The sequence below is a fragment of the Pelodiscus sinensis genome, chromosome 6 (assembly GCF_052426305.1).
Source record: "Pelodiscus sinensis isolate ZL-2025 chromosome 6, ASM5242630v1, whole genome shotgun sequence".
Taxonomy (NCBI): domain Eukaryota; kingdom Metazoa; phylum Chordata; order Testudines; family Trionychidae; genus Pelodiscus; species Pelodiscus sinensis.
Window position 1 is genome coordinate 63,030,980 of NC_143057.1, and position 72,089 is coordinate 63,103,068.

The 72,089-nt window shown below is 44.0% G+C and overlaps 1 long non-coding RNA gene across 1 annotated transcript; it reads left to right on the forward strand.

Annotated features, from left to right (window-relative positions):
* Positions 1–2,505: 2,505 nt before the first annotated feature.
* LOC142829888 (uncharacterized) lies at positions 2,506–17,162 on the forward strand. The gene is made up of 4 exons (XR_016349894.1): positions 2,506–2,785; positions 9,463–9,822; positions 10,376–10,489; positions 14,252–17,162. It is a non-coding gene; the product is annotated as an uncharacterized LOC142829888 (long non-coding RNA).
* The last annotated feature ends 54,927 nt before the right edge of the window (positions 17,163–72,089 follow it).

Below are 72,089 nucleotides of genomic sequence, written 5' to 3' on the forward strand. Positions count from 1 at the left end.
ACATGTATATAGTATTATTGCTATATGAATTTATGCAATGAAATTTCCCAAAAGGTTGTTTAATGACGATGCGGGGTTTTGTCAGTTCGAACTTTTGACTGCTCTGGCCCTACGATACAGTCATTGCTCGGCTTCAGAAAGTAATGAAAACATACAACACTCACTTCTTCTTTGCATCTGTGATAATCCACTTCGCGTACCTAAAGAGAAAAAACCATGACCCTATTAGTCAACCAAAGGTTATAAAACTGGAGGATTATACAAAACAGTTTCTAACAGGGAACTTTCTACCTGTATGTACTAACACTCAATCATAAACATTAAACACCTTTTAATTACACTGGGAATAAGCAGTTATCTCTACTAGCACTTGCGAAATACCGTGCATGTTATTCCTCCATCTCCATCCCCTTATCCACACACAATAATAAACCGAAGAGTTTTCCTTGTTTGGAAGGAACGTATCCTCGTTGCTTTCTCCTCTTTTAATCTACTACAAGTTACATTGTCACCAAAAGAGAAATGGTACTACCATACTTTCCACCGTTGAAGTTCTCTTTCTTACACACAAGCGAGCATCTTGCCCAACACAGTTTCGTGTCACCCTGGGAAATTAGGAGTAGATGGTCCCCTCCTCCCTAAATGCACTGTAAACCATCTACCAAGGTTTTTAAATCCCAGATTTACCAATGAGCATTTTCCAAAGGTGTCTTTCCACTAACATTAAAGATACCCATAAAACCAGCTACTGCAACCACCAATTTCCATGTGGTGCTGTAAAACAAACAGCCACACCTTATATACTCACTTTCTCCGGGAGCTGTTCCAGATCAACAAAAAGAACGTTTTCAAATGCTGTCCTTATGGCTTCATGGTTACAGTTGCTGAAGTTGTAAGTAGACATCAACGCTAAGTCAGCAAGCTGAAGAAAGATGATCAACCTAAGGGAGACTGTTGAAGAAGAAGAATTAAAACAAATACTCAGCATTAGTTATTAGAAACTATACCACCAGTAACTAAGCTGAAAATGTAAGAGCTATAGTTCTGTAGAACAAGTAAATCAAGAGACACACATGTAGTTCTGAGTACCAGAGAAACATATTACTATGCTGATTACCCATTATGCTCTTTGAAGTTGTATTTTCAGTGCTGGGGTTCAATGCTTTGCTGGCTTCGTTATATATATTGTATGTATCTGCACGCCTACGGTCATTTTTAAATGCCATAGCTGGGTCTCATTTTGATGTCTCATGCACCTCTTCTCCTGGGCTGTAAAAATAGTTATTCATACTATTGTAATGAAGTTGTGTCATTAGTAATTTGAAAAAAAAATAGAGAAATCCTGCAGTACAAAGTTTATATTTCGGTGGCACCTTCATAAAAAAAAACAGATCAACTGAAGCTTGTTCCATAGATCTTTGCAGCAGAACATCCATAGCTCTTACTAAACAGACAGACACGCGCACAATCAATAGTTGGGATTCAATCTAAGTCGTTTTCAAAGAAGAAACACAGAGAGAAGATTAATATAAGGTAATGCATTGGCTTAAGGTAACATTAGCCATATCACGGCCTTGATCAAAGATAGGATTATGTACTTGGCATGGAAAGAAATGTAATGTGATTGGATTACTGCTGTTAGAAATAGGTGAACAGGACATCTGGCAGTCCCCAGGGAAGAATGTGTAGCTAGTACCAATTGGAGAGACACAGTCCATGGGCAATGTGTACTTCCCCCCTGAACCCGCAAGCTCACATAGGGTTGAAAAGAGAAGAAACAAAGAAAACATTAATTTGCACGATATTTAAAACATAGTAACAATTCAATAGTGGACGGTGCAGATGGTGTCCATTTGCATCATGTACCCATATTGTCTGCAGCGCAGAGCCTAGGGCACTCACTCATTGCGCCCCTCTGTGTTGCGCACCAGCAAAGACGCAACCTGCTCAGATGCAGGCAATGAGGAGTATGTTGCCTGATTGTGCACATGGCTATCCAGGGCAGAGCTATTTGGCTCTGCTAGGGATTCCTCAGAGTGAGGAAACATCGGCTGCGTTAGCCTGCTAGGAAATGAAGAGCTCAGGATGAGCAGACTGTATATTGGACGGGCTCCGGTTCAGGGGCTTCGCGAACTCCTGCGGGTGGGAATGGGCTGTTTGGGAACAGAATCGCATTCCCGACACATTCATTTGCTGACAAGTGAGATAGATTTTACTCCTCCCCTGCCCCAGGCTGGTCATCAGGCCACTCTGACCAAAATGCGTTCTGGGTTTAAATATCGAAATGTTGCCGGTGAAGACAGGGAAACGTGCCACGTGTTGTAAGCCGACGAGCGGCCTCAGCACACACAGGCTTGCAAACGGAACTTGCACCCCCGAGGTTGCCAGGGGCCAAGCCAGCAGCCCTGTGCATGGCGAGAGATCCTACAACTTGGCCCTCCTTTCCCACAGGACCCTGACCCGCCTCCTCCCCAAAACAGCCCGCTCCCCCAGCCGTGTCCTCAGAAGGCGCTGACGTGGGGCTGCCCCAAGACTGGGGCACTTGGCAGCGTCCTGGGAACCTCTACAGCCAAAAGCGCGCAGCGAGCCGGCCGCGCGGGGCAGCAGCGAGCCCGCAGCTGGCCCCTGGCTCCGAGGCAAGTGCGCTGAGACAGCCCTCTGCAGGGGGCCGTGTGAGCCGGCGCCGACCTCGCGGTGGCGCTGCCTATCGGTGCGTGGCCGTTTCGCCGAACTCTAGCCCGGGTTTCAGAGGAAGTCGGAGTCACCCTGCCGGGGATGACTGAGCGTGAGTCACTGAGGAAAGCCCGTGGGACGCGCGTGCCTGGTGCGCACTAGCCGAGCGAAGGCTGGGGATCGGCTCGGGCTTGTTAATTTCTACCCGAGGGCCTGCCTGAGCCATTGGGGCGGGTGTCTGAGTCCCGTTTTCCCGGGAAACACACTAGAGAGCAGGGAGCTCGCGCTGCTGGCCAGAGAGCCCTTCTCCCCGCCGCCCCGGAGCGCACAGCGAGGGCGGGAGGGGAGGAATCGGGGTCCGACAGCACGGGCCGGTCAAGAGCTGCACAGCTGAGATCTGTGTTCTGTGCAGGGGGCTGGGCTTGCTGACCTCTGGGGCTCCCTAGCAGCCCTCCTCTTCCGTGAGTCTGGGGAAGCTTTAAGGCTCAGCTCCCCGCAACCAACCTTTGCTAATTCATTCCGCCTGCAGGGCCAGGGATGTAGGGGTGCCAGTTTTGGTTGGCCATGTTCCTGGAAGGTTTCATCACCAACATGATATAATCTTTAATTAAAGGTTCGTTTTTAATTCCTGGAGACTCCAGACCAATTTGGAGATTTGACAGCCTTGTGTGTAAGGGTGCAGACCAGTGCAGCTTTCAAGGTAGAGCTGGCTGAAGAGTGGTTGGCTTGTAGGGTACCACAGGGCCTAACATCTGCAGAAGCCCAGTGCTGCTTCACTGGGCTTCCAGTCACCCACCATGCAGCTTTGGACATTTCAGTAAACTCAGCTGTAGAGCAGACCCCATCTGCAGACACCTGTGTTGATAGCTATGAATCACCATTAATTGCTTCATTCAATATATGATATGCACTAACATTGCCTTGGGGAGATGTATATGTGAATAAAAATATAGTATGGAAGACTGTCCTGAGGATACCCACTCACTCCTTTCCCTTTAAATAAAACCCACTTCAGGAGGGAAATCCTTTTTGATCACCGGGGAACCTGGTCTTTATGCTGATGTTAAACACTAAGAACCCCAAGTACAATCCTAACTTGTGTTTAACCTGTTCACAACAGTAGTTTTCAACCAGGGGTATGCATAGCTAGAGAGTCTGCAGAGGTTTCCAGGCAATACACCAACTAATCTAGATATTTGCCTACTTTTACAACAGGATACATAAAATGTATCATCAAGGTTAGTACAAACTAAAATTTCACACCGACAATGACTTCTTTATATGATTTGTGTATACTGCTGCATCTACTATATATTTGATAGAATTTGTTTCTGAGTGAGCAAGTGAGTCTCATCTGTCCATCCATCTGTTTGTTTAAGAATTCCTCCTACACGTTAAGAGCTAGGACCACCAACATTTATAAAAATTTAAAGCAAGGTAAAGGCTTGCTTGTGTGAGCAGAGGGGCGAGCATTAAGCTCCCCCCATGCATATGGGGTTGCATAAAACCATACAGAAAAGAGACAATCACCAAGCAGGTGAAAGGGGCTGGCTGGGGTCGTGCTCCTCCCCGTCTGTGACTTGCCTGAACCCCAGCCCTCCAACCTCCTAGGTGGCCTTTAGAGAGGGACGGGCAGGAACTGAAGCTCTGCTTCCATTCATACAAGAACATTGCTAGTTGCTCCCTTTCATTAGGGAGTGAGGAGAAAGTGCACTGTTTGCTTCATTTCTCAATCTGGCTGGGAGCACAGGAGGCAAATGAACCTGCTCCAGCTGGGAATATGCACCCCTCCCCTGGCTGTGCCTGCTGGAGCTGCAGTAGCCATGGAGGGGCACTTCTCACCTGGCCCCAAACTGCTGTGGTGAGAGAGGGCTGGCCAGGACAGCCTGCATACTTAACCCCGTATCCCTAGTGCCACCCCAAAGTCATGGTTTAAATGAAGAAAAAAATTAATTGAGTTATGTTCCCGAGCAGTGCTGGGTAAATCTTCTAGTATATTATATATGGAGACATCAGAACAATGTTTACATTCAATTGATTTATTTTATAATTGTATGGTAGAATGAGAAAGTAAACAATTTTTCAGCAATATGTGCTGACACTTTTGTATTTTCATGTCTGATTTTGTATGCAAGTAGTTTTTAAGTGAGGTGGAACTTGGGGTACACAAGACAAACCAGACTCCTGCAAGGGGCACCATAATAGAATCAGAGAATCACTGAATACTGGAATTTGAAGGGACCTTGAGAGGTCATCAAGTCCAGTACCCTGCCCTCACGGCAAGACCAAGCATCACCTAGATCATCCCTGATAGATATCTATCGTACCTTCTCTTAATGGAATAGATAGGAATAAATGGTAAGTTTTCTGAGTGGAGAGAGGTAACCAGTGGGGTCCCTCAAGGGTCTGTCCTGGGACCAATCCTATTCAATTTAGTTATAAATGATCCAGAGAAAGGGATAAACAGTGAGGTGGCAAAATTTTCAGATGATACCAAGCAGCTCAAGATAGTTAAGACCAAAGCAGACTGTAAAGAGCTTTAAAAAGATCTCACCAAACTAAATCATTGGGCAACAAAATGGCAAATGAAATTTAATGTTGATAAATGTAAAGTAATGCACATTGGAAAAAGTAATCCCAATTATACATAGAATATGATGGGGACTAATTTATCTACCACTACTCGAGAGAGAGATCTTGGAGTCATTGTGGAGAGTTCTCTGAAAACATCCACTCAATGTGCAGCAGCAGTCAAAAAGCCAAATAGAAGGGATCATTAAAAAAGAGACAGAGAATAAGACAGAAAATATCTTATTGCCTCTTGTGACGGGGTAGCCCCACCCCGCACCGTGAGCAATGCTGAACAGGTGCTGCTCGGCATTCGGGGGGGGGGGTGTCAGCCCGATGTTGCGCGGCTTGTACTCAGGCCGCGCCGGGGCTGAAAACGCTGGCCGTCACGCCGACTCGCTGCCGAAGCGCGGCGGTAGAGGAGGGGCTAGAGCGGGAGGAGTTCTCCCGCCCGGACAGGCCCAGACGGCAGCCAACCTGCAGCAAAGACGGGCGGCCGCGTCCCCACCCAGGCCTGTGACGTCAGGAGGAACGTCTACGGCGGGATGTTTAAAATGCCGCCATCATGGCCAGAGGGGGAGAGGGAGAGAGGGAGCGGACGCGGAGCCGTGGGAGGGGGAGACCCAGGGGGCAAGGAGCCGGGGCGACACCCACGGGACTGACGGAAGTCCCGACCGAGAACATAATCAAGTCCCCCCCCCCCCCAGCGCGGAGAGGGGTATGATAGGGCCGGCAGCCTGTCGGCCAGGAGTAAGGTAAACCGAAGGAACCGGCCAAAGAAAATGGTACACTTCTATATAAAACCATGGTATGCTCACATCTTGACTACTGCATATAGATATGGTTGCCTCATCTCAAAAAAGATATATTGGCATAGGAAAAGGTTCAGAAAAGGGCAACAAAAATGATTAGGGGTATGGGATGGGTCCCATATGAAGAGAGATTAAAAAGACTTGGACTTTTCAGCTTAGAAAAGAGGAGACTAAGGAGGGGGGAGAGGATAGGGTAGAGGGCTATAAAATCATGACTGGTGTGGAAAAGGTGTGTAAGGAAAAGACTTACTCCCACAATATAAGAACTAGGGGGTCAGCACATGAAATTAAAAGGCAGCATGTTTAAAACAAACAAGAAGTTTTTCTTCACTCAGCACACAGTCAACCTGTGGAACTCCTTGCCAGAGGATTTGTTGGAGTCTAGGACTTTAACAGGGTTCAGAAAAGAGCTAGATAGATTCACGGAGGTTAGGTCCATCAATGGCTATTAGCCAGGATGGGTGTGAATGGTGACCCTAGCCTCTGTTTGTCTGGAAACGGGTAACAGGAGAGGTATCATGTGAGGATTACCTGTTGTGTTCCCTTCCTCAGGGGCATCTGGTATTGGCCACTATCAGCACACAGGATACTGTGCTGGGTGGACCATTGGTCTGACGCAGTATGTCTGTTCTTATGACCTTATTCTTATCCTTAAGTTCTTATGACTTAAATTTCTCCAGTGATACAGATTCTACAACTTCCCTAGACAATTTATTCCAGTGTTTAACCACCTTGACAGTTAGAAAGTTTTTCCAATGTCTAACCTGAACCTTCCTTTCTGCAATTTAAGCCCATTGCTTCTTGTCCTATCATCAGAGGTAAAGGAGAACAACTGTTCTCCTGTCTCCTTGTAACACCTTTTTAGATACTTGGAAACTGCTATCATGTCCCCTCTCAATCTTCTCTTTTCTAAACTAAACAAACCCAGTTCTTTCAGTCTTCCCTTGTAGGTCGTGTTTTCTAGATCTTTAATCATTTTTATTGCTTTTCTCTGGACCATCTCCAATTTCTCCTCATCTTTCTTGAAATGTAGTGCCTAGGACTGGACAAAATGCTCCAACTGAGGCCTTATCAGTGCAGAGAAGAGTGGAAGAATGACTTCCTCACAAAACTCCTGTTAATGCATCCCAGAATCATGGTTGCTTTTTTTTGCAACAGTGTCACACTGTTGACTCCTGTTTAGCTTGTGGTCCACTGTGACCCCTAGATTCCTTTCTGCAGTACTCCTTCCTAGACAGTTGCTTCCTATTCTATATGTGTGAATGTAGTGGAAATGCAGAAGACGATTGTGATATCGAGGAGATTAGGTGGTGTATGACAATCGTTCCTTTTATGCCTACATCTCCCTTCAGGCCTGGATGCTTTAGGCAGCCATTTGTGCTTTTTGCTTCTTATTATTTTCTTATTATTTTCTTATTTTTAAAGAGTTAGCTGCTTACTTAAGATGGTACAGTTAGGAGTTCACTGTTTACTTTCAACAAGTTCCGGGATGGGTCCCAAGGCTAGCCTCCTGGTACGGGAGTGTTTTGCATGGTCACACAGTTATCTATGCTGACGGTTTGCCACCTGATAAAGCTAATGATTTGTCCTGAGAAAATATGCAATGTATCAACAATCTTGTCAGGTTCTCAAAGCAACAGGTGTGAGTAATGTAAATCCAATATTATACAAGGGCGGGGATATTTCTAATATTAGAACTTCAGCATAGACCAAAGCTGCGGAAGGTGCTATGCACCAGCCACTGGGGTCCGTCCGCTGTCCTTCTTTGGGGGGTTCTTAAGAGCAGAAGGGACGTAAGCATTGCATTTTATTCTGAGATTTGCTTAGGTTTAATAAGCATTGTACTTTCTTAGTAAGCATTGCGTTTTATTCTGAGATTTGCTCAATAAAGTTTTTAAGCCTTCACTCAATTTGTATGCTTATTGCCTTCGAATCCTTTAAGGAAAAAACCATTTCCTCTTGGCAACACAATGAAACTGGTTGTTCTTTCCTAAATGGAGTGCTTTGCACTTGTCCTTATTAAACTTCATCCTGTTTACCTCAGACCATTTCTTCTGTTTGTCCAGATCGTTTTGGCTATGACCCTATTCTCCAAAGCACTTGCAACACCATCCAGCTTGGTATCATCTCCAAACTTAATAAGTGTACTCTCTGTGCCAATATCTAAATCGTTGATGGAAATATTGAATAGAATCAGTCCCAAAACTGACCCCTGCTGAACCCCACTTTTTTTATGCCCTTCCACATGACTCTGAACCATTAATAACTATTCTCCGGGAATAGTTATCCAGCCAGTTGTACACCCAGCTTATAGTAGCCCCATCTAAGTTGTATTTCCCTAGTTTTTTAATAAGGTCATGCGAGACCACATTAAATGCCTTACTAAAGTCTGGATGCACTACATCCACCACTTTCCCCTTATCCACAAGATTTGTTGTCCTATCAAAGAAAGCTGTCAGATTGGTCTGACTTGATTAGTCATTTACAAATCCATACTGGCTGTTATCTGTCATCTTATTATCTTCCAGATGTTTGCAGATTGAATTTCTTAATTATTTATTCCATTTTCTTTCCCGGCACAAAAGTTAAGCTGACTAGTCAGTTTCCTGGGTTGTTCTAATTTCCCTTTTTATAGATGGGCACCGTATATGCCCTTTTCCAGTCTTATACAATCTCTGCCGACTTCTATGACTTTTCAAAGATGATAGTTAATGGCTCAGATACCTCCTCTAGCAGCTCCTTGAGTATTCTTGGATACATTTTTATCAGGCCCTGGTGACTTGTAGACATCTATCTTCTCTACATAATTTTTAACTCATTTTTTTATTTTAATTTCTAAACCTACCCCATTTCCACTAGCAGTTACTATGTTTGGCATCCAGTCACCATCAATCTTGGTGAAAACTGAAACAAAGAAATCATTAAGCATCTCTGCCGTTACCAAGTTTCCAGTTATTGTTTTCCTCTCTTCACTGAGCAATGGACTTTCCCTGTCCTTAGTCTTACAAAGGTCAAGAACCACTGGTTTACAAGGCTTCCTCTTTTGCCATGCAATACTGCTCCAGATAACCAGCAAAGTCAACCTTTCTAGTTCTTTCTTTTCACTTTCTTCTTTGGGCATTTAGAAAAGAGATGGGTTCAAAGACTGAGTATAGTATGGGGATCAATGTGAGAGATCCTTTTACTATAAGGGACATTAATAGCAAGCATACTACAGATTTTACAACATTACAATTTTTTAATATTGTAAGCCACCTAAAACTTGGACAAGCACTGAATAAATCAAAATACATTTCAAATATACTGTCTTTAATTTACTGTTGCAATATGTCATAGCTCACTGTAGATGGCAGAGCTTCACCCACTGTGTCCCCAGGGGTAACTGACCACTTCTCTTGTTTTTCCACAGCCGCAGCAGCTGCGAATGCAGGGTGCATCACCCCGTCCAGGACAGCCTCCCGCACCCGGGCCAGTAGGCTGACCCATAATGAGGAGTACCACCAGCGGCAGCACCTGGGGATCCTGCGAGGCCAGCACCTCACCCTCAACCACTGGGTGCATGAAGACCTGCAGCTACAGTAGGAGAGCTGCAGGGAGCTGCTTGCCCAGGGCCGTGCCATCTCTGACCACATTCAGACCCTGGTGCAGAGATTGCTGCCTCCTGCCGCTCCATCCCCAGCTGCCGCTCCTCCTCCCACTCCTGCTTCCCCTGCCCCCGCTCCTCTCCCGGGAATGCCGAGGCCCCTGCACCCGCAGTGCTGGGAGACAGGTGGGCTAGTAAGACCCCTAACCCGGAGCTTCTCTTCCTCCCTTTTGTTGTAAAGCAGGCTTTTTCTGTCCACGGCCTTCGCGTATAGCCCATCCTGCCACACAAGGCCCCTCACACAAAACCCAGATACTCAGAGGAGCATGGGCAGCACAATGCAGTTTTGTGAATGGAATTTGATCTTATAGGCATTCTGGGACTCACAGGCGCCAAAAAAACAGGGAGGTGAGCATGACTAGATAGTGCTTACAGATAAGCCTCATTCGACCGTAGCTTGACCAGTCTTAGGGGCAAGGGAAAAAGTAAACATAGGGTAATAAAACACAATTGTCTTACACTAACTATGCCCCATCTGGTCCTGTCCACGAGGGGATCACGCATACATCACGAAAATTCCTATAGGGCAGTATTGTCATACTACCTCATCACTAGCCTATCAGGCCCTGCCAAATGCAGACCCTAGCATGGCACAGACACCGAAGTTTTGTATAAAATCCCTTTGTTCGACGGAGGTTCCGTGTATTGAGGGCACGTGTCTTTTTTTGCCCGGCTAAAGGATTGATCACCCTGAGGCTGCCTCCTCACCCTTCGAGTCAAATATAGGGGTGCACGAGTCCTGAGCATGCTCCGAGTTCTAGTGTGTCTTTATGTTGTTATCGTTGCAGGATTTGTAAGTATTGCTTAAATTTATTAATTGATGGTTTAGTTAATAGTTAAGATGTATTAATTATATCCTATAATCCTGTGAATTATAAGTAAGTCATATTAATTGTATTGTATAGATAGTGTGATTTTGTGCTATGTGAAAGGGTTAAGCTTTAGCCCAGGTATTAGTGTTAGAAGAAAAACCTTTGAGTTGTCAACTTGTAACAGTAAAAAATCATATTTATACCTGCCTCTGGAAATTTCCACTACATGCATCTGACGAAGTGGGTCTTTGCCCACGAAAGCTTATGCTCCTACACTTCAGTTAGTCTATAAGGTGCCACAGGACTCCTCATCGCTTTTACAGATAGTTTGATGTGGTGGTCTGGTCAGACAAAAGGAAGGACAGAGAAAGGAGTTGTAATCCTATGCTATGAATACTGGAAAAAAGTTAAAGAGAATGGTGCCATGTGAAAGTCTGCTTGCGTGGTGCAGTCACTGAAGGACATGTTGAGTAGTTGTTGTGAAGATGCTAAGGGGAAAAGTATTATTGGAAAAGTATTCTTAGTTTCTTTGCAGCATTTCTGAGGGAAAAATGGGCCCTTTTCCTGAGGAATGTCTGTAAATAATCCAGACAAAGAAACAAGCTGATTTATATTTTTGGCTCAGAGCACTTTTTGTTAAATGTGCTAAAGGGAAATAAGGGCTTCTATTGAAACTTAACAGTTCAAATGCATAAAAAGGGATGCAATCTGCATTGTAGGTTTGTGAATTTGTTTTGTAGGCTTCAAATGAATTGGTTTTGTTTTGGATAATGTCCTTGCATTTAAAGTTGAAAACTGACAAGACACTTTTTGCCAGACACAAATAGTGCTGCTTGTCTTTGTTTTCAGCAATTAACCCATAAGGTACCTCGATGCTTTATAAGGTTCAATATTGTTATATAGGCCAAGTTGTGGCTGGTATTTAGAGCAGCCAAAACCAAGAAAATGAGGATGGGTTCTGGATTTCTTATTTTTGGGGGTACCAGAAATCAGAAATTATTGCTTTGATAAGGGTATATAAAAATCTGCGAGGCAAATCATGTACTCCAGAGAGAAGCCACAGCGAAAAGTAATCAGAACTCTGGAAATTCACTGTGTCCCTTTTCAAGGCAGAGTCTCTGGGTTGCTGATAACTTTGGATCTGAAAGCAAGCAAGAAAGTGTGTGAGAATGCAGGCTGCCTGGCAGTTATGGGCAGTTCTAATCCTCCATAAGTGCCAGTACAGGGATAGAAGGGGTCTGCTATTCAAAGATTTCAAGAGGATGTAACACACACACTGTCCTCGGAAGTAAATTGTCCAAATAAAAGGCATGGTATATAACGAGATATATATAAGCACCTATTTGTAAGAAATTTGATGCTAATGTTACTGTTTAACAATTTAGTGTTAATAAGTAAGCCTGCAACATTGTATATGATTCTCTTTCAGAATAGAAAACCTTTTGGGCTTGCTGGAATGGTAACTGGCAATCACCTACTGCTAAGGAAAGGAAAAATCACTGCAGCAGTAAAGCTTCTCAGTTACTACTTGTGAATAAATGTAGAGCTTCACAATAGACAGACTATTAAAAACCTGGTCTGCTGTATAAGAGGGAAACTGAGGCATACCACCTCATTAACTTTATAATTGAGCAGTGGGATAATTTACCCGGAACTCACAGAGGGTGGAAGTTACTGAGGCTTGACCGGTTTACAGAACACAAGCATAAGTAATTGTTGGGTAACAGCAGGCTGATAAAGAAGTCTGCAAGAATACTTGTAAAGGAAAGAAGTATTCCAAGATATAATGCGCCACCCCCCTGGGGGTAGAACACTTTCTTTTTGTCTTTCAGAACATCAGAAAGAGCTGGTACCAGCTGAAGAGCAACTGAAAAGGCCATGGTTCTATTGACAAAAAATAATTGTGTTCTTTGTTTATGTCTATGTCTGTCTTGTGGTACATGTCTTGCTAGCACTATTGTTGTGTGTTGTTTTTTTGTTAAGAAGATATTGTAAGTAAAGCAGAAGCTAGAGCAGGGAAAGAAAAAAAAAACTGTTCAGCAAGAGGAAAAAGGATTGGGTCCAGACAAACGGCAACTCTGAGAGCATTTAGTGGGAGTGTACACTCCTTAGCCCCTACATCACTATTGCCCACTCCTGTCCTTTAGTTGAAGATACTCTGTCTCCCGACCACTGTGTTTCTGAGCAACCCTTGTCCTCTTCAGATCTTATTCTGTTTGTATATAGATCCAGATACTATGTCACGGGCCAGCTTTAGGCTGGGCTGTGTGTAACCTCTCGGGATCATGCCTTCTCCTGCTCTGCTCAGGTTGCTGAGTTGATTGCCCTGACCCATGCCTTTCTTTTGGCCGCAAGCTGGACTGCTACCACGTACAGCCAGTATGCTTTTGGTGTAGTGCATGATTATTTGGTGTCCTGGATTTCTCAGGGATACCTCACTTCGTTTGGTACTCTGCTGAAAAATGGGGGATATGTTAAGAAGCTGGTGGAAGCAATTAAACCATCTAAGTTAGCAGTAATAAAAGTTAAAGCAAACACTAAAAACATGACCCACTCTCCCTAGCTAATGCAGCTGCAGATAAAGCCACAAAAGCTGCTGCACTAACAGTTCCAAGGACACATACTGTAGCTGCTGCACAAGCCTCTAAACGGGAACAAATTAGGCTAGCAGATATGCAGGAACAATGCTCCAGAGAGGAAAATGGACATGGATTGAGAACGCATGTAAAATTGATAACTCAAATACCTGATAACTAGGGAACAACAGTATGTAGCCCCTAGGGCAATTGTGGCTCATCTCTGCTACCTCTATCGTCTGCCAATGCACTCAGGACCCCAGGCCATGTTACATCACATGAAGGGAAGTGGTGGTGGTCTAGGATGTCAGCTGATGTGCTTGATTATTACAGACAATGCCTTGTTTGCACTAGGTGTAATGAAGAAAAAAACCCCTCAAGGTTACTGTGCGACACCAACATAGGCCTACAGGGCCTATGCAAAGTATCCAGATTGATTTCATAGGGCCACTGCCACCGGCCTGGGGAAAAAAGTATTTCCTGGTCATGACTGACCATTTCACCTGCTGGATCATTGCCCAGATCATAGCAAATGAGTTTTGGTCCCAATGGGGCCTGCCTTGGTCCATTGATTCAGGCCAAGGAACACATTTCATGGGACATGTGATGAAGGATGTCTATGCCGCCGTAGGCATCAGACAAAAATTTCACTGCTTGTATCATCCCCAAAGCTCTGGAATGGTGGAGCGGGCAAATCAGACTTTAAAAAAAGAGGCTGACTCAAGGGACCAACTGCATGGCACAATTACCTGCTGCCCTTCTCTCAGTGAGAGCCACTCCTAATTCAACAACTGGAATTTCACCCTTTGAACTACTAACTGGAACGACAATGTCTTTAGAGGAGGGCTGCGTAGTTCCAGCTCCTCTCCACTTGGTCTCGGATACTGCACTACAGTGTATTAAATGGCTGAATGAAACTCTACAGTCTCTTATGATGATGGTTAAGGACAAACAAACTGGCCAAGACCCCTGTGAACTTCCCTCTTGGCCTGACATACAGGTCATGGTCAAAACCTACAATCCTGGCCTGTTCCTCATTTGGTGTTAGCCCACAGGACACCTCTGCAAAGGTAAAAGGGATCCCAACATGGATCCACAAGACCAAGATCAAAATGTCTTGATGAATAGTTTAATGTATATGTTGTGTGTTACTTTTTGTCTTTCCAGGTAAAATGCTGTCCCTCTTGGTGATCCCCTTGGTGCTCCTGTTCTTGGGCCCCAAAGCTGCACAAACCTGGGACTTGCCCATGGTACAGATTACCCAAACCACCTGCCTTAAAGTTGGCCAATATGTACAACTGCCAAAAGGAGGAAACAATGAATGAGTTAGGAAACCAATGTGTGTGGCTTAGTTCCCGATTGAACCATGTCGGTCTCATAGTGGTGCCACCCTGCTTTTATTCCCACCCTGGGTCCTGAGTTTCCATCTATCTACCACAAGCAGGAAGCAGCCTTCGGCTCCCTCCTTGTCAGTCACCCACAGTTAACTATTCCTAGGCATTTAGTCCCTGGATGTGAGCAGGCTATCTCCAGTTGCTGGGAACAAATCAAGTCATAAAATGCCAGTATGAGTCAGCACCCTTGGGGCAAACTAATTTCGACTTTCTATCCGACGGGTCCATGAACTTAACCAGTAAATTAATTGTTTCCACAGCATTAGATGGGTCTGTGGATGTACATAATGTTTATGGGATAACCAGTGGCTTGGGGGGAATATAGATGCTGGTGCTTACGCACTTACATAGGGCATATTAACCAAACCACTTTAGAAAAAAAAAAAAAAAGGATGGACAGATCTCCCGCCTCTGTTGTGGGAACCCAGAATGGAAGGACAGTACTGTCAAGAGCACTGCTTTGACCTGGTCAGATGCCTGGGATGTTCAGATGTAAGACGTTAATAATCTAACTACCGCTGGGTTCACCTTCTCCCTCCATTTGTCCTACACTCCACCCCATTCCTCCCAATGGCATTGTCCATCTGGGATACCACAAGACACTTCTACATAATGTAATTATGGATTTGATTAAAGTTAAATACAATTTATCAAATTTCACTGTGCCCTTACAAAACGTATGCTCTGATGATCACCCTAGCTCTATACAGTGGCTACAAGGGCAACTGACCTTATTGATGCAGCACCATACCCTTTAGACCCATGTAACGGGAGTGTAAATTCAATGCTGAATTCTCATAATGCTGATCTAGATAGTTCCTATAATGCTTGGGTCAAAGGTCAAACTATCAGAGCCTTATGGCACACACATGCTGGTTTATTGTATGCTTTTTCTGCCACTGAGGCTACGGCAAAAAGATATTTATGTTGTTACCAAAACACTTTTCGATGCTGTATTTAATATAACAATCTCAATCCAAAGGGTGTGCCTGTGATATGCTAGCTCGTGATTTATTTAATATGCTAAAGGAAGGTATGCTAGACATATGCCTTGTCTCCCCTCCCTTGCACACCCTTTCTTCCCCAGCACTTGCACACCTGGCAAATATATCTGCTCAATTAATTGTTGCCTCCCCCCTTCCTTCTGACATTCTACCTGTACCCTCTCAATTTTCTCCTTGTGTACCCCATTGTCATTCCCTCCCATGTTTTTCCTTCGTCTTTTCATTTTAGATCTGTTGGGCATGTGTCTAATAACACTGTTTATAGAGTAAAAAACAGGACTATGTAACACTTTAACAAGATGATTTGTTAGGTGATGAGCTTTCGTGGGCCAGACCCACTTCCTGGCCCACGAAAGCTCATCACCTAATAAACCATCTTGTTAGTCTTTAAAGTGCTAGATAGTCCTGTTTTTTGATTCAGCTAGACCAGACTAACACACCTACACTTCTATTACTGTTTATAGAGTAGGATTTTCTGGCTATCTGTCTCCTTCTCCCAGCAGCGGCATGCTCGTGACAACCTTGGATTGCTATACGGAGACCACTGACTACATCATTTGTTCCTGTTCCACCCTTCGCCCCCTTGATGCCTCCTCCTCGTCCGGGATGGTTGCTGTTCTCCCCCTCTCTGATGCTGTCCAAGTATCTGCTACACAGTGGTGTTTTATTACCGCTGCCACCTACTATAACTATGGCCCGGCCAATTCTTCCATGCGTCTACAGATTACTGACTCCTTCAGTTTGGGTGCCATCCACCCGCCTGGCCCTGTCTTTACCTTGCCATCAAGGTAATGTCATCATGCTGGTAATCTACATCAAGATAACGCTCCTATACAACTGGCCAAGGAGCTGCTGTCTAAAGCAGCCCTTGCTACTGCCTTTGTGTCAACCACTGCCCAGAAGGAAGATGCTAAAGGCCTCATGAAGGTGCAACTATCTACCAACACCATAATCCATCTGGAAGACGCTGCTGCTGGTCTATCCTACAACCCCATCACCTGGTGGACCATTTTGCAAATAGCTGCCGCTGCTGCTTCCCTTTGTATTTTAGTAGGTTCTTTGGTTATGTGTTGTTATTTTAAGTGCATGCTCATTAATGCTGTTCCCCTTGTTACTCTCACTTCTAACTTTTGCCTCTTTTCTGCTCCCTCTCCCACCCACAACCCCCCACTTTCTGTTCCCAAGTATCAAGTTGAAAATGAGTATGATTTTATTTAGATATTGACTATATCTCACAAGTTCAATTTGTCAAACAGGAGGGAATCTGTTAGGACAAAGCCTTGTTTTCCTGTGCTGGGCCTCAAGGCCTGACTAAGATAAACAGCACAGCTACAACAGGATTTTGAGCACTGTTGAAACTGTCACTAGGTTTGTTAAAATTGTGACCTCCTCCTCAATTCTCACAGGTTTACAAGAAGCTGTTTTGTTAAACCTTGTCTCTGCTTAGTCTTTCCTTTTCTCCCTCCATCCTTTCTTCCTCCTTACCTGGGCCCCATATTCTTGTGCAAAGACCTGTTCTTTCTTGAAGAACTGAAATTAGTTGTAGGTGATATAAGGATATGTATGACATGTGACTGATAAATAAGACTCGTACTGCTAATAATTCTTTGGAAGCTGCTGTTGAGCCCTCCGTAATGCATTGCTAATAAACCTGCTTAGTATTATCTGTGTGGCAGAATTCTTGGGAAAATAATTCCTTTACTTAACAAGGTGTTGCCTTATATGTTAAAAATATATACACTTGGATTGAAGTGGAGATGGACGTAGGAGACAGATGTGTTTAGAGCATCTGGATTAGGCTAAAAGGGGTAAAAAAAAAAAAACCAGTGATGTCATGCTGGGGTCTATTACATGCCAGATGGAAGCAGTAGATGAGGCTTTTTTAAAACTAACAAAATCATCCAAAGCGCAGGACTTGGCGGTGATGGGGAATTTCAACTATTCAGACATATGTTGCGAAACTCACACAGCGGGACACAGACTCTCCAATAAGTTCTAGGACTGCATTGAAGACAACTTTTTATTTTAGAAGGTTGAAAAAGCTAGTGGTGGGAAGCTGTTCTAGATTTTATTTTAACAAATAGGGAGGAGATGGTTGAGAATTTGAAAGTGAAGGTGCTTAGGTGAAAGTGATCATGAAGTCATAGAGTTCATGATTCTAAGGAATGGTAGAAGGGAGAACAGCAAAGTAGAGACAATGGTTTTCAGGAAGGCAGATTTCAGTAAGCTTAGAGAGCTGGTAGGTAAGATCCCATGGGAAGCAAGACTAAGGGGAAAAACAACTGATGAGAGCTGGCAGTTTTTCAAAGGATATTAAGGGCTCAAAAGCAAGCTATTCTGCTGAGTAGGAAAGATAAAAAATATGGCAAAAGGCCACCTTGGCTTAACCAGGAGATCTTGCATGATCTAAAAATAAAAAAGGAGTAATATAAAAAGTGCACTCTAGGACAAAATTACAAAGGATGAATATAAGCAAACAATACAGGAATGCAGGGGCAAGATTAGAAAGGCAAAGGCACAAACGAGCTAATTCTAGCTAGAGGCATAAAGGGAAACAAGAAGAGTTTCTATAAATATATTAGAAGCAAGAGGAAGACTAAATGACAAGGTAGTCCCACTGCTCAACGAGGAAGGAGAAACAGTAACAGGAAACTTGGAAATGGCAGTGGTGCTTAATGACTTCTTTGTTTCGGTCTTCAAGAAGTCTGATGAAGGAACGTTTAACGTAGTGAATGCTAGTGGAAATGGGGAAGGTTTACAAGATAAAATAAAAAAAGAAGAACAAGTTAAAAATCACTTAGAAAAGTTAGATGTCTGCAAGTCACCAGGGCCTGATGAAATACATCCTAGAATACTTAAGGAGCTGTTAGAGTTGGTATCTTTGAAAAATCATGGAAGACGGGAGAGAATCCAGATGACAGGAAAAGGGCTAATATAGTGCCCATCTATAAAAAGGGAAATAAGAACAACCCAGGAAACTACAGACCAGTCAGTTTAACTTCTGTGCCAGGAAAGATTATAGAGCAAATAATTAAGGAATTCCTCTGCAAACATCTGGAAGATACTAAGGTGATAGGTAACAGCCAGCATGGATTTGTAAAGAACAAATCATGTCAAACCAATCTGATAGCTTTCTTTGATAAGATAACGAGTCTTGTGGATAATGGAGAAGCAGTAGACATGGTATACCTAGATTTTAGTTAGGCATTTGATACGGGCTCACATTATATTCTTATCAATAAACTAAGCAAATACAACTTAGATGGGGCTACTATAAGGTGAGTGCATAACTGGCTGGATAACTGTTCTCACAGTAGTTATTAACGGTTCACAATCCTGCTGGAAAGGCATAACAAGTGGGGTTCCGCAAGTGTCTGTTTTGGGACTGGCTCTGTTCAATATCTTCATCAACGATTTAGACATCGGAATGGAGAGTACGATTATTACGTTTTCAGGTGATACGAAGCTGAGAGGGGTTGCAACTGCTTTGGAGGATAGGTCATCATTCAAAATGATCTGCACAAACTGGAGAAATGGTCTGAGGTAAATAGGATGACATTTAATAAGGACAAATGCAGAGTGCTTCAGTTAGGAAGGAACATACAGAATGGGAAGCGACTGTCTAGGAAGAAGTACTGCTGAAAGAGATCTAGGGGTTATAGTGGACCACAAGCTAAATAGGAGACAACAGTGTGACACTGTTGCAAAAAAAAAAGCAAACGTGATTCTGGGATGTATTAACAGGAGTATTGTGAGCAAGACATGAGAAGTTATTTTTCTGATCTACTCTGCACTGATTAAGTCTCAATTGGAGTATTGTGTCCAGTTCTGGACACCACATTTCAAGAAAAATGTGGAGAAATTGGACATGGTTCAGAGAGGAGCAACAAAAATGTCTAGAGAACATGACCATGAAAGAATTGGGCTTGTTCGGTTTGGAAAGGAGACAACCGAGAGGGGACATATAATCAGTTTTCAGATATCTAAAAGGGTGTCTCAAGTAGGATGGAGAAAATTTGTTCTCCTTAGGCTCTGAGGATAGAACAAGAAGCAATGGGCTTAAACTGCAGCGAGGGAGTTTCAGGTTGGACATTAGTAAAAATTTCCTGGCAGGGTGGTTAAACACTAGAATAAATTGCCTTGGGAGGTTGTGGAATCTCCTTCTCAGGAGATATTTAAGAGCAGGTTAGATAGACATAAATCAGGGATGGTTGAGATGGTACTGGGACCTGCCAAGAGGGCAGGGGACTAGACTTGATGACCCCTCAAGGTCCCTTCCAGTTCTAGTGTTCTATGCCAAGTCTCTGGATAACTAAGTTATAGATACTAAGATCTGTTCCCAAACCTTGAGATTCAGGGTAATATTTAGCATTTACATGCTGAGCCATCCTGGTTGCAGAATCCAATTTGTAGCTGAAAAAAGAGCAGTAAATATTCACAGCACTAGGGGTCTCAGTGGGAGCACTTAATATAATGTAACAAAATCATAACCAATTGCCATTCACATTCTCTGTGTGCCAGAGTTACAACACATACACTGAATCAATATGCTGTAAACTATAGTTAGCCGAAATAGAAAGAGGTAAAATAACAGACCACATTGCAAACATTATAATTCGAAAGATTGGAAGGCTTGTTAACATTGTCCTGATAGGTATGAACAGAAAACCACTGTTTCTCCTATAAAAAGCTCAGTGTTGTCTCAATCCATGCTTTCATTTTTCTCCCACTACACTATGTGCTCTTGTTATATCCTCTATACAGAATGATCCAGTGATTAAAGGGCTGGACTGAGGGCTCAGAAGATTTCCTTTTTGTTTGTACCTCTATCACCCACATCCTCTTGGAACTTGGACAGCTTATTAGCATTTACATTTTCACCACTGGACATTACTGTTAGTGCCCAGCATGAGACACCTTGGGAAGGTTTGGGTTAATAAGGGCTCAGGGCTGCATCAGCACCTTAATGTTTGGCTCTAAATCAATGGTTCTCTCAGGGTATGTCTACACTACACAGCTATTTCGGGATACCAGAGGTATCCCGAAATAGTTACCCCGTGTTTACACAAGCCTTACATTATTTTGAAATATTTTTTGAAGTAACGGGCATGTTATTTCGCCATCCCAGTAAACCTCGTTGCACAAGGGATAAGGGATGGCTCAAAATAGTGCGTTATTTCAAAATTTGGCACTGTGTAGATGCGCCAAATTTAAAAATAATTTGAAATAGATTCGAGATAAGATACACAATTTGAGCTATGTAAATTTTATATCTTATTTCAAGTTTAGGGTGCTGTGTAGACACACCTCAAGTATGATATGGTGTCTGCAATAAGAATGGTGTAGAGGACAGTGTCAGGATAAACATGTATTTAACTATACTGGTGGAGAAGGCCTCAAAGGTACACTGTAGATGTGCTAAATTAGAGCTTAAAATCTGGGAAATTCTATCCAATCTAGCACACTATTAACTTAATTGTTGAGTCTGAAAGACAAAATGCATGATTTATCTAGTGCTCTACTAAACTGCCTAAGACATAGAGAGCACATTTATCTGATCAACACATTCTAGCTAGTCAGTTTCCCTGGGTTATTAAAAAATAATTTCTTAAAGATGTATCAATTTACTGTCTTGCTGGAATATTATTGTTTTCTTAAGTGGCATATTCATCAGACTCCTTGCAAAGAAGTTTTAATCAGTATACTAATTTTACAGATGCATCTTCACCACCTCCCCCCTCCCCCCACAGAGCAACTTGCTTAACACAAAGTCCACAGCACAGCTAGGAGTAGAATCCAAGGGTTTCCTAACCCCCTGAATTAATTTAATGGGAGATTTGGCTGACTAAGGATCCTGCCATTTCAGCATTTTGTGCAACAGAGGTGTATAAAAATGTGTTGTTTTGTAATCAGTTGATATGCTTTTTATATTGGAATGAAATAGAACCTTATCACCTGTGATGATGTATTTCTTTGAGCAGTTACAATAAAAGGCAAAACTCCCATTGATTTTAATGTGAGCAAGATCAGGCTCCAGTTCTCCTAAGTTTTTAATCAGTTGTTCATATTATTTTATTTCTGATCAATAATTAGATGTGAAAATAGTTAGGAATGTTCAAGAATGTGGTTTAGGGGTTCAGTTCTTTGCCTGCTGAAGTTTGTCCACTGACTCCCTCCATATGTGCAAGGGGCCTTGCAGACAATACTAGCAATAACAAAGAGAGCCATCCTCTGCCTTGAGATGTTTACAATCTAAAGCTAGGACAAGATGTAAACAATGGGAAGCAGAGAAAAGTTGGAGAAGGAATAGCAAGGGTTATAAAAATAAGATTACATGCATCACTTGAAGTTTCCATTGTTATAGTCCATGCAGTACATCAACTCTTTAAAATATATATAATTATTTATAGACTAAAAATTTCTATTTATTCCCTTCCCTTTCCTTTGATGGAATGCAGATTTAGGATAATAGGAGATTAGCTTTCACTCACCGTGTGACTACTTAAGAGGTCATGCGGAGGGGAGAGATGTGGTAAGAAATGGTCAAGGGCCATGGATTAGGAAAATAAAACAAGAGATAGGGTGAAGCAGCAGGCAGAGATGTCAAAACCAACTAAGGAGAGTAGGACATGTAAATAGGTAGTCACAGAGTCAGTGAACTATTGCTGAAGTAGTTGTGGTCCTAGGCTATCTGCTGGTGCTGAACTTGATAGCACAGAAGAAAGGGGAGAGAACCTTGTACCTTTAAAGGAGGGAGTCTGAGGAAGATGGAGGCTTTGGAGTTCTTCCCCTATAAAGCTGATTTTTGTGAGGGTCGTTTGGTAGATACTGCTGGGACCTATTGTACATGAGTATAGAGTACCAGGCTCCTGGTACTGAAATTAGCAATGGAACAGCTTTTCAAAATTAGGGATGTTAAGATGCAGTATAATTGGATAGAATTTGTATCAACTACTCAGTCATTCAGTAAGGGAAGGGAGCCCAGCTCAGCAGGGTCCTACTTCTGCTGCAGCTCTGCAGTTTAAATGTAGTAAGAGCCGGGCTGCCTGCTCATCTGGTTCTTAGTACATTTAAACTGCAGAACTGCAGCAGGGGTGTGTGTGTGTGGGGGGGGGGGGGGAATATCCCTGACCTGGTGTGAGCCTAGGGGTGCCAGTGGACAGAAGCTGTTGTCGGAGCAGCCTTGGCCCGCAGTAAGCTTGGGTCCACCATGGGCAGAAGCTGCTTCACGGCAGCCTCCCTTGAACCGCCCCCCCGATCCTGCTGCCTCTGATAGAGACAGCAGCATGGAGGCACAGGTGGCACTGTGGAGAGGGTGCTTGGGGGATCCTCCCCCCAGCCCCAGCTTCTCCCCCTCCCCACCCCATTGCCTCTGATATAGAGGCAGCAATGGGGGGAAATGAATAGTTGACTACGTGCTTACATCCCTATTTCAAATATAATTGGCAATTCAATCAAATAATTACTAGCAATGAATAGAGATGACATGGGGTTAATATTAACCCACATCCATTTTTAATGAAAATAAAGAGAGTACAATTAAAAAGAAGAAACACACTAACCTTGCTGGTCTTTCATCTGCTTTTGTGACATATGAAGCTATCCTGTAAAATCAAATTATGCCTCACCAAAACTCTGCTATTATCTAGCTTATTTCCCTCCTCTTATGACTCCAGGAACTACCGAGTAAGATGAATAATGTCTCACCACACTTTGGTGTTCTTTCCCTTTCCCAGAATTATATATACAAAAACTAAAAAAAGCATCTGAAAAAAACAAAACACAAAAAAAATGAATCTGAAGCTGTCTGACCTTCTATGCAAAGCTACCACTCCAAAACATTTTAATTTTCGCAAGTATAGTTTTTTCTGGCAAAAGTCTTGCAGTCCTGTCTTCAATAACTATATTGTTACCCCTTTTGATACAGGTGGCTAGCTAATGGTTAGTGTCTACAGGTTGTACTTCCCTTAACCGGGACTCTCTGGTTTGGCAACATTCGTGGTCCGGCACAACCATGGATATTCCTGGACCACAGAGCCCAGGAACAGGGAGGTCTGGCGGCGGAGCAGGAAGTGGAGCACCCCAGCCCTGGCCTGCACCCCCAAGCCCCACATTGCTCAGGCAAGCAGGGGCTGGGGTGCTCCGCTTCCCACGGCTGTAGTGAAGCAGAGCACAGAGGGCTGGGAGAGGGTAGTGGAGCAGGATGACTCTGGTAAGGGGGAGATGACCCTTGCTGCATCTTGCACCAGGGCTGCTGGCAATCCCCCAGCTTATGTCACATGGGGAGGGTGCTTGGGGGAAGGGGGACCATGGGGATGGGAGGAACAGGAAGAGGCAGGGCAGGGGTATGGCTTGGGGGAAGGGGCGGAATGGGGCAGAGCAGGGCCTGCAGTGAGTGTGTGTATATATGTGTGCGCGTGCAGGCCCTGCATTCCCCTAGGTATGGTCCTGGGCATGACTATCCCACCTAGAGCCCTGTCTTCTCATGGGGCTGTACTGCCCCCCGCTCTGTCCTCCAGTGGGGCTATACAGGCCCCAGACAGAAGTCTCAGTTGCATGGAAGGGTTGGGGGCAGTACAGGTGTGCCAGAAGAGCTGCTGGCATGGAGCCACTTGGCAACTCCACATTCTCTTCCTGGTATGGCATCCTGGCAATAAATACCTTAATGGTACTGAGTACCCGACAATCCCATCATACTTGCACCACGAGTAAGATCATCGATACATAAGCATTCAAGATCATTTTCTTTCAAGTTATCCATGTCTCCGAAATACCTAATGCCAGTTTTGGCAGACTGCCAGTCCCACTTTTCTCCCCCCCCCCCCACACACACACCCCCATTTGATCTTTCCTAACTATCTTACAATTATGGAGTTTAGCTTTCCAATAATGTACCAGGTTTCAGTAATACTAATTAGATCAAATTTATGTTTACAGATGAGCAATTTTGTTTCCTTCTGTTTCTTATCCAGGCTTTCATGTATATTTTTTTTCTTCTTTTCATGTTCTTTGGTGCCTTGATTAGTATTGTTCGCAACATCTTGATTGTGTTAAATAAGTGTTCACATGTTCCCCCTTTTGCTGTTATTTTAATGCCTTCCTGACTACTCTACCTAGCCTATCCCCAGAGAGATAGATTCCCTTCCAATGAGGTTCAGGCCTTCCTTACTACAGAGACCTTTTTCCCCATAGAAGAGCTGAAACATTCCACTTTATGCTATTTATCTAGGCAGCAGCCTACTTTCAGAATCTTCTCTTTTCTGTTTTCCTTCACTCATGGGACAGAAAGGATCACAAAGATCATTTGGCCATCCACACACTTCTGAGTTCCCAGAAAGCACCTGTAATCTCTCACACTGCAGTACCATTAGTACCTTTATGAACTATCACCGATGGACTTTGCCCGTCAGCTTCAGAAGCCAAATCATTCTTAGAGTGGTATCTTGTGTTTTGGTTGTGGGAAAGCAGCACTCAGTCCTGTGGTCCCCCTCTCACTTGCAGAATATTCTGTGTTTTTCTGAGTATCCCCAACAAGGATTGTCTGTCTTCCTTAGACAGTTGGAGATCTGTGTGGACAAGCTTGATTTTCTTACAGGTTGGGCTGACCTGCCATCAATGTGTGTGCCCTACCTATCTCTCCATTCTCTGTCTTGGACCAGCTGGCTCTTGAGAGAAAGCTTCCTGTTTTCATGCGGAGGATGGTGGTATTGACTGGAAACATCAAATTTTTTCCAAAGTTCTGACTGGATTGGTTATGAGATATCCTGAAAAGGTCAGGGGGAGCAAAGCCAATTAGAGATGAGGCAGTAAGCACAGAAAGGGAGAGCTGTACCACTGCCATTCTGTGAACTTCCAGAAAACACTTTGCCCTTGCTCTGTGAATATGGGTCTCTATGTGGAGAATAGAAGCTGGAGCTGAAGAGCAACTGTTCATCATGGACAACACCTGCTTTCTGAGAGAGGCATTACATGTAGGAGATATTGTTTTGAATGACTCCCATAATGTTTTGAATGACTCGCATACTGGGAATATCCAAAGGCACCAGGACTTATGTAAACACATCATCTATTCTGTTAGCATTATGAGTCACTAATCTGGTTGTTGTATTCTGCTGAACCATTTTTTTTAAGCTATATGTAGGGGTTTTGCTAGGTGACAGGCATTTGTTTTTCTTTATGGACAAATCAGAATAAGCTGCTTTATGAAATAAAGCTACTGCTGTTTTCCGAGAATCAAGATATTTAAAGCCAAGATATTGGGAGTGACTAAAGTCAAGTCATCAAAGGTTAATGGTGGAGCTAAGTAACTTTAACATTACAATAATCTATCAACATGTCCTTAAAGAAACACATTTCTCTAGCCCAAAACTACAATATGGCATGGTTACAGTGATAGCTATACCTCCATTCTCTTCATGGTCTCTCCAAGTACCTTTACCTTTCCTGGGATGGAATTCTTAGAATGGGGCATGGGCTATACTGCCCTGTGTGTCCAATGTGTTTACCCAGCAGCTTCAGTTCTTCCCTTCAGAAGTTTATGACCAGTGGTGTCTATTGTGACCAATAGCCTTCTTAAACCAATGCACTATTTAAACAGTGGAACAAAGCATATAGACAAAAATAGTTTTTAAACAAGAAACCATCTATAGCAACAATCTTACCATTCCCTGGAGGTAAGCTAGGCAGCTTATCCTGAGACCCCAATGAGTGTCTCAAATAGTCTTGTACACCAGAGCACTTACCTTGTCTAAGGGAATGTGCTGTCTTGGTGTTACCTCTTACAGCAAGGCTGGGGAACCTCAAGCTCTGGGCTGGGTGCAGCCCCCAGCTTGCATAGATCTGGCCCGAGGCTCAAGGCCTCCCAGCACTAGGGAGCCTGTGCTAGCGCTTGAGCCCGTTCTTCCCCTACCCCCACTGCTCCACCATGGAGCTGAAGCACACAACAGCTAATGTTCCCCGGAAGGCTCTCGTGTGTGAGTGGAATGTGGGGAGTGTCTTTCTCCTTGTCAGTCAGGGTCCATGTCAGTGAGGGCGGCTTTTTTTTTGTCTTCTAACTTGTGTCATCCACTGACAGATTTTTTTTTTTGTGGTGAGTCAGCGGCCCCAACCCAAAAAAGTGTTCTATCCCTGTCTCCCAGAGATTAGAACTGCAGTTAAGGCCAGCATTACTTTCTCCTGCAGTGTTAAAGGTTCTGTGTGAAGTCATCTGGGACAAGGGAATGAAAACAAAAACTAATAATAAAATTGATATGCCTCTTAATAAGCTCTCAGAGAAAGAACATTTGGATCAACTCAAGATCCTTCAGTAAGTCTCTGAACCTGATCTGGCTAGTGTTCCATAACCCAGGAGAGCAATCATGACCCATTGCAAGCTGACTGGCTCTCTTCCTCGCTCATTTTCCTCTCTCTGCTTAAAGAGATCATTCCTAAGGCAGAGCAAGGAGTCTCCTTTATTATACTTCTGCTGTTCCGATTGTGAACTCCTGGCTGATCCTTACAGGGGCAGTTTACTCATTCATACCCTCTGTCATGAGACACTGTCCCTTTTGGTATTTGCTAGAGTCCTCTTAGCGTTGTGTTCCTGGGCTTTGGTCCTGCTCAATTTTGAAATTGTCTGGAGCCAGGATGTATAATTTTCAAAGATAAGGGTTTGGGCATTTTCTCTTAACAGCCCTGAAGTGTTTAACCAAGGGATGGTTTTTCAGCATCCCACTACCCATCTCAACATACTGCTTTCATAAACTATTAGAGAGTATCTCCATTTCTTACACAATATATACCCGGTGAAGGCCAGATGTCCACCTGAAATTCCTTTCACAACCCCTTCTTCTGTCTCTCAGAAAGGAGGACACCTCTCAGTTTAATCTCGCCTTTTCCATAAACATTTGCAATACCTTAGGTCCTTCCCCTTTCCTACATAATTTCTCTGGAGAGAATACATTGCAATCAATCTGGTAAAAGGGAAAAAAAAAAAGATCTTGGGTCTCCCTAACAGCCTGTTGAAATAGCTGCTCCATATATGTGTCTCCAAGAATACCAACCCATCCACTCAGACACCTTAGACTGGTAAGAAACTACATGTGAAGAGAGAGGTTAGCAGAAATTGTTCCATATCACCCACCCTCTCTTCCAGGAATGATCTGTCACTGAAGATAATGCCATGACTGGTAGAAAAGTTCTCTTGGTACAGGTTCATTGATGAGGGAGAGTGGGGGGTGAGCACTTGTCAGAGGCGTAGGGCAATTTTAAAGGGACAGAATGCCCCCAGCTGTTGCCAGCAGCACAGTGGAGCGTTGACAAGTTTCCTGCCCACCCTCACTCTGCACCACTTTTGCAAGCAGCCAGCATCATCCCTGAGGCTACATCTATCTACACTGAGTTTTGCTGGAAGAGGCAATGCAAATGAAGCGCAGATTAGCATGTTCTCATGCTTCATTTGCATAATCTCTTCCAATCCATTTTCGCACTACAGCTACATCTACACTGCAAATTCTTGTGCAAGAAGATATGCAAATGAGGTGCAGCAATGAGTATCGCCATACCTCATTTGCATACAAAATGAGCCACCGTTTTTGCAGAAGGGGGTTTTGCACAAGAAGAAGCAGTCTACACTGATCCTTCTTGTGCAAAAACCCCCCTCTTGCGCAGGAGCCGTTCTTCCTGAAAATAAGCAGCAAAATGGCTCCTGCGCAAGAGGTGGTTTTTGCGCAAGAAGGAGCAATGTAGATAGGTCCTTCTTGTGCAAAAGCCCCTTCTGCAAAATGGTGGCTCATTAGGTATGCAAATGAGGCATGGCAATTTTCATCCCTGCACCTCATTTGCATATCTTCTTGTGCAAGAATGCGCAGTGTAGATATAGCCCATGGGTTTTGTGCAAAAACAAGCAGTGTGGACATTCCCTTTTTTGTGCAAAAACCCCCTTTTGCACAAGATCCATTTGAAGCATAAAGATCTTGTGCAAAAAGGGTTTTTTGTGCAAAAAGGGTTTTTTGTGCAAAAAGGAAATGTCCTCACTGCTTGTTTTTGCACAAAAATGGATTGGAAGAGATTATGCAAATGAAGCATGAGAAAATGCTAATTCTTACTTCATTTGCATTGCCTTTTTCAGCAAAACTCTTATAAGGCCACATCTACACTGGCAGCTTCTTGCGCAAGAACTGTTTTGCGGAAGAGTTCTTGCGCAAAAAGTCTTCCACAAGAGCATGTCTACACTGGCATGTGCTTTTGCGCAAGAGCATCCATGGCAGTATGGATGCTCTCTTGCTCAAAAAAGCTCTGATGGCCATTTTAACCATAGGGGCTTCTTGCTCAAGAAATTCATGTTGCCTTTCTACACTGCCTTCTTGTGGAAGAGCTCTTGTGCAAGAGGGCTTATTCCTCATGGGGAGAGGAATAACTCTTCTGGAAGAAGCCCTGTTTTACAACACTATACTGTAAATTTATTTGCACAAGAACACGCGTGCAGTGTAGACAGCAGGCAAGTTTTTGTGCAAGAACGGCTGTTCTTGCTCAAGAAGCTGCCAGTGTAGACATAGCCTTGGGGTATGTCTAGACTGCATTCCTCTGTTGACAGAGGGATGCAGATTAGGCAGGATGACATTGCAAAAGGGGCAGGGATTTAAATAACCCGTGCCTAATTTTCATAAAAATGGCCACCAAGTTTTGCTGACTCAGCACTTTGTCAGCAAAAAGCGGCAGTCTAGAGGGGGATCTGTCGACAAAGAAAGCTTTTTGCAGGAGGCATAAGGGATCTGTTGAAAAAGGCTTCCTTAGTCGACAGATCCCCCTCTAGACTGCCGCTTTTTGTCAACAAAGCGCTGAGTCGGCAAAACGCACTATCCTAATACATTATCCTAACCCTGTAGGATAATACTGATTCCTAAATAGTCCATTGTGTGTGTTCAGTGTCAGATTTAAAAAAAAATCTGAGTGTGTAATCTAGTGGTTGGAAATTCTGTATGTCTACTCTACAGAGAAGATCGAAAGTGCTGATCTTTCAGGGTTCAAATTAGTTGTCTTAACTAGATCTGCTAATTCAAACTGAAGGGAGCACTCGGGTTGATGCCAGTATTCCTGTTTTCATGAGGAGTAAGGGAAGCCAAAGGGAGAGTGTTCTCCCTTCAACTTCCTGCAGCGTATACAGCGGCAGAAGCCAAGTTAAGGAACTTCTACTTCAGCTAAGCAGTTAATATAGCTGAAGTTGCAGATCTTAATTTGACTTTGTCCAGTAGTGTAGACGTACTCTCAGGCTGGGTCTACATTGGCATGATCTTGTGCAAAAGCGACTGCTTTTGCGCAAAAATTTGCTTCCTGTCTACACTGGCCGCGAGTTCTTGCACAAGAACACTGTCGTTCCAACATATGAAATCAGTGCTTCTTGCGCAAGAACAATGGTGCTCCCGCTCAGGAATAAGCCCTCTTGCGCAAGAGGGCGGTGTAGACAGGCAACATGAATTTCTTGCACAATAAAGCTCTATGGTTAAAATGGCCATCAGAGCTTTCTTGCACAAGAGAGCATCTACACCGGCTTGGATGCTCTTGCACAAAAGCACATTTCTTGAGCAAAGGCACATGCCAGTGTAGACGCTCTCTTCTGGAAGAGTTTTTGCTCTTTTGCAAAAGAGTTCTGCACAAGATCATGCCAGTGTAGATGGAGCCTCAGTGTTTGTCTTCCCCTCTCATACCTTTCCTAGCCCATCTTCTATTTAAGCTCCCACCTCCTATCTCCCCAAACAAGCTCCTGACTCATACTCTTTTCCATGTTCCCAATGCCCTGACTCCCCACTGCTGCCCCCGTGCCTATATAGTCCTCATATGCCGGTTCCTTTGCTCCTATCTCCCTTTCCTCCTCTGCTTCCTTCTACCCTCAGTCTAATCAAGATATATTTTATTTCATGCTGCTTTTATGTGGGCTAATGGACTTGTTCTATTTTTCCTAACTTAAAGAATCAGAGATTTGTGCTCCAAAGTCAGGCATTTTTGACAATGCTACACCAAGACTGCAAGTTTACATAAATTCATGATTTATTCCTCACCAGTCATAGTGTAGCTTCACTCTATTATTACTTTACCGATGTACAAGGAATTGGAAGTGTTATTACAGCTGGTAGGAAAATTGTAAATAGTTCCTGTTTCCAGTATCTAACTGGTGTAATAGATAAAGGCAAATTTATTATATTAACTTGATTTCATTTTCTCTCTAAAGTCTGTATTACTTAGATAAAAACAAGAGAGAAACTTCCACAATTAGAGTATTTTTTAATGTTTTAAATTACTAACATGTTAGCATGTTTTTCCATAGTCCATGCAGCTGTACTGGCAACTGTTCCAAGTACTTGAATGATTTAGACTCTTTTAGGCTTTGAATTACATATTTTTAAATTGCTTTCATTCTTAAGTCTGCAGAAATAGCATCTACCATTTCACAACAGATTGTGGTAATGAATGATCTTATCAGCTGTTGCCAATTACTACAATAGACATCTAAAGTCATATTTACTGTAACATGGGAAGTTTATATATTCTACATGTTGTGAGATACAGTTCTCTCTTTTTAAAAGGCCTTTAAAACATTAATATTTAGAGGAAGAACATCTGTGGCACGGGCACTTGCCACCTCACAGCCCTGGGGGCCTCTAACACCTTGCTTCTGTTGCTGCCCCATGGGATGGTTAAACTTAGTTCAGCAGTAGTGAAGTCACCTCTGGGCGTTAAACTTACTGGCTGTGTTCCTTTCAAGTAGGAATAAGGGATCTTCCGGAAAAGGGCTTATTTTCCCGCAAGATCCCATCTAGACTGGCGCTTTTCTCCAGCAAAACCCCAAGCCGGAAAAAAGCGGCAGCCATGTTCATGCAAATGCCGCGGGGGATATTTAAATCCCCCGCAGAATTTGCAATTCTGAAGTGTCTCATTAGCATCCCTTTTACGGAAAAGGGTGCCAGTGTAGACACAGCCACTGAGTCCTAAAGAGCACCCAGGCCATCTTGGCTCCAAGCCTTCTTCAGTGCCTCTTTCTCTCTCATTCAACCAAAACCAATACAAGCCACAAACTCACATATTTGCTCACCTAGCTATTCTTCATAGTCTCTCTCAAGCTTCTCTTCCGGGAAAGCTCTCCCCGAGACTGTAGTTATGTTGTTTCTTCTTCAACTCCCTGCTGTCACAGGCACAGTACCTTATTCCTCACAGCTCCCATTGCCACTCCCCTTTCACCCTCACACTTCCCCTTTGCAATTTCTTGTTTTATTTAAATACTAGAAGATATATCTGGCTTTGCTTGGGTCCTTAAATAATTTTTGTGCTTTGGAAAATAAAATGAAAGTGTGCATGTTTCATTTAAATCATTGCTCTGGACTGGGGATGAGGGGTTCAGTGTGCAGGCTGCCCCAGGGAGAGAGGACAATCTCAACTCTCTCATCACTGCAGCTCAGGGTCAGATGAGAAGTACCTTTTCGTAACCACTGCAGCTCTAGCAGACACATCTGGGGTAGGGGTTCATGTTCCCTGGCTGGGGCAAGTCCAGGTTTATCTGACCTCTGCACTCCCCAACCAGTGAGGAATGCAGCACACTATTCACTTACCCCTCACTCCCTGACAAAAGGGGCCAGCCAGCAATGTTCCCGTAAGAATCATGGGAACAGGGCGCTGGAGGAACTTTAGCCCCTCCAGACCTCCCCAAAGGGCAGCTGCGGAGTGGGGGGAGGGGGATCAGGGACACAGCAGTCCTGGATGGGGGGGGACCCATCCTTTTCAGCTGCCTGGTGATTCTGTATCTTTTCTGTATGGTTTTCTGAGAAGCAATCCCATTCTTGGCACTTCCCATTTTTCCTAGCACAACCAAACCCTTACCTTGCTTTAAGTTTTGTGGCAAGATCCTCGCTCAGGCTCCTTGCCCCGGGATGCCTTCTGGTCCACAAATTAGTTGGAGACCCTCTCTTGGTGCAGTCACCCGTAACTTTTATTTCTCCCCGCCTTCTACTTACAGTCTTTAGAGTTCAACAAACCTTTCCTTCCCCTTCTGCCTGAGCGCACACTGAGCCACACACTGGCTCCTTGCTCCTCCTTCCTGGCCCCTTTGCTCTGCCTTATCTAGCCCTCTGGCTAATGAGGCCCAGAGCTGCTTCCATTAGCCCTTCAGGCCTGGGTGTTTGCTCAGCTGTCTGAAATAGCCTTTTCAGCCAGGCTATAGTGACAGAGCTCTGGCTTAGCCAGCAGTCTGTCACATACCTCTTCCTTATAAACCACCAGGTTCAGGCCTACCCTGGCCCTCTCTGGGTCCCCTACCCAGACTGAGTGCCTCCTGTAGCTGAGTGCATAAGGCATCTTGCTAGTCCTTAAAACTCTGCCCTTTGGGGAGACGTGTTACCCTCTTCCTTGAGGTCCTCCTTGGGGAGCTGTCACTTGTTCTTGGGTTCCCCACTCCCTGGGCTACACTGGCCCTTGCTAAGGGAATCCCTTTGGGACACATCCCCACTTGTGCCCAAACACTCCCTCAGGGCATATTCAGGAGGCTCTTTTGTTCCCTCCTCACAATTACAGTGGAAAGGGCCTGGCCCATATAATTCAGTCATTGCCCACAGGTCCTCACACCAAATGCACCCCCGTTGTGGCCCTTCCTCCAATATCACTTCCACCTGAATGGGGGGAGGGGGGGAAGGGAAGGGAAGGGTTATCAGAGTCCTGCCCCACTTCATGCGGTATCATCTGTATCTCAGTTTCCCTCATCCCCTTTTCTGGGGAATGATCCAACTGTGCCTCCTCTCCTTGGGAGGGCCTAGGGCTACCCATTACCCCCAGACATGCATCCCGTCTCTCTCTCTCTCTCCACAGGGTTAGGACACTACCCTGCTATGTGCCCTAGTTCCCCACACCCATAGCATCAATTGCTACGTGTCTCTCTCCCTTGGGGGAGGGGAGGGGAAAGAGATCTTTTGCCTTTCCCCAAGGCTCCCCTCTTGCTCTCCACAGCAGATTGGTCCTAGTCCCAACCTACCACACCACAGGTACAGTAGCTAGTCCACTACCCCCACCCACTTTCACTGGACTCTGCACCTCACTTCCAGCAGCACCTGGGCAGGACCTCTTGTCCCCATGGACTCATTCTAGCATCACCTGTGCTCCAGGGAGCATCCAGTGTGGCCTCACCAGCCCCTTCCACACTAGTGAATGGGCTGATGCAGAGTCCATTAACCCTCACTGGGCCTTTCTTCCCACCCGTATAAGGGCAGTGGGCAGGCTCTGTCTCTTGTCAGGTCCTCCCATCTGAGTCAATGCACAGAACCCCACATATCCACAGTCCATATTGTCTGGGCAGTCTCACTTCCTATACCCTGCCCTTCTGCATTGCCAGCAAGTCATTGTGCCAGCCCCCACAGTGACAAGGTGCTCCTTGAAGTGCCTCTTTCCTCTGACGGCCTTTCCCAGAAAGGGGCTCCTCCAGCTTCCTTGTCCCTGTGGGGTCAGCCTTCTCTCGGGGGAACCTCTGCCTGGGTATACTCCTCTGCCAGCCTGACTGCTGCAATCTGTGTCAGGCTGGTGGCACTTGACCCACACACAGATTTTCTGGAAGGGCTTGAAGCAACTGCTTAAGTACGAGTGAGTCCATTATTTCCTACACTGTCCAGGTCTCTAGCCTTAGCCAGCAGGTTGCCTCACCTCTTAGCTTTTGGGCAAATGCCTGGGGCCTCACTGCTGCTGTCCATCGAGCTCACCAAAATTTCTGCAGGTACTTTTCTGTGGACAAACCCACCCAGTCCAAAATGACCACCCTCACAGTTGTGGGCTTGATCATCTCCCAAGGCCATGTAGACTAGCTGAGCCTCTCCTGCCAGATGGGGAACCAAAGGAAGGGCTCAGATAGCCCCCTCCTATGGCTATCTGCTCAAAATTCCCAAAGAAGCATCAAGGTCATCTGCTGGCCCCATTTTACAGAGCCCCAGGCCAGGCAGTAAAGTACCATCTCCTTCCCCAGGACTCGCCAATTTTTCCAGGAGTTGCTGCTGCACTTTGCCCTGCTCCTTAATTGAGTCCTGCAGGCTCTGTTGCTGCTCTGCCTGCCAGATTATCAGGGCCTGTCTCTGCCTGGTGGGACTACTGGAAGCTTTGCAGGACCTGCTGCATGTGGTCTTGCTGCATGTGCCCCAGCCACTGCAGGGTCTCCTCCATTTCTGGGCCACCAACCTCATTCACTGGCACTGAATCCCTCCCCTGACACCACATGTGGCAAGGTCCTCCCTCAGGCCCCTTGCCCTGGGACACCATATGGTCCACAAATTAGTCAGAGAACCTTTCTTGGTGCAGTCACCAATGCCTTTATTGGCAGCTTCTTACCACCTTCTATTTACAGGGTATTCAGCAAACCTCTTTTCTTTTCTCCCCCCCAGGAGCACACAGTGGCCCCTTTGCTCTGCCTTCTCTAGCCCTCTGGCTAATGAGGCCCACAGCTACTTCCACTAGCCCTTCATGCCTGGGCTTGCTCAGCTGTCAGCAATCAGCTTTTTCAGCCGGGCTATAGTGGCAGAGCTCTTGCTTAGCCAGCAGTCTGTTACAGTTATGATAAGAGGAAGCTGCATCCCACATTTGGTGGTCTTAGCTCTTACCATTTAGGAGATGTTCTAGAACAAGTAGACAGACAGCCGGACAAATTCTCAAATATATAGTAAACGGAGTGGGGAGAGGGAGCAGAAAGATGTCACCTGATTCAACCAAGGAGAGGCTCATTCTGTAATCAAGCTTGGTTTAACCCCAGGCTCCCCATTCCCTGGGCAAGCCACATTGGTTAATGTCCCTTCAGAGTTGTATCTATCTCTATTGCTATTTAACCTGGGATTACTTTATTAGAGTTTTTCAATTCAAAACCATGAAGCTTTCAGTTAAACAGGTAACTTTACATCCAATAGGAGAGTTTATACCAACTATCTAAATATGATAAAAGGCAGCTGATTTCTAACAAACCCCTAAAGCAAACATTTATAAATGAAAATTGAAGTAAACTCACTGAGGTAGCATTAGAAGTTTAACTAAAAGGTCTAAGTGAGTAAAACTTGCAACTCTTTCAGCTTCATAGATGCCTACCTCAGGAATAGTGATAGAAATGTAGCCGTGTTAGTCTGGTGTAGCTGAAGCAAAAAAACAGGACTATGTAGCACTTTAAAGACTAACAAGATGGTTTATTAGGTGATGAGCTTTCGTGGGCCAGACTACATAGTCCTGTTTTTTGCTTTACCTCAGCCATGTCATACTTAGGGGAAGGGGTATTCTGACAGGAGGGTGTACATGCATGGATTTGTACTAACGATGTTACATTTCAATTAATCAGATAGTTGAATAGTCAATGGAATTTCCATTGATGACTCAATTAGTCAGTAAGGGGGATATGGGATATTCACTAAGCTGGCTGTGCCTCAGCCTTTTAAAAGTAGTGAGTCACCCAAGCTCTTACTGCATTTAAAAGGCAGAAGAGCTGCTGGGAACATAAGGCAAGTTTGTTCCTACTGGTGGGCTGTGTCTAGACTGGCAAGTTTTTCTGCAAAATCATTTGCCTTTGCGGAAAAACTTGCCAGCTGTCTACACTGGCCGCTTGAATTTCTGCAAAAGCACTGACGATTTCATATAAGATTGTCAGTGCTTTTGCGGAAATACTATGATGCTCCCGTTCGGGCAAAAGTCTTTTTCTGAAAAACTTTTGCGCAAAAGGGCCAGTGTAGACAGCAGAGATTTGTTTTCCGCAAAAAAGCCCTGATCGCGAAAATGGCGATCGGCGCTTTTTTGTGGAAAAACGCGTCTAGATTGGCAACGGACGCTTTTCCGCAAAAAGTGCTTTTAATGGAAAACGCCAATCTAGACGCGCTTTTCCGAAAATGCTTTTAATGGAAAACTTTTCCGTTAAAAGCATTTCCGGAAAATCATGCCAGTGTAGATGTAGCCTGGTGCTTTAGCCTTTGAAATGTAGCAAGAGCCTCAGGGGACTCTTGCTACATTTCAAAAGCAGAAGTGCAGCCATTGGAACCGAGCACCAGAGGGGACTGTTTCAGTACCCACTTGCACTATTTCCCCACTGTGCCATCGCCACCCCTGCCCCCCACGGAGATGGTGCTGGGGAGAACTGGCTTTTAAGCTGTCTCCCCCCAGCACCGGCTCCTGCTCCCCCTCTCCACTGCCTCTCTCCAATAGAGGTAGCAAGGGGGTGGGGGAAGCAACTAGTTGAGTCACTACTCGACCATCCAATAAGCTTATGCTTATTAGGTAGTTGACTAGTCGCTGTCAGCTGATGGTCAGGGCAGTATGTGTGTGCGTGTGTTACACCTGAGTCTTCAACTGCTGGGACATAAGGTCCTGTCGCAGCAGGCAGCCTAGAAGGCTGAGAGATGCCTCACAGATCTGTCCCTTATGACCGGCTGGAGTTCTTTTAAATTGTGCTTGGTTCTGTTACAGCAACTGAAGGAGTCAGGTTAAAGCTTAAACAGTTACAGGTTTATTAAAGAAGCTTATAAATCATATGGTTACAATGGCTATTGCTCTTTTTCTTAACTGCTAGCAAATATAGATCTTAAAAATGGTTACAAAGAAAATAAAGAGAGAAAATAGAAATAATGGTACCAAGTGACAGCTTAATCTTTAAAGAGCTCTAAATCTGTGTGTACATTTAAGACAAAGGACACATCCAGGTACAAGTTTTACCCCCTTCTCTGCCTCTCGACTCCAGCGTATCAGGCCAGGGCCGGTCCCTCAATTCCTAGGAAAGACGAATACGAGGTGGGCGTCCCCGTGGAACCTCGGGAGGCCAATCACCTAACCCGACCAGCAGATAGATGGTAGATTGACGCTCAGAGTAAGTGTGCTGCTGGACCCATCTTTATACCCATAGGGGCCTGTATCCTCTTTTTTATCTAAGATGCCAAATTGTGTTGGTCCATCTTTGTGACGCCAGTTCTTACAAGGGAGTTTCAACTTAATTTACACTTGTAAGAGAGATAACTAAATTGTGAGTACTGGACATTTTTTTACTATGCGGCAGATTCCTACCCCCGGACAGTGTGTATTCGTATCAATATAGGTTTCAGTCAAGGGCACTCCTTGGCAGCCTCTTGGTCAGCAATTGGTGTATCTCTGTTTGCAGCCATCCAGGGTCATAGCAGCCAGCATATCTGGGCCTTCTGTCAAGGCATCAAAGAATATGCTTGTTTTACTGCTCTGTGTGCCCTGTATGCTTCCAGGCAAGCAAAGATGGATGTTATGGGGAGGGCGGGGAGAGGATTCCTGTCTGGCTATAGTTGCTTACATCCCTAATTTGTACCCGGTAGTTCTGTTGTAAAGCAGGCAAAAATCTACTCACGGTAGATTTCCAGCATTCACAAAAGAGTATTGTGTGACTCAGTAATTCTAAATCTCCTACATGGAATTTTCTAACACGTATTTCTCAAGAATGTATGGGACTTTCCTTTAAAGAAGTGAGTAGAATATTTCTTGAATCAATATCACTTTCTAGCCTTTAAACAAACCTGTTTAAATAACCTTTTATTCATTACATTACAATATTTGCTGACTTGATATCTGGATAAGAATTATTTGCTCCTTTTATCCTTCATTTAGAGATCACGGGTTTAAACATTTACTTTTTGGTCTTAGCCTGCCAGGTAAGTCACGACACAGCCCCGTCTGCCAGGGTTTTCTCACCACAGTTCTTCATCAATCTTTCAGCCATTTAATTTCTCTAAGCTATTTTTTGGAACTTCATTAGTTTTTCTCTTTTAGCTGAGTCAAGTAGGGTAAGTATGTTTTTTATTGGCAGGCTTGTATTTGCTTTTACTTCACTTCCATAACTATAGCTTTCTTGTCCAAAGGAATGTGGCAACAATCTTACTTATCGTAGATCTTCGCAATTAGATGGAGCTGTCTGTACAAGGTGCATCATAAACATTGGCTTCTTGGATTTAGTTTTAGAGTAAACATTGGCGCTATCAGTAGGTAAAGAGTTTAGCTCCTATTTCTGGAAGTTATTTTAAAACAATGTCTTGCTTGTTCACATTATCAACTATGCATATAATTACCAGTATTTCTTGGCATCACTTACTTTAAATAACTTATCTTGGAACCAATTAACTTATGCTTCTTGTGGATGTGATTTTAATATGACAATATAGAGGCTCTAATCTCTTGACAGGAGAGCCCCCAGACCACATGAACATCAGGCCCTGATGCCTGAGGTTTTGACAATATATACTAGCCATCCTGGATATGATCCCTGCCTACTTGTTTTATACGTCTTACTGGCTCCAGACTCTGGAAAAGAGAATGCTTTAGTCCAGTTGCTCCCAACCTTTTCCAGCATACGGACCTCTTTTCACTCTATTAACATTTTATGGACCCTCCAAACAATATAGCTGTGCCTGCAGCCTGTGCATCCCTCAGCCTGCTTGGGAAGCAGTGTGGGCTGAGGGACTTGCTGGCTGCCGGCACGGAGCCTGTCAGCTCCCAACTTTCCACAAACCTCCTACAGTACGTGGACCACCACTGATTCAGTCAGTCAGCTGCCAGCTCCCCAACCATCAGCCTGACCTGAATCTCCACAGGCATGATGAGTGCTTCTGCCTGCACAAAAGAGAGAGTTACCAGCTTTGCCATGATGGAAGTGAGCTATATCACAAGTCCACATCTGACATAACTGGGCATCATAACTGGCCATAACCTTATCCTCTTCCTATGCCTGAATTTGGTTGTGGAATTTGACTGAACAAAAATCACATGTTGATAAGTGAGATAAGAACATTGTGATTGCATCCATTGTTCCCTGTAAGCTGGGCGCTTGTGTGGCCACTCAGGAGAGATTCCAATGCTGCTCAACTGATTAACAAAGTGCCCACAACTAGGTTTTTGTTTCCACTGAGGGTGCACATTTGCACATGCCTCGATGCACGTAAAAAAATTATTCCAAACATAGATGGAAAAAATCCACACATGGATGGAAAAAATTAGAGGGACCATTGGTTGTATCTCTCCCTATTGATTAGGGTTCTAATCCTATTCCCATTGTTGCAATGAATTTGACATTGACTTCATCATGCTAGAGAATTGTAAAAAACAAAGATGATTTTGTGTTGTAGCATTTAATGTAAATACTTTTATTAACTTAGGGTGACTAGAACTTGGGATCTTTGGAAAAGATCCCAAAATATAGATCTAGTAATGGGCTGCAAAATAGCATCACAAGAATACTCTAACCACAACACAACAGATTTCTTATTTTGCCTTTCTTGACAATGCAGCGGAGATACTGACTGATTCTGATATAGGCACTTCTTCTTCTTAGTGTACCTGCACGGTGCCTCAGGAGGCATGTCACCAGGATTTGCTACCAAATGTTGTCCCCTAGTTGGATCATTAGCTTCCCCAGCTTGGGCCAGGCACTGGGAGTGTGATCTGAACACTGATCTGTGCCACCCACAGGTGTACTGGTTGAGGTAAAGATGAGGAGTTGTTACTGTAAATGTAAGAAAGTTCATGTCAAAATAGGATTCGCTTCTTTTAGGTTCAGAGCTGCAGCAGTTATTAATGATACATTTTGACCAGGTAGTCAATGGATTAGTAGCTGAATAGACTAATCATCACTTCATTATTAAAGGAATGAGGCATTCAGCCCAATGATCTTTGATACTTCTTTCCAAAAAGAGTAATGTGCCAGGGTTTTGTACAGTATAAATCACCTTGTATGTTGTTATGCCAGGAGGGACTGCCAAAGGATAGTAAAGCATTATAAGCAGGCTATAGCTTCAAGGAAAGAAAATGAAAATTTCCCAATGACTATTAATCCTCTCTATTCAAGTGGAATCTAATGTCAGGTTTATACTAGGCGTCTTCTGGTTTTGTATTCATACAAAATATATCAGAAGGACAGAATAGGTTGTGCTGGTGGGGAAGTGGTACTATACGCGAAAGAAAATGTAGAATGAAGTAAAAATCTTAAATGAGCCAAAATGTTCCATAGAATCTCTATGGATAGTAATTCCATGCTCCGATAATAAGAATCTAGCAGTAGGGATATATTATATGATCAGGACAGTGATAGTGACTATGAAATGCTAAGGGAGATTAGAGAGGCTATCAAAATAAAAAACTCAATAATAGTGGGGGATTTCAACTATCCCCATATTGGCTGTGTACACGTTACCTCAGGACAGGACGCAGAGATAAAATTTCTTGATACCTTAAATTACTGCTTCTTGGAGCAGCTGGGTCTGGAACCCACAAGGGGAGAGGCTATTCCTGATTTAGTCCTAAGGGGAACACAGGATCTGGTTCAAGAGGTAACTATAACTGGACTGCTTGGAAATAGTGACCATAATGTAATAAAATGTAACATCCTGTGGTGGGAAAAACACCTCAGCAGCCCAACACTGTAGCATTTAATTTCAGAAAGGGGAACTACACAAAATGAGGAAGTTAGTTTAAAAGAAATTGAAAGGTACAGTGACAAAAGTAAAGTCTCTGCAAGCTGCATGGAAACTTTTCAAAGACATCATTATAGAGGCCCAACTTAAATGTGTACCCCATATTAAAAAACACAGTAAGTGAACCAAAAGAGTGCCACCGTGACTTAACAACAAAGTAAAAGAAGCAGTGACAGATAAAAAGACATCTTTTAAAAAGTGGAAGTGAAATCCTAGTGAGGAAAATAGAAAGGAACATAAACTTTGTCAAATTAAGTGTAAAAATATAATAAGAAAAGCCAAAAAGGAGTTTGAGGAACAGCTAGCCAAAATTCAAAAAGTAATAGCAAAATGTTTTTTAAATACATCAGAAGCAGGAAGCTGGCTAAACAACCAGTGGGGCCCTTGGATGATCAAGATGCTTATGGAGCACTTAAAGATGATAAAGTCATTGCAGAGAAGCTAAATGAATTCTTTGTTTCAGTATTCACCACTGAGGATATTGGGGAGATTCCCAAATTGGAGCCATTCTTTTTAGGTGACAAATCTGAAGAAATGTCTCAGATTGAGTAGTCATTAGAGGAGGTTTTGGAACAAATTGATAAATTTAACAGTAACAAGTCACCCGGACCAGATGGCATTCACCCAAGAGTTCTGAAAGAACTCAAATGTGAAATTACACAACTATTAACTATGGTTTGTAACCTATCCTTCAATCAGCTTCCATACCTAATGGCTGTGTCTACACTGGCCGCCTATTACGGAATAGGCATGCAAATGTAGCACTTTGGAAAAGGCAAATCCGTGGGGGATTTAAATATGCTCCGCGGTATTTGCATTTTCATGGCCGCCGCTTTTTTCCGGCTTGGAGATAAGCCAGAGAAAAGCGTCCAGAGTGGCGCGATCCTCCAGAATAAATCTCTTGCAAATAGGAATAAGAGATCCTCTGGAATAGGGCTTTATTCCGGAGGATCGTGCCAGTCTGGACGCTTTTCTCTGCCTTATCTCTAGCCGGAAAAAAGCGGCGGCCATGAAAATGCAAATGCCGCGGGGGATATTTAAATCCCCCGCGGATTTGCCTTTTCCAAAGTGCTACATTTGCATGCCTATTCCGTAATAGGGGCCAATGTAGACACAGCCAATGACTAGAAGATAGCTCATCTGACGCTAGTATTTCAAAAGGGCTCTAAAGGTGATCCTGGAAATTACAGACCGGTAAATCTAATGTCAATACTGGGTAAATTAGTTGAAACTATAGTAAAGAATAAAATTGTCAGATACATAAATGAACATAATTTGTTGGGGGAAAGTCAACATGGTTTCTGTAAAGGGAAATCATGCCTTACTAACCTGTTCTTTGGTGGGGGTGTCAACAAACATGTGGACGAGGGGGATCCAGTGGATATAGCATACTTAGATTTCCAGAAAGACTTTGACAAGCTCCCTCACCAAAGACTCTTAAGTAAAGTAAGTTGTCATGAGATAAAAGGGAAAGTTCTTTCATGGATTAATAACTGGTTAAAAAACAGGAAACAAGGGTAGGAATAAATGGTAAGTTTTCAGAATGGAGAGAGGTAATTACTCGGGTCCCCCCCAGGGTCCGTCCTGGGGCCAATCTTATTCAACTTAATTATAAATGATCTAGATAACGGGGTAAACAATGAGGTGGCAAAATCTGCAGATGATACCAAACTGCTCAGGATAGTTAAGGCGAAAGCAGACTGTGAAGAGCCTCAGAAAGATCTCATCAGACTAAGTGATTGGGCAACAAAATGACAAATTAAATGTAATGTTGATAAATGTAAAGTAATGCACATTGGAAAAAGTATACATACAATATGATGGGAACTAATTTAGCTACAACTACTCAAGAGAGACATCTTGGAGTCATTGTGGAGAGTTCTCTGAAAACATCCACTCAGTGTGTAGTGGCAGTCAAAAAAGCAAATAGAATGTTAGGAATCATTAAAAAGGGATAGAAAATAAGACAGAAACTATCTTATTGCCTCTACTGTATATAAAACCATGGTACACCCACATCTTAAATACTGTGTATGGAGTTGGTCGCCTCATCTCAAAAAAGATATATTGGTATTGGAAAAGGGCAACAAAAAGGATGAGGAGTTTGGAACATGTCCCATATGAAAAGAGATTAAAAAGACTTGGACTTTTTAGCTTAGAAAAGAGGAAGCTTTTCTTCACTTAGCATACAGTTAATCTGCGGAACTCCTTGCCAGAGGATGTGGTGAAGCCTAGGACTTGAACAGGGTTCAAAAAAGAGCTAGATAGATTCATGGAAGTTAGGTCCATCAAAGGCTATTAGCCAGGATGGATAGGAATGGTATCCCTAGCTTCTGTTTATCTGGAAAAGGGTGACAGGGTGATCATGTGAGGATTACCTGTTGTGTTCCCTCCCTCTGGGTATCTGGTATTGGACACTGTCTGCAGACGGAATACTGGGCTAAATAGACTGTTGGTCTGACCAAGTATGACAGTTCTTATGTTCTTATACTACAGACAATACTGAATTTTACAGGCAATACTGAATTTCTTTTACCAGTACAGCTTATATCAATCCTCTGCTCTCCTGAGTAAAATAAACCAGACTAACAAAAGGGGAATTTTTCTGGTATAACTGTGTGCACACTAGGAACTTTAGCAGACTCCTCTTTGACCAAATGGGTATTCTGACAAAAGTTTGTAGCGTAGACTTAATCTATAACTGTTTTCCAAGTGAACCTCTGGATTGTACTATCCAGTTACAGACAGATATATTCCCTGCTTTCCTGTGGCCTGAGGGGTGAAGATACTACTTCATTCTCTTTCAATAAGTATTCAGCCTAGAAACAAAAACAAGGAGAGAAGTCCTGGCCTCACTGTTAGCTAGAGTTCTAGTAATCTCATGTTTCTTCATAATGAAAACAATTCTAATGCACAAGGTTTGAATGGAAATATATAATCAGGTTAGATTCTTAATTAATTTAAAGGCAATGAAGCACCACTACCTTCAATGTACACCAACTTGGAATCTCACTCATCATCTTTACATAGCACATTACCATATTTGGTGGTCCCTTAAAAAAACAGAGAAATAGTGAATGTTAATAAGGTATCCAAATCACAGGTGATTCCCTCCAGCTGATGATTTTCACTGTCTTTGGAATCATACATTTTAATGATCTTACTATACATTTTAGACAAGATATGTGGCAAAGGCAAATATTATAACTGAAATATTAAATAGCAATGTTTTTATAATTAACTTTTTCCAATTTCTATCAAAAAGCTCTGGGTACTGTATAAGAAAAGAGGGACAGTTAAGCACAGGTGACACAACAAGTCTTCATTCTTGCTAATATTTGTACTTGTTTTTGACTTAATGCATCTGAGTAGGCCCAGTAGTCGATATCCCCAGGTTGCTCTGTGATGATGCTAAGTGCTATGAAATAAAGTTAGGTTGGCTTAACTATATCTTTCAGAGCTGTGAAAAATGTCATGGTCTGTGTGATGTTAGTAAGCCCTGATGTACACACTGCTAGGCCTACAGATGATTTCTTTCATCTACCCAGCTATCACTTTCTCTGAGAGGTGGATTTACCGCTGTAGTAAGTATCTGTGTTAAAGTGACACTGCTACAACTGGGCTGTTGTAGCATTTGTAGCATAGACTAACCCTTAGTGCAGCAGTTCTCAACCTGCAGCCCGCGGGGTGCATGCGCCCCAGTTTGCACCTAGCTGTGCCTTAGCTCAGATATGCACTAAAGGCTTGCTGGAGTGCTGGGATCTGCTGGGTTCCTGGCTGCCCCTCAGGAAGGGGTCTGTGCTGCCCCGTCACTTAGCATGGTAGGGTTAGGGATGTTACATTTTGTTTAATCAATTACTGGACAAGTCAGTGCATTTTCCATTGACTAGTTGATTTGTCGATAAGTGGGAGAGCTGCAGCAGGGTTAGTTCCCAACCCGGGAGCTAACCCCACTGCCGCTATGCCTTTTAAATGTATTCAGAGCTGGCAGGCTTAAATATAAAAAGGCCAGAGTGCAGTGGGAAGATCCAGCGTGAGCTGGGAATCAGCTGTCCTGTCTCATGCTGGGTCCCCCTGCTGTGCTTCAGCCTTTTAAATGTATTAAGAGCCAGCAGATTGTTAATACATTTAAAAAGCAGAGGCGCAGCATCTGGGATTGGGTGTGAGCTGGGAATCAGCTAAATCCCAGCTCGTGCCCGGTCCCCTTCCCTCACCTGCCTCCCACGGAGATGGTGGTAGGAAAACAAGCTTTTAAGCCAGTTCCCCTTAGCAGCAGCTCCTGCTTCCCGCCCCTTTGCTGCCTCTCATAGAGGCAGGAAGGTTGGGGGAAAACTACTAGCTAAGGGTATGTCTACACTACAGCACTAATTCGAACTAACTTAATTCGAATTAGTTAATTCAAACTAAGCTAATTCGAATTAGTGCATCTAGACCTAAAAACTAGTTTGAATTAGCATTTTGCTAATTCAAAATAGCATGTCCACATTGAGTGGATCCTGAACCGAATTTAAGGCTGGCCGGAACCAGTGCCGGCAGGGCATCAGGTTAGGACTTAGGGTGTGGAGCTGCTGCCTCAGGCTAGCCGAGGGCTGTGCTTAAAGGAACTCGACCTCCAGCCCGGACAGACAGTTCTCAGGGTTCCCCGCTTGCTTGTCTAACTCAATGAGGGACAGCAAAGCAGTCCTGTCTTGGAGTGCCCTGAGTGCCCACACTTGGCACATCACAGCACTCGGCCATCAGCCCGGCTGCACTTGCCGCAGGCTGCCATCCGGGGAGGTCAATCAGGGGGCTGCCAGGATCCAGGAGGCCCTGCAGGAGAGCTTCCACCCTGAGGAGGTCGCAGAGCTACCCCAGTCCTCCCCATTAGGGGCTCGTGCCCCATTCTTCCCTCATCTCCTTCCATTTACCCCTCCCTAGCTCCCCTTCCTGATGTAAAATATAAAGGACACCTGTGTTCAAAAATAGAAACTCTCTTTATTTAACAAAACTGGGGTGGGGGGATTAACCTCTGGGGAGACTGGGAAAAGGAGGTGGGAGAGGGGAAGAGAGAGGGTAGGAGAGGGGAGGGGGAAACCTGGGAGGAGTGAGCTGGAAGGGGGAAGCCAGGGAAAGAAGGAAGAGGGGAAGTATAAAACTATGGTACGACATATCTTCAGTACTGTGTACAGATGTGGTCTCCTCACCTCAAAAAAGATATTTTAGCCATGGAAAGGGTTCAGAAAAGGGCAACTAAAATGATTAGGGGATTGGAACAGGTCCCATATGAAGAGAGGCTAAAGACACTGGGACTTTTCAGCTTAGAAAAGAGGAGACTGAGGGGGGTCTATAAAATCATGAATGGTGTGGAGAGGGTGAAAAAAGAAAAGTTCTTCATTAGTTCCCATAATATAAGGACTAGAGGATACCAAATGAAATTAATGGGCATCAGGTTTAAAACTAATAAGTGAAAGTTCTTCTTCACACAGCACATAGTCAACCTGTGGAACTCCTTGCCACAGGAGGCTGTGAAGGCTAGAACTATAACAAAATTTAAAGAGAAGTTAGATAAATTCATGGAGGTTGGGTCCATGGAGTGCTATTAGCCAGGGGGTAGGAATGGTGTCCCTGGCCTTTGTTTGTGGAAGGCTGGAGATGGATGGCATGAGACAAATGGCTTGGTCATTGTCTTCGGTCCATCCCCTCTGGGGTAGCTGGTGTTGGCCACTGTCAGCAGACAGGCTACTGGGCTAGATGGACCTTTGGTCTGACCCAGTACGGCTGTTCTTATGTTCTAAGCTCAGAGCTCAGGGTTGGGGGGTCTCACTGGACCACCTTGATTTTCATGCAAAACCTGCTCCTGGGTTTGCATGTGGCCTTTGGTAGCCTGCCCTAGACAGCTGCATTCCTGTGCCTAGTGCAGAGGTCGTGGACGTTGGAGGCCTCCCCCCAAACCTCGATGAGGTCCATGATCTCCGCACTAGAACCGTTGGGCACCCGCCTCTTGCAGCCCCGGGCAGGCTCTTGGGAGCCGCCAGCCTGGTCCTGGGAAGAGGCAGAGGGCTGGGTGGCTGGATCATGCCGTTCTAGGCGCAGGGTCTGCTGGCTGGGTGCTGGCAGGCTTGAAACTGGCACAAGCATTGTAGCCAGACCGTGCCCCTTTAAGGGCTCCGGGGCCGGGAGGGGGGCAGACGAGTTTCCCTGGTTGTGCCCAGAGTGGCCACCAGGGCAACTTGGGAAGGGCTAGCCTCCAACTAGTTTGAATTAAGTGGCTACACAGCCCTTAATTCGAACTACTTAATTCGAACTAGACGTTGGTCCTCATAGAATGTGGTTTACCTAGTTCGAATTAAGCGCTCTGCTAGTTCAATTTAAATTCAAACTAGCGGTTTGTATGTATAGCCGCTATTAAAGTTAATTCGACTAGTCAACTATCCAATACGCTTTTGCTTATTGGATAGTTGACTAGTCAAATTGCTTACATCCCTAGTCAGGGCAGGGACTGTGTGGAAAACTGGGATCAGGGCTGCCAACTGGCCGGTTGGGGTCTGGTGTTGGGTTTGGACTAGCACTGCACGACCACCCAGCCCTTGTAGCCCAGCAAATACATTGTGGGTCACAGCATGTTATAAGTTGAAAACCACTACCTCAGGGGTAGGCCTTCAGTGAGGCGTGAAACACCTTTTCTGGGCAAGGCTATTGTCAGGTTTACAGCAAATTAGGCTTACTTTGGGGAAGGCCTGTCACATATAGTCACAGTATAACATATCAACATGGAATACAACAGAGGATATAATCTGATACCTACGTAACTCCTTCTGACACAATGTGTACTCATGGTTTGCAAGTCATGCAAACAATGACATTTGCATTTCACTTGCTATTACAGTTAGTTTCTGGATGCTCCCTTCTTGTCCTTGTTCTTGGAAAATTTTGGCATTGCAATTGCATTTGCAATTCAGCAGAAACTTTGAATCAGAGGCTCTGTTTAGACTGCAGGCTTCTTTTGGAAGAAGCTTTTCCAGAAGAGATCTTCAGAAAAAACTTCTTCCGAAAGAGTGTCCACACTGCGAAAGTGCATTGAAAAAGCATGTAAGCTGTGAATACTATGGGTGGAATGGCCATCAGGGCACCTGTGCTTTTTCCTCTTTCCTCTCCTTTTGAAAGAATTCCCTCTTTCCTGTTCATACACACCTTTTTCCAAAACAGCTCTTTCGCAAAAAGGCATCTTCCTTGTAGAAAGAGGTTTACCAATGTCAGAAAAACCCCTCAGTTTTTCGATTTTTTTTTGAAAGAATGTGATTGCAATGTGGACGTAATTGAAATTTTTTGGAAAAATGGCCATTTTTCTGAAAAAACTCTGAAGTATAGACATACCCAGATGCCTACGCCTGTCTCCCATGGCTTTGTTTTGTGTAATTTTATAAACGACTGAATATTGAAAACCTTAATTTACAAGAGATGTTTCTGCAGAGGCTGATGTATCCTCTAGAGTCTAGGCTGCGTCTAGATTGGCATGATTTTGCCCAAATACTTTTAACGGAATTTTTTTCCACTTGCCAGTCTAGACGCACCCTAGAAGTTTATTGATAAAACTGGCCTTTGTTCACCACATCTCTGCACTCAGTTTAGAGTCTGTCTGTAAAACCATGACTTAAAACCATGTCACTAGCTGAAAACCACATCCCCAAACAAAGTAAGCCATGTACTGGCACTGTTCTACCAGTAAAATAATGTGTGGCTGTTGCATTACCTATACAATAAAAACAGTCTTACATAAGCAGACCCATAATGACTCTGTCACTATGACAGTGACCAGGCCGGTCGCAGGGGTCAGAATGACCAGAAGAGCCCTTTCCCTCTTTAAAATCCCCAGCATGTTCTGGAAATGCCTTCCTTTCTGCTTGCCTATTGCTGCGTGGACCAGGAAAGAGGTGCTGGATTTCTTCACTATGTGGATAAGAAGATCCTTGCAAGCTTAGCTGCAAAATAACAATAGAAATAGAGATGTCTATTCAGATATCACAGAGGTATGATGAAAGAAGAGCAACGATGCCAGGGAAAGGGATAGGGATGGCAAAAGTGATACCAAAAAGTGTGTCACGTTACTGGATTTTGAGGGGAGCAGCCAGATCACTGCTGCACCCATAGAGGGGTGTTGGCCCCAAAAGTGGCACAAAGGGGGGCCATGTGAGGTGTCAAATAGAAGCCTACTTTCTTCTGATTCCATATATGCTATTCATGTGATTGTATAATGTCGGTATGTGAAGTTATAAGCATGTATTTTGTGTGGATACCAAATGTTTCTCTATATGTGGTTGAACTATGGGCAAAGCAGCTCAGCCTATGGACATGCTAATGAGCTAAGCTCTGGAACAATAGCCCTCTATAGTCCAAGGACACACCTCAAGAGTGATGACTCATACCTAGAGGCTACCAGCAGGAAACACAGGGATAGGCCATGGGCCAGGTGACCTGCTGTAGCCAAGGAGAGACCAGGAAGGAGGGATAAATAGGCCATGTGGCAGGCTCCATCTTGGTACTCAGCTCAGCACTTCATTCCAGAGGCAACAGTGCAGGGATCGAAGGGCCGGAAAGAACTGTGGACCCATCCTGATCTAGGATGCGCATCAAGTACTTTTAAGCCAGCAGCTGTTACATCTCTGCAAGAGCCTGCATCGAGAACTGGGAGATTCGATGCATGTAATGTTTGATACTTTAGCAACCTCACTCTCATGCTTTTCTTTCTTGTGGTAATAAACCTTTAGATGGTAGATTCTAAAGGACTGGCTCAGCGTGATTTGTGGGTAAGGTCCGGAGGGCAAATTGACCAGAGATCTGTGGCTGGTTTCTTGGAACTGGACAGAACTCATTTGGGGTAGGTGGGATTGGGTGCTAAGACCCCCCACCTGTGTATGAGGCCTGGGGCCATCTGGGGCACGGATATTGCTGGGGTCTCAGAGGGGTTTAGCTTGTGAGGCTTCAGGCAGGCTGCTGAAGTGCTCTGTGGGACTGGTTTGTGGCCTCTTTGGAGAGGTCACCAGTCTGGGGGCTGTAAGGAGCCCCAAAGTTGAGCAATTCACCCTGAGCGGATGCCCTCAGCTGTGCTCAGACACGGCCTGGTCTGTCTCAGCATGGAAACCAACTGAAAAACCTGGAACTGTCCTCACCCAACACACTCACATCTACTGCTTCTGTGAGGAATTGAATGATATACTGGTAGGAAATATACCATCACACTTGAAGGGACAGTGGTTGCTTCAGGAGACCCAGAGGAAGGAGTCCAGCAGAGCCGGGTGACAAAGATCTCACTGAGGATGGGGAGTTGGAAGATGCTGTCTTCACAGAAAGCCAGGAGCTCTTTGAAACAGAGCTGATTGAGACCTGCTTGGGAGAGGAATGGCTGAGGAAGGGGAATAGAGTTCTCGTAGGTGCTTATTTCAAGTTTTTTTTTTAATAAAAACTTTGTTTGCAGGTACCAAAGCTCTCCTCTTCCTTTCTGCCTCCTTGTTCCTCTGAAAAGTTGAAAGCATGTAGGCAGCACACAAAGGAATTGCCTTTCAAAGTAGCTGGTTTATTTGACTATCATGCACAATCATAGGGGCGAGGGGAAGAAAATTCTAGGCAACACAATAAACATAGAAAAAATACTATTAACAACCAGAAACCTCTCCCCAATTCATGTTTTTGCAAGGGCAGCCACATAGAATTTCAAACAGAAAAAGACACCCACTGAAACTGACACCTGAGACTTCAAATGAAATACTCAGAACATTTAAAATAATTCTTCCAAGCAATCTAATCACTGTGGAGTCAGACTATCTATTTATTTTTAATGACTAAAAGTGTGTATTAACCATCAAAATACACCATGTCTGGTTTACCAGCTGAGTCTCCAAGTCCAAAAAAAGGTATGTGCATTCTGTGCTTGGATTCAGAGGTAGAGAGAAGTAGATACTGTTGCTGGCTCTGGATACCTGGCTTGCAGGGCTCAGATTTTCTTTTCGAGTGTTGAGCTGAATGCCATGAATGTCCCTTATCTCCATTGGCATACTCTTTATAATTTTTTTTCAAAAACATAACAGACATACTAGGCCAGACCAATGGTCCATCTATCCCAGTATTCTGTCTTCTGACAGTACCCAATTGCAGGTACTCCAGAGAGAATGAACAGAACAGGTGATCAACAGGGGATTCAGCCCCTGTGGCTCATTCCCAGCTTCTGACAAATAGAGACTAGGGACACCATCTCTGCAGATCCTGGCTAATAGCCAGGGATGGACCTGTTCTCCATGAATTTATATAGCTTTTTTTTAACCTTGTTATAGTCTTGGCCTTCATAGTGTCCTCTGGCAAGGAGTTCCATAGGTTACCTATGCATTGTGTGAAGAAATACATCCTTTTGTTTGGTTTAAACCTGATACCTGTTAATTTCATTTGGTGACCCCTAGTTCTTGTGTTTTGGAAATGAGTAAATAACTTTGCTTTATTCACTTTCTACATATTAGTAATGATGTTATAGATCTCTATCATATCCCCACTTAATCGTCTCTTTTCCAAGCTGAAAAGTCCCAGTCTTATTAATCTCTCCTCATACTGCAGCCATTCCATACCCCTAATCATTTTGTTGCCCTTTTCTGAACTTTTTCCAGTACCAATATATCTTTTTTTGAGATAAGACCATATCTGCACACAGTATTCAAGTTGTGAGCATATCATGGATTTATATAGAGACAATAAGATATTCTCTGTCTTATTATCTATCCCATTCTTAATGATTCCCAACATTCTGTTTTTTTAATTGCTGCTGCACATTGAGTGGACGTTTTCAGAGAACTATCCACATATGATGACTCCAACATCTCTCCCTTGAGTGACAGCTAATTTAGTTCCCATCATTTTATACATATAGTTGTGATTATGTTTTCCAAGATTCATTAGTGGTACTTTGCATTTATCAGCATTGAATTTCGTCTTCCATTTTTTGCTCAGTGAACTAGTTTTGTGAGATCCTTTTGAAGTTCTTCATAATCTGCTTTGAGCTTAACTATATTGAGCAGTTGTATCATCTGCAAATTTTGCCACTTCACTGTTTGGCCTTTTATCTAGATTATTTATGAATATGTTGAATGGGATTGGTCCCAGTATGGACCCAGGGAACACCATTAGTCATTTCTCTCCATTCTGAAAGCTGACAATTTATTCCTACCCTTTGTTTCTTATCATTTACCCAGTTATCAATCCATGAGAAGACCTTCCTTCTTATCTCATGACACCTTATTTTACTGAAGAGCCTTTGATGAGGGACCTTGTGAAAGGCTTTCTGGAAATGTAAGTACTGTACTGTATCCATTAGCTTCACCATGTCCACATGCTTGTTGATCACCAAAAAGTATTCTAGTAGCTTTGTGAGGCATGATTTTCCTTTACAAAAAAATGTTGACTTTTCCACAACAAATTATGTTCATTTATGTGTCTGACAATTCCGTTCTTCACTGTAGTTTCAACCAGTTTTCCTGGTACTGAAGTTAGATTTACTGGTCTGTACTTACCAGGATCAACTGTAGATCCCTTTTTAAAAATTGGCATCACATTAGGTTTCCTCCAGTCATTTAGTACAGAAGATGGTTTAAGAGCTAAGTTATAAACCATGATTAGTTCTGCAATTTCACATTTGAGTTCCTCCAGTTTTATACTATCTGCTTCAGGAGACTTATTACTGTGTAGTTTATCACTTTGGCTGTGTCCAGACTCAGGGGTTTTTTCGGGAAAAGTAGCCTTTTTCCGAAAAAACTTCACCTGCGTCTAGACTGCCGCCGCGTTCTTTCGAAATTAAATCGAAAGAACGCGGCTTTTCTTTCGACCTCATTTCACGAGGAAGAACGCCTTCTTTCGAAAGTGCTCTTTCGAAAGAAGGCGTTCTTGAATGTAAATAGGGCTTCTTCGAAAGAGAGCATCCAGACTTACTGGGTGCTTTCTTTCGAAAAAGCGGCTTGCTTTTTCGAAAGATCCGCGTGCAGTCTAGACGCTCTCTTTCGAAAGAGGCTTGCAGTCTAGACATAGCCCTAGTTCTAAAACCTTCTCTACTGATACCTCAATCTGAGACAGTTCCTCAGATTTATCTCCTAAATGTATTTTTGAAGCACATATTCTTGAAGTTTTGTTGGCTGATTTCTTGGAAGGGAGACTTTGTTTCTTTTCCCACCATAGGAAACTTCCCTGTGTCCCTCTGCAATGAGCTCCAGGAGCCTCCTCATTGCAGAGGCCAGTAGCACAAAGCCTGAATGCTTTCGTTGCCTTTGCTGGGCTTTAGGCACACTCAATATTTCAGATAAAATCTCCACTGCCTGTAATAACACTAGCAACATTTACTGAATTTATTACTCAGGACACTCAAAAGTGCACCCTTACCCCCAACAACCCCTCATGGCTTCAGGTTTTGAAAAGTGATCCTATACACTCACTGTACTGGGAGTGTGAATGCCCTGGAAGTAAGTGACCCTGAAGCATATCTGACTCCATGTTTTTATGAAGATTTTCATGGAATTCTCATTTATTCCTATTTGTGAACCCTTAATTTAACAATGTCTGTCTCATGGGTTATCAGTGGATTTATTCTGACCACCCAATCTTGATGTCAGTGAAATGTCCCTGGTGAAGTCCCTCCGTTCTGTTGGTAGCTGGAAGGAAGTAGGAGATGCAGATTTGGGAGATGCCTCCTGTGTATGTCCACATGCTTGGGAAACCCACAGCACTATCAATTATTTTCTGCATATTGGCCATAATTAGAGTCTTGTGCAGCAGGAAACATGTAATGGCCTGCACACCTGGGCTGTGTCCAGACTCAGGGGTTTTTTCGGGAAAAGTAGCCTTTTTCCGAAAAAACTTCACCTGCGTCTAGACTGCAGCCGCGTTCTTTCGAAATTAAATCGAAAGAACGCGGCTTTTCTTTCGCCGGCGGTAAACCTCATTTCACGAGGAAGAACGCCTTCTTTTGAAAGTGCTTCTTTCGAAAGAAGGCGTTCTTGAATGTAAATAGGGCTTCTTCGAAAGAGAGCATCCAGACTCACTGGTTGCTTTCTTTCGAAAAAGCGGCTTGCTCTTTCGAAAGTTCTGCGTGCAGTCTAGACGCTCTCTTTCGAAAGAGGCTTGCAGTCTAGACATAGCCCTGGTTGACACCGCCACTATAGATTTTCCAACACCAGACTCACTGCCCGCTGATAAATAACCATTCAAGGTTGCAAGATTTCAGAGAGCAATTGCCATCTATTTCTCCACTGTTCAAGCAGGTCTTATTTTAGTGTCTGTGTTTGAGGACTGAGATGAACTCAATACACAAGTTCAGGAATGTGGCCTTTTGCATGCAGAATGGCTGCTGCCCCTACTACATTATGAGATGATCCCACTGGATAGGCCCAGAAGCCCTGCTGCCACCATATCACTGAATACCTGTAGCATCTGGACATTTCATTCCCATTGGCATCCTCTCTTTCCCTGTATTCTCATCTTCACCATTACATACCAACTACAGTGGTAACTGTTGAAATTCTGCAAATACGAAAGAACCAGATACTCTGTGCCTAAAACACACTCAAGAAATCCAAAGAACTGTTTGGAATTCATACTACTGCCTGCAAGATGGAGGAGAAATTCAAAACTGGCACAAAGAACTGTGTAACTATTAAAAAAACAGCATGAAAGAGAAAATTATAGGCTGGAATGAAAGGATTTATGAGAACTTGACCCCAAACACTTACAATTCCTTGAGAGAAGAGTGACCATCCTACAATTATTTTCTGCATATTGTCTATAGTCTTTAAAGTGCTACATTTCTATGTCTTTAAAGTGCTACATTGTCCTGCATTTTGCTTCAACTACCCCAGACTAACACGGCTACATCTCTACCACCATCCTACAAAGTACTTCTAAAATGCTTCAGAAGACAGTACTCTGGACCTGCTGCAGTGCACATTTTTGGGCTGCCTTCCCATAATACAGCGTGTCTTTTGCCAACACAACCTATCACTGTGAAGAGGCACATCACTGATAAAGGCAGCTAGCTGTGCATGCGCTCTGGCAATATTGCAATCTAGGCAGCTGTATGCTCCTAAAAATGCTGACAGTAAACTTTCTAGAGTAGACATAATCCGAGACTGGCATGAAGGAAGAAAGAAAAGGAGATATTAATGCTTATACGTGGAAAACATGGCAAATCTTTTAATTCACAGCTCTTTATTGTGACTAGATTTTTAATGTTTTCACAAGTTGTATTAGTGCAGAGGCAATGCAAAGTTTTGACTATTGCAGTGAAGAAAATATTTAAAAACAGAAATTATTTCATAGCAAAATATTTAAGTAAACTTGGACAAAGTCCATTGAAATTCTGAGTCCGATCAGTTAATTTTTTCAGTTACTTTGGTTATACTGAGCCCAGTTGTGGAAATATTTTCATTTATCTACAGATTGTCTGCTACAATATGGAAACAAAAAGTGGAACAATTAATAAATAGAGTAGTAATGTATGGGTATGACTGCTGAAGAAATAAACCCTCACTAATTCAATTCAATGTATATGTGGATGAGTCAGCTAACTGAATATGATCCTAATAACTTACAACTCTCTATCCATAATAGAGGCATTCAATAAGAAATGAGAGAACAGGATATCACTTTGACTAATGCAACTACTCGTCAGATTTATATGAACTAATATTAACTGGAAGGTTATATTTGTGATAATGCAATCTCACTCCACAACTTTAAGAACTGAAAGGCAAATATGTAATGTTTGTTGCTTGGCTATGGATGAGTAATCTGCATAGTTTACATGTATTCCTGATTCACTGCATGTAATATAGGAAACCACTGATGTCAGATTTCATTGTTTACAGAACGATTCACAAATAAAGAGAAAGCAAGTTCAGGCCTAGTGAATAGAAAATAATCCAGTTAGGAAGAAACATTCAGGTCCTTACTCAATCCTTAATCAGGCCAGTTTCTGGGGGTGAAATCCTGACCCCACTGAACTCAAAGTAGAAGATTTGTCATTGATTTTAATGAGAATAGGATTTCATTCTCAGACTTCAAGACTTGGCCCTTGAGGTACATCTACACAGAAGGGCTAAAGCCAATATAAGCTATGCCACTTCACCTACATCAATTGCATAGTTTAGGTGGAAATAGCTTATTTCAGCTTTTGGCCCTGTCTACATAGCAGGAAATCCAAGGAAGAGCACTTTTCCTCCGACTTCCTGTAAAATGAAGGTTACGGGAGTTGGAGTAAGAAGTCCTCCAGCTTGGCATTATTTTGACATTATGTCAAAATAACTGCTTGTTGTGTAGACACGGACTATGTTATTTCGGAATAACTGACTTATTCTGAAATAATACTGCTGTGTAGACATACCCTTACTGTTTAAAGGATGCAAGAGGGAGTCACCACAGAAGATGCTCATGGGAGAGAAGGAGATATCTTTTACTAAAAATACTCATGACTAAATCTTAGCCTTGTTCATAGTGTAGTTCCTTATTAAGATGGAAGCATTATTAAATGTGATTATTATTAATAGCTAGATTGAAGGACAATTGAAGATATTTGTATTAAAATTGTGTTAAAATTATCTAATACACAGGTTAAGGAAAGAGTGTGTATGCATCTAGGTATGACGCTTAAATTATCCAAAAGCATGAAATTGTATTTAAAAGCCATAAAATACATATAATAAATAATCTGCAATATCCCAAATTAAGGTTAATAAATGTAATAATACAGTTCAAAATATTAGCATCCATATATATGGGTACATCATATAAGTTACTGTGAGGCTAACTTATGAAAAGCAAATATAGGAATGAGTGTAGATTGTTTTTCAGTAACTGAGACTTTAGTATAGATTATCCATCAGGAAATGTAATCAGTCAGAGATGCATTTACTCTCACATTAGAAACAAAACAACCCTGCATGAAAAGAATAAGATTACAAAGTTAAGCACTCAAAAGTGGCCCATGCCATCTTTATCATACACTCATTATTAAATGTAATTGTATGATCACACATTATTTTTTCCCATAGGATAAGCATTTCTCCCTGTCCCCTCCTGTCCCATCCTCCCTCTGTTTTCTTCCCTGGAGTTCCCTGAGTTCCTGCTCCTTTGTGGTCCAGTGAAACAGGCTCGGCCTGGGCTGAGGCTAGATGGCCTGCTGCTGGGACTTGGGGAGGCTAGGGTTGCTGCCCTGCCTGGTACTCCAGATGTGAGCTCTTCCCATCTAGTGATTCAGGGCTGGGATTTGGAGTATTCTCTTTCGGAGTGGGGCCAGAGGCACTGTGGTGGTGCTGGCCACCTCGGGCTTCAAGGATTGGGGGTACGGTGGCGGTTTAACAGGATGAAGTTTAATAAAAACAAATGCAAAGTGCTCCACTTAGGAAGGAACAACCAGTTTCACACATACACAATGGGAAGCAACTGTCTAGGAAGGAGTACGACAGAAAGGGATCTAGGGGTCATAGTGGACCACAAGCTGAATATGAGTCAGCAGTGTGATGCTGTTGGGAAAAAAGGAAACATGATTCTGGGATGCATTAACAGATGTGTTGTGAGCAAGACATGATAACTCATTCTTCCACTTTACTCTGTGCTGGTTAGGCCTCACTTGGAGTATTATGTCCAGTTCTGGGCACCGCATTTCAAGAAAGATGTGAAGAAATTGGAGAGGGTCCAGAGAAGAGCAACAAGAATGATTAAAGGTCTAGAGAACATGATCTATGAAGGAAGGCTGAAAGAATTGGGTTTGTTTAGTTTAAAAAAGAGAAGACTGAGGGGGGACATGATAGCCATTTTCAGGTATCTAAAAGGGTGTCGTAAGGAGAAGGGAGAAAACATGTTCATCTTGGCCTCTGAGGATAGAAGAAGCAGCAATGGGCTTAAACTGCAGCAAGGGAGGTTTAGGTTGGACATTAGGAAAAACTTCCTGTCAGGGTAGTAAAACACTGGAATAAGTTGCCTAGAGAGGTTGTGGAATCCTCATCTCTGGAGATATTTAAGAGTAGGTTAGATAAATGTCTATGGTCTAGACAGTATTTGGTCCTGCCATGAGGGTAGGGGACTGGACTCGATGACCCCTCGAGGTCCCTTCCAGTCCTAGTATTCTGTGATTCTATCTCAGGCTCTGGGACATTGGCAGCAGCCCTGTGCTCTAGAGTTGGGGTTGGAGGTGCTGTGGCAGCAGCCACATGCTGGCCTGAGGTGTTGCACACCCTTCAGTTTGGAGATGGGGGCAGAACAGTTGGCTTGGGGAGGGGAGTCAGCAGTGTGGATGGCTTGGGGAGGGGGACCCAGCGTGAGCTTAATACATTTAACAGGTTGGTGTGTGTCATGTAGCAGGTCCTTTTGACCACGGCCTCGTGCATATTGCCCATACTGCCACACTAAAGCCCCTCACAAGGAAAACACAGGCCGCTGAGGTGGATCCAGAGACAGAGCTTGAAGTCCCTCGGGTGCTCAGCACTGTTCTCAGTAAACGGAACTTAACCTGGCAAGCACCCGGGCCAGAGGCCTTCAAGCCTCAGTAAACAGAACTTAACTTGGCAAGCACCTGGGCCAAAAAGATAAGAGCAGGGACAGAAGCTGTCGCCTACACTAAGTTAACGAGCACTAAAAAACAGGACAAGATAGAAATAAGAGAAATGAGCTACCATATACATCTGTTAACAAGCACCTGGAGCAGGAAAGCAAAAACATAGCTAGCTTTCACATGTGCCAGTCATGTCTGCATCAGGCACTGACCACAATGCCTTGAGACAGACGTCATGTCACAAGGAAGGAACCCTAATATGGTACCGGATATCAAATAACCCTAATATGGTACCGGATGTCAAAATTATAGTATAAAGCACCCTGTGCCCTAATCTTGGGGAGGTTCCGTATCAAAAAATAGAAGGTACGTATCGTCCAGCCTGGCGGAGGAGTTGATCACCCAAGGCCGCCTCCCACACCGAATCACGAAAGGGTGTATGAATCTGGAGCATGCTATGCGTTATTTTCTGTCTGTGCATCGTAATCATTTCTGGGCTTGTGAGTATTGCTTACTATATTGTATTAACCATTTCATATTTAGAGGTTGTTAAGTATATGTAGATTAATGACTAACTCCACCAGCTGATCAAAGATAACCAGAGGATTGGCTACAGGATGAATTTTTATTATTGCTGTACAGGCAGTCCCCGGGTTATGTACAAGATAGGGACTGTAGGTTTGTTCTTCAGTTGAATCTGTATGTAAGTCGGAACTGTATGTAAGCCGCTGCTGAAACTGACCGCCAGTTCTGACTTACATACAGATTCAACTTAAGAACCCCAAGCATCCCCAAGTCAGCAGCTGCTGAAACTGATCAGCGGCTGATTCCAGGAAGCCTGGGGCAGAGCAACTCTGCCTCGGGCTTCCTGTAGTCAGCGCTGGTCAGTTTCAGCAGCGGCTGACTTGGGAACGCCTGGGGCAGAGCAGCTGGGGTGTTGCTGGGTTGCTCCAGTAGCACCGCTCCTCGCTCCTTGGCACTACTGGACCAACCCAGCAGCACCCCAGCTGCTCTGCCCCAGGCGTTCTGATTCAGCCACTGCTGAAACTGACCAGCAGTGGCTGAATCAGGACCTGGGGCAGAGCAGCTGGGGTGCTGCCGGGTTGGTCCAGTAGTGGCCAAAGCGGCGCTGCAGGACCAATCGGCAGCGCCCCAGCTGCTCTGCCCCAGGATCCACAACAAAAGCCTGGTCTGCTGGGGGGGGGGGGGCACACTAGCTGCGCCCTCCCCCCCAGCAGACCAGGGACACGGGGAGCAAAGCCGCAGCGGCAGCGGGGTGCCGCGCCTCTGAGGCTTTGCTCTGGCAAAGTCTCAGAGGCGCGGGACTCCACCGCGGCTGCGGCTTCAGTCCCGGTGCCCCCGGTCTGCTGGAGACGGTCTCCAGCAGACCAGGGGCACCGGGAGCAGTTTACGAACGGAGCTCTCTCGCCCCAGAGCTCGCAGGCAGCAATCCGCCACCTCGACCTCCGGAGCGAGAAAGCCCCGTTCGTACGTGCGGATCCGACGTAAGTCAGATCCGCGTAAGTCAGGGACTGCCTGTATTGGTTTTATTTGTTATATTCTTTTTTTGCATGCTGCACTGTCTAAGACTAATCGGAGACAGTGACTTAATATAATCAAATTGTAGTTAATAAAGTTTGTAATTGGTTAAGTGCGTTTAAGTCTTGGGCCTTCCTCCTTTGCAGCCCCAGTCCCTTGCCACAAAAAACCACCCCTAGACAGTCCTCGAACCTCTGGTTCATCAGTGCACAGTAGGGGGTACCCAGCGTGAGCTGGGACTCAGCTGTCCTGGCTTGAGCTGGGGGCCCCCTGCTGCACATCTGCCTTTTAAACGTATTGAGATTTGGTAGGCTCTTAATACATTTAAAAAGCAGAGGTGCAGCATCAGGGACTGGGTGTGAACTGGGAATCAGCTGATTCCCAACTCGTGCCTGGTCCCCACAGAGATGGTGGGGGAGGGAGGGGAACTGGCTTTTGCTTATCCAATAGTTGACTAGTCATTTACATCCCTATTCATAACTTTAAAACTACTGAGCCAAATTTTCTTTAGACCTTACTCTTTTTATTCTCAGTGAGGTATGAAATACAAAATGAATCAAGTTTCTAGCATCCATGTTTTTAAAGTTATCCACACTAATTTTCCAATTAGGATTTATGGGGAGCTGCAAATTCATCAATCCACCACCTGCATTTCAATCCCACGTGAATGACTCAGACATAGGCAGACTAATTTTGTTAAAGCTTTCTACAATGTTACCATTTGATTTTTAGCCAACAAGACTTTGTTCCACAGAAAGTTATAGAACAGTAGAAATGTTGGGCTGGAAGGGACCCTGATAGGTCATCAAGTGCAGCCCCCCGTGTGGAGGCAGGACCAAGCAAACCTAGACCTTTCTTGACTGGTTTCGTCCAACCTGTGACTAGCGCCCCTCCCCAGCGATGGGATTTCTACAACCTACTTTGGAAGTCCATTTCAGAACTGAACAACCCTTACAATTAGAAAGTCTTTCCTAATTCTCCTTTGCTGCAGATTAAAGCCGTTACTTCTCCTTGTATCTTTCGGTAGACATGGAGAACAGTTAACCACTGTCCTTTTTACAACAGCCCTTCACTTATTTGAAGACATTTGAAGGTAGTGATAACAATTTTTTCCCGATTATACCCAGTTTCTTTAATCTTTCTTCAGCGTAAGGTTTTTCAAACTTTTCATCAGTTTTGTCACTTTCCTACATTGTGACACCCAGAACTGGACGCTTCACCAGCATAGAGTTAAGCAGGACAATTACCTCCTATATCTTACACACTGGACTCCTGTTAATATACCCTAGAACGATACTAGCTTTTTTCGCAACTGGTGTCACATAAGCAACTGAAAAATGGACATTAAAATTGAAATTGAAATTCAGCATTGACCACAGAGTGTTCTATCTGTCCCCACTAGGATACATTGGTTAGATTTATCATTTGACACAAAGATCTATAGAAGGCCAATAGATGCACAATATTATACATCAAAATAGTCTTCACTTTGGAAGGTTAAGACAAAATATAGTTACTGCTTTTCTTTAGATTAAATTGTTCCAATAAAATAATTTTAACAAGAAATAAAGTGTCTCAGAGATTAGATGGCTATCTTAAAGATAGAGCTGCTGAAAACAGAGAAAGTAAAACATGTGGCTGGGGAACAGATATTTCACGTGAATAGAATAAATCTAAGTGTGTTGTTTCCTATAAAATACACTAATATTTACCAAGTTCAAAACAACTATTGGGAAACAATGGCACATTTCAAAGACTGATCCTCTTTGAAATATAGTTTTATAAGTGCCCTAAACATATAGAAAGAAGAGATAAACATTTAAGAGGACAGTTGGTGCATAGTCTTTTGAAGGAAGAAACTCCCTTAGGTAAAAGTAACTATCATTTCCTCTGATTGCTGGCCTTTATAATGGAGCTATATTAGCACAATGTGCAATGTCTGTTTCTGTAACTGCATTTAACTGTTCATTTGCAGGCACCATTTGAAATTAGAAATTTCATACATTATAACATGACTTTTGTAGTTTATATTTTAACATTTTTTTAATTCATATATTTTAGAAATAAAGAGGAAAGCCTGAAAAGTTAGTATTAAACAGCTAGTGAAAATGAAATGCGATTTAACAACTCATCAGTATTACAGTGAAGCTTATTATGCCTCAGCAGCATGAGACTGGTGCGAAAAGTCTTTTAAAATAAGTTGATAGACCAATGATTATTACAAGAACCTCACTCTGTGAGTAACAGAGAGAATACAGCCAGGTTAGATGACAGCATTCTGTACTCTGTTCACTTACTAAGTACTTACATTACCCTAAAATGGTGGTGTCCAACACACTAGCCACCAGCCACATGTGGCTACTGCTTCAGAACTGGTTGGACACCACAGCCCTAAAACCTGCCTTTATCACACACACACACACAAAAGCAACAGCTCCTGCCTTGCTGGGCCCATATTTATTACAACACAACTCTTTCTAGTTTTCCATATTGGTTCAGTACCAAAGGAACATAGCAAATGCAGCATTGTCTCTGACCTCTGCTCTATGCTACAGAGTTTTACCTGTAAAACCTGCATTATGTTGCTACCCCGAATGGCCTAAGTCCTGTTTTGGCACTGTTCCATCAGAGCAATGCCTGTGCAGATGCTGCATTATCTGCATCGATGCAAGCCGCAATCTCCCAGCACCCCTGTCCTTGCAACAGTGACTGCTCCAGTCACAGTTTTGAATTCTGATGCCCTTTAAAATCCCCAGCATGGATAGAAATGCCTGTCTTCCTATTAGTCCACCTTTTTGGGCACACTTCTGCTTCCCCAGTACATGGGTTTATCTGGTGGCATGCCTGTATCTCAGAAAAGTTCATGCAAGCCTTATGCTTCAGCCTGGGTTAGGAAAAATGCTCTGGATTTCCTCAGCCTGTGGGAGGAAGCAGTAATACAAGCCCAGTTGTGGAACTGCTGCATGAATAAACATGTTTATTCCATTGCAAAGCATGCAGCCACTCCATGGGGTACATCTACACTGCAGCACTATTTCAAAATAACTTAGTCCATGTCTACACAGCTGGCAGTTATTTTGAAATAGTGTCAAAATACTGTCTAGCTGGAGGACGTCTTACTCCGGCTCCTGTAGCTCTCATTGTACGAGGAGTAAGGGAAGTTGGAGGAAGAGTGCTCTATTTCAAAATAAGTGCTGGTAGATGCTCCCTATTTCGAAATAAGCCAAGCAATTGACATAGATCAATTTGTTTAGCTTATTTCAAGTTAAGCCCTGCAGTATAGACAAACCCCATGAGTAATAGCAGCCACCTCATAACACTCAGTAGAAGGAACTCTGGAAGTGCACAGCAACACCAAACTTGTTGAGGAGGGGGACTCAGAGGATGCAGACCCTGTAGAAAGCGAGAAGCTTTTTGAGATACAGATGATCCCAGAAATTGAACCTACTGAAAGGAGGAAAGTTAGGCCATGAAGTTCCACCTACCCCTCCCAAAGAGCAGACAAATGCACATAGGCAGAGAACAAAGTAGCTGGTTTACTTTTTCTCACACTGATGCTCTGACAATAAAAGAGAGATGAAAAATACTGAAACCCCCAAATCATTCCCAAATGCATACTTTTCCCAGGACAGGCACATAAAATTTCTAGCAACATAAACCATCTTCTTCAAATAAAATACATAGGCCATTTAAAATAATCCTGCAAGCAATTACATAATAGCTTCGTCAGGCCACTTGCTTTTTAGGAATGAAATAGTAAACATGTAAGGTAAACAAAGAAAACACAGTGCTTTGGTCTTACAGCTTGAGAATTCAAGTCCAAAACAAGTTAGTATTTGCTGTGCTCAGATGGGGGGCACAGGGGAGAGATAGAGAAAGGGTGCCTCAGGCAATTTGACTTTTAATTGATTTGCAGAAATAGTTAGCTGTGACCACTGTCTTCTGAGGTTTATCTTGGCATGGACATCCCTTGGGTTCTCTGGCACAATTTCAATAAATTTTCAAGCAGGAAATCTTTACTACAGGCAGTCCCCGGGTTACGTACAAGATAGGGACTATAGGTTTGTTCTTAAGTTGAATTTGTATGTAAGTCGGAACTGGCTCCAGATTCAGCCGCTGCTGCTGAAACTGACCAGGGGCTGACTGCAGGAAGCTGGAGGCAGAATTGCTCTGCCCCCAGCTTCCTGGAATCAGCCACTGATCAGTTTCAACAGCGGCTGAATCTCGAGCCTGGGACAGAACAGCTGGGCTGCCAGGTAGGTCCCTGCAGGACCAACCCGGCAGCACCCCAGCTGCTCTACCCCAGGGTCCACAACAAAAGCCTGGTCTGCTGGGGGGGGGGGGCGCACTAGCTGCGCCCCCCCCCCCCCAGCAGACCAGGGACACGGGGAGCAAAGCGGCAGCGGCAGCGGCAGCGGGGTGCCGCGCCTCTGAGGCTTTGCTCTGGCAAAGCCTCAGAGGCACGGGACCCTGCCACCGCTGCCGCTTTGCTCCCCGTGTCCCTGGTCTGCTGGAGACGGTCCCCAGCAGACCAGAGGCACCGGGAGCAAAGCCTCAGAGGCGCGGGACCCCTCTGCCTCCCCGGCTTTGCTCCAGGTGTCCCTGGTCTGCTGGAGACGGTCCCCAGCAGACCAGGGGCACCGGGAGCAGCTTTCTCACCCCGGAGGTCGAGGTGGCTGACCGCTGTCTGCGAGCTCCGGGATGAGAAAGCCCCATTCGTAAGTGCAGATCCGACATAAGTCGGAGCCGCGTAACTCGGGGACTGCCTGTACTTTTTTTCTTCTGCTGTGGTAGGACACTTTCCAAAACCACTCTGCCATGAGCTCTGGGAGTCCATTACTGTGAAAAGGCCAGCAGCATATGGGCCCAACTAACCTGAAGCTGTCTTGAGTCATTGCCTGCTCTGCCACCCTCATGAATCATAGGTGGGTTAGAAACACCACTGCCTTGTTACTTGGCAGACCAGCCTGACCCTTCACAAGCTTTGAAAATAGCCTCCATGTACTTCATATTGTTAAGGCAATCTTTGTGGGAAAACTTTAGTGAGTTTTCTTGCTTGTCTTTTGCAGTCTGCAAACCATTTATCTAACAATGTCTGTTTGTCTTATCAATTGTACTCAGGGATCTTAAAAGGAAGTCCTTCAGAGGCTGCTGACAGACTGACTTCTGTAAGGGAAAAGAAAAAATGGACAAAGAATATATTCTCTAATCTTGTAATGTTCAGGGCCATGAAACAGGAAGCAAAGGGAGCACTAGAAACAAGGAAGCAGAGGGCCCACCAAAAAATAGTGGGTACACAATACCCACTGGACATCTGCTGATCAGCTGTTCAGCGGGTGGTGAGCGGGTAGCACTTGGGGGAAGGAGAAGAGTGGGGTGGGAAGAGGTGGAGTAAGGGTGGGACAGGAAGAGGAGGAGTGAGGGTGCTGTCTCAGGGGGGAAAAGGAATGGGACAGGGTTTTAGAATGGAGTGAGGGTGGAGCACCCACCCGGATAGAAGAAAGTCAGTGTCGGTGCCTCCTCCAATAGATTTTGCAAACCCAAAGTGATTGCCCATTGATGGCAATTCAGGATTGCAAGCTTTCAAAGTGCTATCACTATCCATTTTTACACTTTCAGGATAGCTTTTATGTTCATGAGTATGTGTGGAGGGTTGGGAGAAGCTAGGCACACAGCTCAAGGGACGTTGCTTTCTGCACCCAAAAGTTCTTCAGCCATGGCAAAGAATTCCAGGTTTGCATCATGATCTAGTCTCACTATTTGGTGCTTTTTTTTCACAGGCCCACGAACACCACTCCATCATGTGGAGCTGGTCTGGGAATGTCTGCTGAACCTGTCAACTTCACTCAAGGTGTGTCTAGACTATACCTCTCTGCCGACAGAGACTTTGTCGGAGAAAAGCGGCAGTCTAGAATCTGATTTCAAAAAATAAAGCCTTTTTTGAAAGATCCTATAAACCTCATTTCACGAGGGATAAGGGATCTTTTGAAAAAAGCTTTATTTTTCAAAAGATCAGCCTCTAGACTCCCACTTTTTTCCGACAAAGCTCCGTGCCGGAAAAAAGCGGTGGCCATTTTTATGCTAATGAAGCGTGGGATATTTAAATCCCTGTTTCATTAGCAATTTCAATGTGCCTAATCTACATCTTTCTGTCTGCAGAGAGGTGTAGTCTAGACACACCCTCAGTATCTGCATCTTCCTCTCCCCCGCTCAGTTGTTTCATTTTCACTGCTGCACACCCAACTGCTATGATAGTTATGGAAGTTCTGCAAACACAGAAGAACCAGACTGGGTCTAAAACAGGCATCAGAACTCCGGTCAGCTGTTCAGAATCCATGCTGCTGCCGGTGAGATGGCAGAGATACTTACAACTGGCACTTGGGAGTGCATATTATGGGATGTAATGGAGGAACAGTGAGAGTTTTAAAAAAAAATGACACAACAAGAGGTGGTTTTGAAGTGGAACACAAGAACCTGTGAGATCTTGATACTAAGCTCCCACAGTTCCCTCAGAGGGGTCCTGATATCCTACACTGCCTTACAAAATACCTTACCTGGAAGCAGACTCAATGGTGGCACGGGGGATGTTGCCCATAGTGCAGTGTACATATTTCACAGACACAACTTCTCACTGGGAAGTTACACAACTTCTCACTGGCAAAGATAGCCACATGTGCAAATGCTCTACTGAAATGGCAATGTTGGGAGATGTATGCCAGCACAAATGCTTCTAATAAAACTTTCTGGTGTAAATTGGCCCTTAGTAGAACTTTCCAGGCCCAGAGATCAAAACCTAAGGAAACTTCAAAGGATCTCTACTCAGCACAGAAGGTAAACAAACCCTGACCATTTAGATAATTCTACTTAAGAGCAACATAACAATAATTATAATATATAAACTAATGCAATTTCAAAAGGAAAATAGTAACCCCATTGCCTGCTGTCTAACCACTAATTGGACTCTCAGTCGACTGTAGGTCATTTGCCACAACATGACTGCAACTCCATCGCCACAGATTTCTGACATATGTTAAGATGGAAAGTTGCTGCTCTCGGTTTCCTCCATCTAAGAACAAAGGGATGAACCAGAGTTTACCTTTGAAAGTATCAAGAACAATGTTTGTCTTATCAGAGAACTTGTAGGTAAGGTCCCATGGGAAGCAAGACTGAAGGGAAAAACAACTGAGGAGAGTTGGAAGTATTTCAAAGGGACGTTGTTAAGGGTCCAAAAGCAACCAATTCCGCTGTGTAGGAAAGATAGAAAATATGGCAAAAGACCAGCTTGGCTTAACAACGAGATCTTGCATGATCTCAAAATAAAAAAAGAGTCATATAAAAAATGGAAACTAGGACAAATAAAGGATGAATATAGGCAAGCAACACGGGAATGCAGGGGCAAGACTAGAAAGGCAAAGGCACAAAATGAGATCAAACTAGCTATAGGCATAAAGGGAAACAAGAAGACCTTTTATAAATACATTAAAAGCAAGAGGAAGACCAAGGACAGGGTAGGCCCACTGGTCAGTGAGGAGGGAGAAGCAGTAACAGGAAACTTGGAAATGGCGGAGATGCTCAATGACTTCTTTGTTTCGGTCTTCACCGAGAAGTCTGGAGGTGTGCCTAACGTAGTGAATACAAGCAGAGAGAGGGTAAGTTTAGAAGATAGGATACACAAAGAACAAGTTAAAAATCACTTAGGAAAGTTAGATGTCAGCAAGTCACCAGTCCTGATGAAATGCATCCCAGGATACTCAAGGAGCTGATAGAGGAGGTATCTGAGGCTTTAGCTATGAACTTTGAAAAATCATGGAAGACAGGGGAGATTCCAGAAGACTGGAAAAGGGCAAATATTGTGTTCATCTATAAAAAGGGGAATAAGAACAACCCAGAAAACTACAGACCGGTCAGTTTAACGTCTGTCCCAGGGAAGATAATGGAGCAGGTAATTAAGGAAATCATATGCAAACACTTGGAAGGTAATAAAGTGATAGGGAATAGCCAGCATGGGTTTGTGAAGAACACGTCATGCCAAACTAAACTGATAGCTTTCTTTGATAGGATAATGAGCCTTGTGGATAAGGGAGAAGCGGTGGATGTCATATACCTAGACTTTAGTAAGGCATTTGATACGGTCTCGCATGATATTCTTATTGATAAACTAGGCAAATATAACTTAGATAGGGCCACGATAAGGTGGGTGCATAATTGGCTGGATAAATGTAGTCAGAGAGTTGTTGTTAACGGTGCTAAATCCTGTTGGAAAGGGATAACACGTGGAGTTCCGCAAGGGTCTGTTTTGGGACCTGTACTGTTCAATATCTTCATCAATGATGTAGATATTGGGATAGAGAGTACGCTTATTAAGTTTGCAGATGATACCAAACTGGGTGGGGTTGCAACTTCTTTGGAGGATAGGGACATAATTCAAAATGACCTTAGCAAGTTAGAGAAATGGTCTGAGGTAAACAGGATGAAGTTTAATAAAGAGAAATGCAAAGTGCTCCACTTAGGAAGGAACAATCAGTTCCATACATACAAGATGGGAAGCGACTGTCTAGGAAGGAGCATGGCGGAAAGGGATCTAGGGGTCATAGTGGACCACAAGTTGAATATGAGTCAACAGTGTGATGCTGTTGCAAAAAAAGCAAATATGATTCTAGGTTGTATCAACAGGTGTGTTGTAAGCAAAACTCGTGAAGTCATTCTGCCGCTCTACTCTGCACTAGTTAGGCCTCAGCTGGAGTACCGTGTCCACTTCTGGGCGCCACATTTCAAGAAAGATGTGGAGAAATTGGAAAAGGTACAGAGAAGAGTGACAAGAATGATTAAAGGTCTAGAGAACATGACCTATGAAGCCAGGCTTCATGAACTGGGCTTGTTTAGTTTGGAAAAAAGAAGATTAAGGGGGGACATGATAGCGGTTTTCAAATATCTAAAAGGGTGTCACAAGGAGGAAGGAGAAAATTTGTTCCTCTTGGTTTCTGAGGACAGGACAAGGAGTAATGGGCTTAAAGTGCAGCAGGGGAGGTTTAGATTGGACATTAGGAAAAAATTCCTAACTGTCAAGGTGGTCAAATATTGGAATAAATTGCCAAGGGAGGTGGTGGAATCTCCCTCTGTGGAGATATTTAAGAACAGGTTAGATAGACATCTGTCAGGGATGGTGTAGACGGAGCTTGGTCCTGCCTTGAGGGCGGGGGGCTGGACTCGATGACCTCTCGAGGTCCCTTCCAGTCCTATGATTCTATGAATGTGTCGTAGGGAATCCCTGACAACTCCAAATGTCACTATCAGCCCAATATGTAAAATAAACTCAAAAGTGCTTGAGAATTCATCACAACAATTTAGATCCACATCACCCCATTTCTTCCTATAGCCACTAGTGCACGTAGTCTTCAAGTTCACAGGGGTTTAGCACTGACTGGTGTGAGTGAGTCTAGTGCTCTATAAGCCCACAGACATGCAGAAACTTGGAGAACAGAGAAAAATCACTTTTGTGAAAGAGAAACCAACGTGGAACCAAAATGACATTCAGCCATTTCTATGCCCATTTGACTCTTCTTGGTTTCACCATTAGTCCAGGGCTTTGCAGCTAGAACTGCATTAAAAAGGACATCGGTGAAAACATTTTAAGACCAATTTTAGATTACCAGAAAATAAACAAGGAAGGAAAAATAAATATGGGATTTTCTTTTGAAAATGTATTGGACTGCCTGGTGTTCTGTCTTTATTCTGCAAATGAAACCCGCAGAGGCTGTGCCCCATGTCTGAGCAAGTCATTTCAACCTATGCTGAATTTTGGCTGAGAAAGGGATTTTGGGGGAAAGGCGCTTACCCATTGGTGGGGGTCTTTGTAGCTTCTGTTGACTTCTGACCAGGGACTCAAGGAACTATGGGTATGTCTACACTACAGCACTAATTCGAACTGAGCTAATTTGAACTAGTGCATCTAGACCTAAAAACTAGTTTGAATTAGCATTTTGCTAATTCCAACTAACATGTCCACATTGAGTGGACCCTGAACCGAGGTTAAGGCTGGCTGGAAGCAGTGCCGGCAGGGCATCAGGATAGGACTTAGAGCGTGGAGCTGCTGTCTCAGGCTAGCCGAGGGCTGTGCTTAAAGGGACCCAACCCCCACCCCGGACAGACAGTTCTTAGGGGTTCCCCGCTTGCAAAGCAGTCTTGGCTTGGAGTGCCCTGAGTGCCCACACTCGGCAAATCACATCACTCGGCCATCAGCCCGGCTGCACTTGCCGCAGGCTGCAATCTGGGGCGGGTCAATCGAGGGGCTGCAGGAGAGCTTACACCCCGAGGACCCCGCAGAGCCACCCCAGTCCTCCCCATCAGGGGCTCGTACCCCAGTCCTCCCTCACCTCCTTCCACTTACCCCTCCTTAGTCCCCCCTTCCTGATGTACAAAATAAAGGACACGTGTGTTCAAAAATAGAAACTCTCTTTATTGAGCAAAACTCAGGGAGACTGGGAAAAGGAGGTGGGAGAGGGGAAGAGAGAGGGTAGGAGAAGGGAGGGCAACTAAAATGATCAGGGGTTTGGAACAGGTCCCATATATAAAGAGAGGCTAAAGAGACTGGGACTTTTCAGCTTAGAAAAGAGGAGACTGAGGGGGGATATGATAGAGGTCTATAAAAGCATGAGTGGTGTGGAAACGGTGCATAAAGAAAAGTTCTTCATTAGTTCCCATAATAGAAGGACTAGAGGACACCAAATGAAATGAATGGGTAGAAGGCTTCAAACTAATAACAGAAAGTTGTTCTTCACAAAGCAAATAGTCAACCTGTGGAACTCCTTGCTGCAGGAGGCTGTGAAGGCTAGAACTATAACAGAGTTTAAAGAGAAGTTAGATAAATTCATGGAGGTGGGGTCCATGGAGTGCTATTAGCCAGGGGATAGGAATGGTGTCCCAGGCCTCCGTCTGTGGAAGGCTGGAGATGGATGGCACGAGACAAATGGCTTGGTCATTGTCTTCGGTCCATCCCCTCCAGGGTCCCTAGTGTTGGCCGCTGTCGGCAGACAGGCTACTGGGCTAGATGGACCTTTGGTCTGACCCAGTACGGCCGTTCTAAGCTCAGGGTCGGGGGTCTCACTGGACCACCCTGATTTTCATGCAAACCTGCTCCTGGGTGGCCAGGCTGGCAGCTATCGTGCCCTAGACGGCCAATTTCCTGTGCCTAGTGTGGAGGTCGTGGATGAGGTCCACGATGTCCGCACTAGACCAGGTGGGAGCCCGCCTCTTGCAGACCTGGGCACGCTCCCGGGAGCCGCCAGCCTGGTCCCAGGAAGAGGTGGAGGGCTGGGTGGCAACGGGTGGCTGGTTCGTGCCATGCCAGGTGCAGGGTCTGCTGGCTGGGTGCTGGCAGGCTTGCACCTGGCACGGGCACCATAGCCAGATTGTACCTCTTTAAGGGCTCCGGGGCTGGGAGAGGGGCAGACGAGTTTCCCTGGTGGTGCCCAGAGTGGCCACCAGGGAAAGCTGGGGAGGGCTAGCCTCCCACTAGTTCGAATTAAGTGCCTACACAGCCGTTAATTCGAACTAGGCGTTATTCCTCGTAGAATGAGGTTTACCTAGTTCAAATTAAGTGCTCCGCTAGATCGATTTAAATTCAAACTAGCGGTTCGTATGTGTAGCCGCTATTAAAGTTAATTCAAACTAATGGATGTTCGAATTAACTTTGTAGTGTAGACATACTCTATGAGAGGAAGAGTGTGGGGGAATGATACCACATTGGGTGCCAGTGGGGCAAATGGCTCTGAAAACATCTCTCTTGATGCTGATCTGCTGGGATTGAATTAATAAATAATTTTGCTTTTGTTGCTTGGGTGCCTCTGAAACCAAAAGAGGAAGGATGAAAGGGTCAGGAGACCCTAAATCTGGAACACTTTCTATTCTCAAAGGTTCAACCTGAAAGTGTCCTTTTTACAATAAAAATCTGTTTTTAAATGATCAGAAAGACAGCAATGTAAGAGGTTCCGGTTTATTCACAGAACGGATACAGCTTAGGCTATGGCAGGAAAAGCTTTCCATGAGGCTCCGTCCTGACAAGAGGGATGTAAACAT